The sequence below is a fragment of the Anoplolepis gracilipes genome, chromosome 6 (assembly GCF_047496725.1).
Source record: "Anoplolepis gracilipes chromosome 6, ASM4749672v1, whole genome shotgun sequence".
NCBI lineage: Eukaryota > Metazoa > Arthropoda > Insecta > Hymenoptera > Formicidae > Anoplolepis > Anoplolepis gracilipes.
In genome coordinates this window covers 2,866,368-2,931,815 of record NC_132975.1, presented here as the reverse complement: position 1 = coordinate 2,931,815, position 65,448 = coordinate 2,866,368, and the positions used below count along the sequence as shown (strand labels likewise).

The window sequence follows — 65,448 nt, the reverse complement described above, 5'->3', positions numbered from 1 at the left end:
CAATGTCGTACATACATCGGACATAGTGCAAATTAACATAAGCTTAATTTACACCGAGCACTTGATACGCGTACTAAGTACTGGGAGGGTCCCGTTAGCACACATCCCGATAGCACACAATCATACATATTGACCGATGCCTAGGGTAACCAGAACGGTTAGCCAATCAGAAGGTTCTAATGTTTATTGGCCAATCGTACTTTTTTTGCTTGAATTGATTTTGGAAACCTCATGCGATGATGATACGAAACTCGCAGCTTATGGCCTTGTTTACACCGATATTCTTTGATACGCGTACTAAATACTACTGGCCAATCATAGCCAGTCTTCTAAAGAATGGAATGGCTATGATTGGCCAGTAGTATTTAGTACGCGTATCAAAGAATGTCGGTGTAAACAAGGCCATAAGCTGCGAGTTTCGTATCATCATCGCATGAGGTTTCCAAAATCAATTCAAGCAAAAAAAGTACGATCAGGTATTCCCACTATCACGATTTTTGACATATACTTGCTATTTATAAATTATATAAGTTATAATTACTTTATATATTAGTATAAACACTGATGAGAGAAATTGTGTTATGTATTTTGAAAAACGGAAATATATCAAGGACTGAGAAATAAAGCAAAGCAAAAGGTTTGTATTATTTTTATATATTGCCATATATTTACTGTTTAACGAGATTGTATAGTAATAATCATAATAATCATAAACATTAAATTTATTTTACTTTTACATTTTTCTACATTTAAAATGAATTAGATGTATATATTCCTGTTTTATTTCCTTGCTATTTGGAAAAGAACAAGACAGAATAAAACTAGTATAAAATTTACGATTAAAACGAATAAATTATTTTATTAAGCTGTATTGTTTTATTAAGATTATTTTATTAATTTGCACTTCCAATTTAGGAATTCTTGGAATATTTTATGAATAGATAAAATTTTATGGTAAATTAATTTTATATAAAAAATGGCAGCCCAAGAAACAAGTATAAAAGTAAAACTGTTAAAATTACATTGTCCGTTTACTTGGGAAATCCAAGAAAATGTGATAAAGCATACTATAATGTATATTAATAGCAGTAATGCAGATTATGAAAATGAAATGATAGATGATGAAGCATCTTATCCTTTAGAAGTGTTAATAAACTTTTTGTTTAATTGTTACAAAACTGTATTAAGTGCAGATAATGATGAAGCAAGAAAAATAATTACAAAAGCCGAAGATATTTTAATGCAGATTCAACAAGAGTATAATATTTGTTTATATATTTTAATATTTTTAATTTGCTTGATTTTTTTACTATTATTAAAAATTATTTTATTATATTATACTATTATTATATTAAGAATTATTTTAGGCAAGAATTATGTCAAATAATAAGAGCAATCGAGCATGTATTTTACGCAACTAAATGTTTTGTCCTATATGATTCTGAAGAGTTGAATCAGTTAGAAGAGATATTAGAAAATATTATTGATACGGACAATTTCAGTAATGAAGAATTAGGTGCTTTATATGGTTGTCAAAGCGTTGTATGGTCTTGTTTAAATGATTTTGGAATAAACAAAGCAATTGATTTTGCTACAAAAGCAATAGAAAAAAATCAAGACTGTGCATTATGGCATTTTATTCTTGGAAAAAATCTCAGGCGTCAAAGACGTTCAATCAATGTTTCATCTGGAGTCTCAGATGCAGAAAAAGAACATTTCGAAATAGCCAACGCTATTTCTAAGAATGAAGTGTTTGAAATTTATTATTTACAAATGCGTATGGAGACTTTTCATAAATTTAGCAAAGAAAGAGATTATGTTACGAGAAAAACTGCTAATGAAAAAGAAGTATTACAAATGGCCAGGAAAATGGTTAAAACTAAACTAACAAATTGTAAAGTTTTGTTAAAGTTAGTTCTTATGTTTCTGCGTGCAAACGTTTCAGATGAAACATTGTTAGCAAAAGAATGTCTAGATGCTGTAAAGAGAATTGCACCAAATAGTTCTACATATCTGCATTATACTGCAATGTTATATCAGCAGTGCGGAGATTATAGGGTTAGTATAATAACTAAATGATAATATAAGTTTAATGACATTATAATATTTTATATTATTGAAAAAAAATTGATAAAAGATTTGATAACATTAAACTTTAATTTCTAAGATCTATTTAAAAAAATTCTAACAATAATAAAAAGCATTAATAGAGACAAATACAAGTTATAACGTAGATATATATTACAAGTATTTTTATTTCAATAACCATTAAACTAAATGTATTAAATGTTAGTACTATAGAAAAATATACTTTTGCATCAATATCTATCTTATATGTATATAGTTCTTATTTGTCTATTAATACTCCATTAGTTTAGAGATTTCTAATACCCAGTAATTTTCCTTTTTTGTAAAAAATAAATTTTATATATATGGTCTATTTTTAGGAAGCTATGAAGTATTTCAAAAAGGCTGCAGAATGTAATAACTTTGTCGCAGAACTAGCATATATACAATATGGTTTCGAGACGAGAGAGTTAGAACCATTACCACATTTATTGCGAATGTTGAAGAAATATGATCATTTAATCAAAGAGCGACAAATTGCTTTGCTTTTAGCTATTGCAATTACTTATTATTCTCTCTATAAGGACATAACAAATGCAGCAGAATATTTTTTAAAAGCTCTTATAATAGATCCACTCAATAAAAAATTAAAGGTTTATATATAGTATATATATATATATATATATATATATATTTTGTATGAAGAATGTTTAAAAAAAAGGTTCAGGATTTATAAGATAAATATCACAAAGTCAGTAAAAGTGAAAACATAGATTGAAAATCAAGACTGTTAGAATTAAAAGTAATTCTCGGTTTTGTTAAACCAATTTACTTATTTCTATTATTGTGTATAATGTAAAAATAAAAAATTTATTTTATAATTTTATACACGCACACACACACACACACACACACACACGCACGCGCGCGCGCGCGCACACACGCACACGCACACGCACGCACGCACGCACGCATATATATATATATATATATATATATATGACATTTAATAAATGTCAGGATAACAATGTATAAAATAATTATTTGTTTTTACATTGGATATTATAAATAATAGAAACAAATAAAGCATTTATGTTATCAAACCTGACAATAATTGTTTCTATTATTGACATAGATGATTTGATTTTTTTATTTGTATTTACTAAGCATTTTTTTCAATTTAATACTTATAGCTTATAAAGTCCTAAACTTTTTTTAGAACTTTAAACATATGCATATATGTACTTAGGTACATGTATGTATACAAAATATTTTATTTTAATAGATACAGTCGAGTATCTGGAAATGAAATGGTTGGAAATGATTTTAGAGAAAAATGTTTGTAGATAAAAGTTGTTTGGCTTGAAGGAAAACAAATTAGGTGTTAGTTTGATCATGGATATATGTGCCAAAATCATATGTAGGTCAAACCTTATTTTATTAAATGGAATTACCATTGATCTTTTATATAAATCGATTCCTCATAATATTCTACATCAAAAATTGTAAAAGTATAATAGCAAAAATTGAATAGTTATGAGAATTTTATATTTTAACTTGATATAATTTTACATAAACTATAAAATATTTTGTAAAATATTCATTTTTCGATCATATTGTCTCAATATTTTATTGTATAATATTATGTATAATTTATAATACTATAAAATAATGAAAAATCAATTCATCCAAAGAAAAAAAGAGTTGTATTAGAGAAAAAATATAAAACTCATATTTTTTCTTAAAAGTAATTATTTTTTTTTTATACCAATTGTTTCCTCTCATTACTTTGTGCATAAAAGAATTGAAATAAGATAAATATGAATATTCTACGAGTATTTCATAGTTGATATAAAGTTATGTCAATTTAATTTAGGAAATGTCTTGTAAACTTTTTTTAGTCATTATATTTTTATAACTTTTTACGCAAAAATTATGAGGATTCGATTTATAAAAAAAAATTTGAGAGGTTTCATTTAAAAAAAAAAAAACAAAGTTGACCTTTATATTATTTTGGTAAGTACACCTAAAGTCATATTAATTTTTTTCCCTTTTGAGCTAAATAACTTTTATCTGATTGTGAAACTTTTTTTTAAATCCATTTCCAGATATTTGACTGCATCTATTAAAATGAAATACATTGTATTGTATATTAATAATGTATATCAAACATACATCAATACATGCATTAATAATATAAAAATAATTATACAATATATATAATAGATCATGAAATCTTTTTAAAATAATTCAAATTTTGTTTTCCTTTCAGACATATTATAAATTTCTTGATTTTAATACATCGAATATTTTATTCTTTTTAAACAATCAATTTTGTCCTCTTCTCGAGAGTAAAAATTATCAAGAGATAAGTCAAAAAATAAAAAATTTTTTGAACGTAAAAAATGTAACCACCGACAACTTAACTGATTTATCAGGATTTGAAAATATTTTTGCAGAAATGTCTTTGCTTAAGTAACGAAACAAAGCAACCCAATTCGAGTATTTAGTTACAAATGATGGTTGCCAATACATTGGTGTTATTATTGTTTTAGTTATATTTTAATTTGATACTTTATTGTTATGCCCATACAATTGAATTTTAAGCACACTATATTATATATTAATATATATTAAAATTATAATATTAAATATAAGTAATATGTTTATTTAAATAATAATTATAATGCAATTAAAATTGTAATATTAAATAACTAAAACTAAGTATATTAAATATAAGTAATTATATTAATAAATAAGTTTTTAAATATAATATGATAATTGTGTGATGTATCTAAATTTTTTTTATTGAGAGAATAAAAAGATTGTTACATATAATAAAAAAAATGTTACAAATTAAATTTATATATCCATATTTTTTGAATTTAAAAAATCACGTGCAATTAATGTGCAATTTCTATCATATTAAGGATTAACTTTAGTATATTCAAAACTCGCATTCCATGCACACGAAACTTCAAAACTTTTTCGGAACACAATGAACTTTACCAGTGTAGAGATAAAGATATATAATAAAGAAGTATGTGTCTATGAACACGGGACTATCCAATCCAACAATGATTTGAGAACATTGCTACAGAATCTGCGAGACATGCAATCGAGAGTTAATGTTTTTTTAACTACACTGATTCAACAGCAAAACGTTATTAGCGGAGAACAGAGTAATCCAATATAAACACACCAAAGATATCGAATTAATTTTCTTTTTTCTTTTTCTTCACGTAATTTATAATTTTTGTAGAAACGACGAATCGATTAATTTTCTCGGACATCGAACGAGATTCCGTTTTGCAGGAAGAAGAAGAGGTTAACCCCGCCAAAAAATGCAAGTTGTCGAACTAGATGTCAATTTTTTGTACACCCTGTGTATCAATAAATATTAATTTTCAATGTTTTATAACGAGGAATTCGAATGTCATTACTCGTGTTTCTACTCGCTTCGTTTTCCAGAGCGCGGCATTTTTATCAGATCGCGGATCGCAATCTCGTGTTTGTCGATAAAATGGCTAAAACAACTTGATAACGCGCTTAAGGAGAGAACAATTGTTAAACGAAACGACGGTGCAAGCAGTTTGTTCGGGCTGAAACACAGTTTGGTAATTTGTCATTTTCCGCAAATGTTACGTCGATCGTCTGGACAAGCTATGTATTTGTGTTTCTCGACTTTCGTTATATTTGTACGTCAAATAATATTTCTAACCTGGCAACATTTTTCATCTTTTTTTCGCATGTTTTGGTAAATTTAGCCGGGTCAGTCTGATTTATTTAATTAAGATCAATTTGGTGTTTAACGTTAAACGTATGATAGAAAAGAAATATATAATTTAAAAAAAATATATTGCTGCTATATTTTTATATCTCAAAATATAAAAATATAGCAATAGCGTTTACACATTAGCACACCTTGCCGAAAGTTGTTAAAAGCATTTCTAGATTTTTTGTTATTTCTTCTATTTAAAATAAATATAAAATGCAGTTATATAAAATCTACATATTCTGTCCTTGTTGAAATTTGCAGCTGACTATTGACATCTATATCTATTTTTTTAAACAAGCAACATGTCTACCATGTTGTCAAATGAAGCTCAACTACGTTACATGATAGAATGGTTTCAAGAATGGTCTGAAATGCAGCGGAATGATTTCCTGAGAGTATTGCTCGAAAATTGTGGTCCTCCAGGGCTTGTAAATGGGCTAGTTGCTGGAATGGAGAAATTGGATTGCGAAGGGTCCAATAGACCTCCAAGCTTGTTCCAGTGTCGTGTCAAGCTCTTTAAAGAGTGGAGTAACAATTGGTCACAAAGTGAGAAGGATACCTTGTTGGCAGCCATTAAGAATATAGATAGTAAGTTTGCTGAAAAATATGAAGAAAGATTATCAGCACTAATGGAAGATAAACAATAATCAATCAGTACTATTCTTACAATTTAGATCTACATATATAGCTTTTTTTTAATTAATAGAATTTGTAGAAAATTCATTCTTTTTTTATATTTATTTTTTTTTAAAGAAGAAGTATGTATGTTATACTATTTTATTATGAATGTATATGTATTACAGAAATATTAATACAATTAAATTGTATACTTCGCATTTAATTGAATAAGTAAAAGTGTCACATAAATAAAATTCTGATATTCATATACATTAGCGTCATCAACTTAATTGAATTCTTGGGAATTTCTTATGTGTTAACATTTGATTTATGCCATTTCTAAAATCTCATTATTGACAAAAGATTTAAAATTCAATATTTTGTGTGACAATTATATGGATTGTATTGCAATTAATATATTTAATTAAAAGATTTTATTTAATATGAAATAAGTAAAATAATTATAAAATGTACAAATATATTTGATAAATTTTACTTTTCTTAAATAAAATAACAAGTAAGGAGAACGGCTAATAGAAGCTGAATGCTATTAAAGATGTCCAGAAATATTTATCTATTAATTGCATAAAGCAAATTTTTGCATCAAAAATAAATATTTCTGCATTTCTCCTTTAACAGTGCTCAACTTGTAATAAGCATTCTTCCTATTCCTTATTTATTTACTTTTCTTATTTTAGAATTTAAAGTTATTTTAGAGATTTGAGAGAAATATATATATATATATATATATATATATATATATATATATATATTTATTTATTTATTACTCATTGTAAACATTCTTCTACCTTTGCATTTTTTATATATTTTTATATTCAAACACTCATTATATAATCAAATTGCATCTATATTAACTATTTTTTTTTTTATTATTTCCGTTTAGATTTAACACATCCAACTATAAAATAACAAATTAAAAATTCAGATATAACATGTAATTAATTTTTGTAAGGATGTAAAATATTATGCACGAATCTCAATGATGATATTAATAATAGTAATTATATAATGTTTCAACAACTTAATAATAATAAAATGTGTAATTCTTTGATAAGAGATCTAATTTCCTATATTTAGATTTATTTTAAGTCTAAAATGTATGTTTTTCAAAAAAGAATATTTAATAGATTTCAATTTTTAAATAAAAAAATCTTCGTCTTTCAAAATTATAAAAATATATTATCATTTTTTTAAATTTCACTACAAAAAAATATGATATACACTATAATATATCAAAAGTTGTTATAAGTACAAAAAAATTTGTTATAATATTTGAATAAATATTTTTCTTTCAGATTTCTGATTTCTTATTAACAGTCCACTGAACTATGGCACCAGAAGTCATAATTCAAATGACACTTCTAAATCATATAGATTTCTTGTAAAATACATCTAAATATAAAACATGGTTTTGTTATAGATTCTACAATTACATTTATGAATTGTTTACATAGATTTTTTTCATGTAAACATATGTACTACGTAAATTATTATAAACCAGTAAAATGATAAAAGTAATAATATATTAGTAATAATAGAGTAATAATAAAATTAGAACATTTTTGATATATTAAGAGACGTTTTATTTTAATTTTTTCAACCTTTACCTTGTAACGGAAACTTTTTGACGGTAGTGTATACAGGGTGACTCAAAACAACCTGATGTCCTTACAATAACCTTGAGCAAATTCTGTTATAAATTACCTTTATATATTTATATATTGTTCTAATGCCAAATATTTTGTACTTATTATTATAATAATTATTATTACACAATATTATCGTTTAAAGTTTATTGAATTATTGCATTCTATACGATATTATACCACAGTTTAACTATTTTCGGTCCGGAATCTTCCCCTTAAACCTTTGATCCTACGACAAAAATTTGAGAGTGAGGGTATAATTTCCCTTTTGCGGTGGTAGCATGAGAGGATTTTTTGTCGTAGGATAAGAGGTTTTGTAGCATAAGGGGGTCGTAGGATAAAGGCTGTGGCACATAAAAAAATTTAAGCAGTAAGATGTAAGCAGTAGCTATCGACCAATCATAGTCGAGAATCATAGAAGCCATTTTAAAACGTAAGCAGAGCTGAAAATTCTGTATGGTTGAAATTGTTACGTCTTAAGTCTTACGGCTTAAGTTTTTTTATGTGCCACAACCTTAAAAGCCGGTCTATAATGGCAGCGGTACAGAGTAAGGAGTATGAAATGGGATTTGCCCATTTCGTTACTCCCGGCTTTTAATTCGTCAGTTGTTACTTCTTACTCCTTACTCTGTATCGCTTACTGCCATTGTAGACTGGCCTTAAGAGGTCCGACTGTAGTTACGACCATAGAGATATTATATATAAAGTACGGGAGGGAGCCAAAAACGCGATAGCGAAATAGAAAGAAAACGCTGCATATGGACATATATGTAATACTACTATATTGCTAACACCCATAAGAGGAAAAGAGAAAAAAGATACGCTGAAAAGAGACAAGGGTTGGTATTCATAGTCCGATCTTATAATTAAGATCGTCTTAAGATCCTGTTTAACCAATCAAATAGTCGCATAACATCATTTTATTGGTTGAACGAGATTTTAAGACGATCTTAAATATAAGATCGGACTATGAATACCGGCCAAGTATAGCAGGAATTTCTGCCATGCTGCGCATGCGTGACGTCTATAGAGGCGTGGCTTATTATACACGGCTTGTTCGAGAGATATGAAATAGACACATATATATATATATATATATATATATATATATATATATATATCAGCATATGCGCACATTGCACAATATTCCTTGCTAGAGCGAGACACGAAGTATCGTCCGCACCGTAATGTTTGCTACAGTTTCTCGACTTCCGTTAGCAATATAGTAATATTACATATATGCATATGGAGCTCTGTACAGTTAGCCGAACCACTTTGATTTTTTTATAATTAAAATTAACTAATCGTTTGGTCATCGTTTGGTGATGATTGGTCATCCAATTAAAACGTTTGGTTATTCATTGTTTTTTTTAAATTAAATAATTAAAATTTCAAAGTAAAGTTAGCCGAACATTTTTATTTTTCGTTCAATCGAGTTAAACAAGAGCTTATTCGATGCAGAATCGTTAGGTCGTCACAAATAAATCCTTTACAACATTTGGTGATCCATAGTTTATCCGAAAAATAAAAATGTTCGGCTAACTTTACTTCGAAATTTTAATTATTTAATTAAAAAAAAACAATGAATAACCAAACGTTTTAATTGGATGACCAATCATCACCAAACGATGACCAAACGATTAGTTAATTTTAATTATAAAAAAATCAAAGTGGTTCGGCTAACTTTACGGAGCTGCGTAACTGTAGACTGTAGGATAGGGAAACATATATAAGTATCGTATTGCGTACGTGTGAGCTCGGTGCTCGGCTAACTTTAGCTAGCTAATAAAAAAGGATAGATATAAGAGCCGCGGCCGCAGTGATTGGTTTATAAACACATGCATAAGGAATTCAACCAATCGAATTCCTTATGTATGTGCCCGACCCTTAAGGCTGTCGCACACAAAATGCATAAGCTACATGTGCATAGCATAAGATTGTATGGATCAATGAGCATCGAGTATTAAGTCGCCATATTAATTTACATATTATTATTGGTCCATACGATCTTATGCTATGCACATGTAGCTTATGCATTTTGTATACGATAGCCTATACTGTTTCCTGTCTTCTTCCCACTAAAGCTGGAGTCACACGACATATGTTTTTCTGTATGATTTTCTTGAATGCTAGCTTGTATGCTGTACGCTGCTTGATTTGTTGTATGGAGCGTTGTATGAAGACGTCAGACGTATAAATAGTATTTTATGGCATATGACATATCAACATGTCAATATATAATATGGATAAACAATAACTTTTGTATTTAAATGAAATTTTGCGACGACGAAGAATGGTTGCATTTGCTTCCACTTTTATTGATTTATTAATATTATTATTTATTAATCTTTAGTCCACGACATATTGACATATAGGTTACTAAAATGACATTTGACATATTAACACCTCACGAAGATTGTGTTGAATTTCCGACACGCTGATTGGTGTATGCAAGGAAGCAAGCATGAAATAATGTACGAAATAATGCACCGGAGCAAACACAGAAATCATACTGGCTAGTCTACCGCGCTCAATGCACTGAGGCGTTTAGCATGCATAGGTGCAAGCACAGCAGCGTATGGCCTAGCATACAAGCAATCATACAGAAAAATATACGTCGTGTGATTCCAGCTTAAGCTGGTAACGAGCGACGATCGACGCTGCTCGATTCTCGATTCTTGAGACGCGTGAAAACGTTAAATGCTTTTTTTTACTTTTTGTATTAAATATATTATATTATATATTATATATTTATTATTATATTGATTATTTTATATATATTATACATATTATTATTATGATTTTAAGATGTAAATATAAATTATTAAAAGTTGTATCTGGAATAATGTATCTTAAATTGCTGATTTATTGAAAGAATAAAGGATATATCCATGTGATATCTAAACAATAAAATAAAAAAATTGATAAATATATAAATGATGCTAATATTTCTAAGATTATATACACAAAAATAAGAATAGATAGAAAAAAGAGAGAAATAGCGTTGCATAATTTAATATAATAATTATCTATATTGTATGATAACATTTTAACATATATGTAAATATATCGATTGTCCGACAAAATGTATCGATTCAGCGCAGTTGACGAATTTAGTGCAATGATCTTTTGCTATTTTAGTATTATTTATTCTTGAAAATTTTTTATTATTTATTATATGTATAACATTAAAAAATGAGAAAAAATTTGTTTTATTTTTATAACTAATTTTTTTCCATCATTCTGCGTCTTATTTTGTTATATATATATAAATAACAAAATAAGACGCAGAATGATGGAAAAAAATTACTTGAAACAAATATTAGTTATAAAAATAAAACAAATTTTCCCATACAGCACGGAAATGTTGCAGAAACATTGCATAGATATTACACTGAAACATTGCAATATTGCATAGAAGTTGCGAAATATCTCTGCAATGTTGTTGCAAGATTGCGGCAACATTGAAATGTCCGCCCTGGGAGATATTGCAATGAAACATTGCAGCAACATTGAAATGTATGTTTTCAGAAACATTGCAATAAAATATTACAGCAACATTGAAATGTGTGACCTCAGAAACATCCCAGACAGCACAAAGTCGACTAAAAATATTACTAAAACTGCGCATATTTTTGTCAAAGACATCTTTTAGTCGAAGCGTTTAGTCTACGGAAAGTTGACTTAAAGCTGTCTTATGACCTGAATTCAGTCTCTTATAAGCCTATCCATATGTTGACTAAAAGATGACTATTGTAGATATCTTTCAGTCGTCTTTATAGCTTCTTTTAGACATCTTTTTAGTCATTTCTAATATTTTTTTTACGTCTTAATTATAAGTTATTCTTAAAGTTATATTTCATATTTTGTATCTCTTATTGGGATTATACCAGAAATTAAATTGATAAAAAAAAATATACTTTATATTTCATATTTAGTAGTACCTGTATTCTTTGTAGTCTTTATATATTATATGTTATGAAAACTTGAATACGAGTTACAGTTAAGAGCACGACACGTAGCGGCAAATAAAGGAACACGTATATTATAAAATAGATCTTTTTTGTCTTGTCGAAAAGATGACTAAAGAAATGATCAAAAAAATATCTTTTCGTCGACTAAAATTAATTATGACTTTTAGAAGACATCTGTTAAACATCTTTCAAAAGATAACTTTTTTGTGGGCAGAAAGATATCCTTTTAGACATTTTTTAGCCTGGTTAGAAAGATGACTTTAAAAAAAAGACATCCTCTCGTCATCTTTTAGTATTATGTGCTGTCTGGGCTTTACCGCGTTGACATATGCGTGCACTACTGAACACTGAACAGACGACGCACATTATAAAATTTAGCGCATACAGCGCCGTCGTTTACGCAGAATGTTTCTGCAACATTGCTGGATCATTTCGATGAAACATTGTAATTGTATGTCTTTGTAATATCCATGCAATATTACATTGAAACTTGCAATGTTGCAACGTTGCTGCAATATAACTGAAAGTTTCGGTGCTGTATGGGTTTTCTCTACCTATATATGTGTATATATATATATATATATATATAACAAAATAAGAAATTAACAAAATACCAAGAGATCATTGCACTATATTCATCAATTGAACTGGATCGATACATTTTTAGATAATCGATACGTTATTTATACGCAGTAAAATGTTATCGTGCAATATCGATATAATTATATTAATTGTAAGTTAGTCGACGTCGACTCAACCCCCCCCACCAAAATTATTAAATTCCTGCCTAGTGTGACGAGCTCAAAATTTTTAATTTGCGGGATATGAAAGCTCATAAATAGCTCGTAAATTTGCAGTATTTGTTTTTTTATTTTTACAAGGGGGGGGCTAGGTCGACAGACGTTATTATGTGGCAATTCCAAGGACTTTAGAAAAAATAATTGTCAATGCTTGTGTTTTTGATGCTAAAGCTAACGGCACACGATGCTTATTTTCGTACTAGACCGCATACAAATGCCATAACTAACTCATTAATTGTAATTTCGATATTAATACATTTTCAAAGTATGATGTAGGAAAAAAGTTCATACAAAATTGGTCATATATGGATTTTGTCAATATCTGATCATGTCTTGGCAAATATAGTCATATAATATTATATATATAGTTATACCATAAATGAATAAATAATAATAATATATGACTATATTTGGCAAGATATAATCAGATATTAATAAAATCTACATATGGTAAATTTTGTATGGATTTTTTTTCTAGGAAAACATATACAGTTACATTATTGTCGTTTTATATACGTATATATTAAATTTACAATCCTCACTTGTACATTCTATTCTTAAAGTAACCTTAATAGCTTAATGCATCTTAAGACTTAATTCATTAGATATATATAAAATAAATAAAAAGAATAGTCAATTTTGACTTTAATTATTTGCATAAGTGTCCTAAGTGATTGTTTTCAAAACACAGACATTGATTACGCTTTGTCTGATCATTCCTGAAAACGGCAACATACTATATAATGGTAGCTTCTAGGACATTCTTTTCAATAGATTTAATAATCAGGATTGAGTTTATTGCAATGTAATATTAAAAATAACGATTAATAATATTATTGAGAGAATGTCACGGATAGTTGAACTATATAAAGAGTCAAAAACAAATTTTTATATCTGAAAGCGTAGGCATGAAAAAATTCATTAGATTTATGCACAAAGGTTGCTTTGCTGTGATTGGTTGGTTCCCAATGTCCAACAGTAACCCCAACCGCAGCCGAACCCGCAACCTATAGTGTAATCACGGCTTAATACTCAGATATTGCTAGCATCCGCAGGAGAGCGGGCACAAACATTACGGTGCAGACTATTCTCTCTCTCTCTCTCTCTTTCTTTCCACTTCCCCCCTCTCTCTCTCTCTCTCTCTCTGTCGTATTTTTTCTACGTGCATACCTCAAATAAAGCAAATGCTCGGTCTATGCTTTTGTTTATAATTCTATGGTTGCTTTAATACTCGATCGTAATTGGCCGACTCGCTTATTGCTTACGTCTTAGGGCGCATTGCAGAGGCCGCTTTAGGCCAGAAACACACAAAAAAACTTAAGCCATAACTGAATCGATCAATTACAGTCGAGAATTTAAGTAATAGCTGTTTGGTGATTATAAAAATCTAATGTATTAGCATGATTTTTGGTGATTTCAATAAATATATATAAGTAAAATTCGTTAAATTATACATATAAAATAAATAAAAGCAGAAATTACTATAGACATTAATTATTTAAATAATTGTTTTAATGATCATTTTTAGAACACAAAATCTCCTTTTCTGAATAGACCTGAAAACTGCAAGATAATATACAATGGCAGCTTCCGGGACATATTTTCAATAAATTTAATAATAAAAAACTTAGCTCTTTGTAATGTAATATCTGAAAATGAAAAATGATTATTAATATTATTAAGAGAATTTTATGGATAGTTTGTATTGTAAGAATAAATGTATTTAATTTATATTAATGCAGAAAAAGTAAAGGCTTTTACATATAAAATCCGTAGCCGTAAACTTAACCGTAACCTCAACCAATTCTAATCGAGTATTTGGCTCTCTGAAAGTCATATGCTCGATTAGGATTGTTTGATTCTTACGGTTACGGAGAATAGTCTGCACCGTAATGTTTGTGTCCGCTCTCCTGCGGATGCTAGCAATATCTGAGTATTACATATATGCATAAATCTAATGAATTTTCTTATGCCAACGCTTTCAGATATAAAAATTTGTTTTTGACTTTTTATATAGTTCAACTATCCGTGACATTCTCTCAATAATATTATTAATCATTATTTTTGAATATTACATTGCAATAAATTCAATCCTGATTATTAAATTTATTGAAAATATGTCCCGGAAGCTGCCATTGTATATTATCTCACAGTTTTCAGGACTATTCAGAAAAGAAGATTCTGTGTTCTGAAAATGATCATTAAAACAATTATTTAAATAATTAATGTCCACAGTAATTTCTGCTATTATTTATTTTATATATGTAATTTAACGAATTTTACTTATATATATTTATTGAAATCTCCCAAAATCATGCCAATACATTAGATTTCCATAAAAAACATTTTTTAAGGACATTTATAAGGCCAATATTACATTTGTCATACGACAATTTTTCAAGCGTATTGATTAGCTGTAGGATAGAAGAGTTCTCAAGTCTCTAGAAATTTTCTATCCTGAAGCCAATCAACACGCTAGAAAAACTTGTTATACGACAAATGTAATAGTGCCTTAATGCTGCTTCATAAATGACATATATTTACAAAACATCGAAGTAATTATAAATTATAAATTATCTCGCTAATATCAAAACATTTTAATTAAATTTTTAAACGTTTGTGTAAAATCTTGATATTATTGATAATATCAATATTCTTCAATTATACGGATCTATCTAATCTATTTACAATATTTATTGTTCATAGTCTATCCAAAAGTCAGGATCTATAATATATTACTTCATCGATCGCTCTATGATTAATTACCTCGTGTCGAGTATGGCTGCGTTCAGCAGAAAAAGCAAATCAGTGAGCGTTTAGTGATTCTTTATTGTGATTAATTTCTGCACTTAGATCCAATGAAGATCTAAATGCAAGAATCAATCACAATAAAGAATCACTAAGCGCTCACTGATTTGCTTTCTCTGCTGAACGCAGCCTATGATGGCTGATTTAAGATTATAGTTAATTTTTAATTATATTAGCTAATAGTATATTTTATTTCGTTTAAAAGTCATTTCATTTCATTCGTTTTATATATACATGGCTGAATCACATTATACGAAAAATGTCACAATATATATTATATTTTTGTAATGATCATAAATATCACGTAACAAATATAAAACATAAAAGAACGAACATTAAATGTATAATTAATAAGAATCGTAAAAAAAAATGTATTACACATACAATTGCACAGAATAGTAAGTATCATTTCTTGTATTTAACATAATATATAATTTTTCCAATGCAAGAGCGTATATATTGTGTATATTGAGCATAGCAATACCTAACCTTATTATATTATAGATATTTACTATATACATATATTACATTACACAAGATTATAAATGATTATAAAATTAATATCAATAAACCACAAAAATATATTGTTATTTGCACAATACCATACTTTTTAATCTTTTTAATTAAATTTTCATAGCAACATGTTACCTTCTAGTTGTAATTACATGCTCTATTTTTACAGAAAGCAAAGATGATCTTTTCGCAATTGCTAAAAATTTGAATGCAAATAATCCATACATTGTTCTGGAAAATATAAATTCAATTGTTAATGATAATAGTAAGTTGTATAGTTTTATCAATCAAATTCTGAAATTATGTGCAATATATTACGTTTCTATTTTCCTAATTATATTTCTATTTTTTGCAGTAATACCACAAAAAGATAATTGCCATACTAATATGAGTTGTACTAATAAAGATATAAATACTGATAATTTTAGTAATGCAATTGAATTTAACAATATAATATTTCTTGATAATGGATATAGTCACAATGCAGTAATAAATAATGCAAATAATAAAAAGGACATAATTCTACAAAACATGTTGACTCTGTTAATGCTATCTTCCAAAGACTGTGGAGTAAAGGCTGTGAATTTTAATGTAACAGTTTCTTCTGATAATAGCAATAATTATAATGAAACAGTAGATATTAATAATTCTAAGAATGTTCATAATTCTGATGATAATATTTTATTTTCTTGCAATAATGACAAAAATCATACTAGCATAATAAATAGTACTCTTGGTGTCAACAATTCGACGATTGGTGTCAATAATTCGAATAACACTAATTTTGATAATAATGTGATAATTTCGCATGAATGCAATGACAATAGCTATAAAGCGATAGATGATGATATCGGTACCAATAATTCTATGAATAATAATTTTGATAACAATGTATCACATTCCTGTGATAATGACAAATGTCATAATATAGTTGAGCATAGTGCTATTAATGTCAACAATTCTACGAACACTGATTTTGATAATAATATGATGAATGTTTGTGATAATGAACATACTCATGATAGAATAAATGGTGAAAGTTATGTCAACAATCCTACGAAACATGTTGATTGTGATAATGCCATGATATTTTCCAAAAATTGTAATAATGAGCATAATAGAGTAAAGACTGTTAATCTTAATGTAACATTTTCCTATGATAATGGCAACGGTCAAAAAATGATACATGGTGATATTATTCAGTAATTCGTTGAATGACGACAATATACCACTTTCCTGTGATAATGATAAAGGTCATAGCATAGTTAATAGTGCTAACAATTTTACGACTGACACTGATTTTGACAATAATATGACGTTTCCTTGTGATAATAACAACTGTAACATTATAGATAATGATATTATTACTAATAATTTTATGAATAATAATAATTCCTGTAACAATGTGACATTCACCTGCGACAATAATAATATCAATAATTCTGAAACTGGTGTAGTTCTCAATGATGTCATGATATTTCCCTTTGATAATAATTCTAGTATATTGAATGATCTCACTAGTGCCAAAACTTCTATGAATCACACACACAATGATAGTGATAATCATATAACATTTTCATATGATGACAATATTATTGACAACATTGCTTGTGCAAACACAACGAATACTTCCGAATATTTACCTTCGGAAATTACAACTGAAAGAGAATCTACAGAACATCATGTCAGCAATAATATATCTATAACTAATGAAAATAATATATCTGCAACTGATAAAAATTGTTCAGCTTCACTAATAGATATTTCTTCTGTAAATACATTCGGTTGTCGAGAAGAGAATTTATTTGTTCCATTTTCTAAACCTAATGGCCTTCAGAAAAAGAATTTTTGTTACTATTGCAAAAAAATTCAAAGCAAAATTGCACGTCACTTAGAAAGTGTACATAAATCGAAACCTGAAGTAAAAAAATTTGTATTGTTACCAAAAGGTAATATATTTTATATAATTCTTATAATATATGTAGAATTTTAAATATATGTACACAATTTATATATACAATAAAATAATATATATATTTAAACACTATATTACACTACGCATATACCTATACACAATGCAATACGATATATATTTATATATACAATACTTATAAAATATATGTACAAGATGAATATATAGTATAATATAATTTATATACGATAAAATCCTATAAAATTTTATTTTATATTTTTTATAAATATTATTAATATTGTTAATATTCTTATTGTAATTTTATTCATTTGTATAATCTAATATTTTATTTTTATTGTAGGTAATTTAGAAAGAAAAAAAATTATAGAAACAATTAGGAAGAAGGGTAATTTTATACATAACACAGATCCTTCTCTAAACACGGGAGAGTTAATTGTTTGTCGAAGGCCACCTAGAAATAGTTGTAAAACAATACAAAATTTTACGTATTGTGCAAAGTGTAAAGGATGGTTCACTAAAAATATCAGACATCACTTTAAGAAATGTGTAGATGTAGGCACATCCAAAGGCAGAAATGTACAAATCTTAGGACGTACTGTGATGGGAAGAATCCATGAATGTGCAAGTGAAACAATAAGAAAAGTTTTATTCCCAGTTTTGAGGGAAGATGATGTAACACGATGTATTAGATACGATAAATTATTAATAACATATGCAAACAAACTATGCATTAAGTACAATCATCAACATCAACAAGATATGATTCGTGCTAGACTTCGATTATTAGAACGGTTTCTTATCGCAGTAAAAGAGTATAGATCTAACGTTACAGAGTTTTCTGATATATATGATCTTTCCATGTATGATGATTGTCTTAAAGCAGTAAATAAAATATCTCATTTTGATGCTGTTAATAAAAAATATGGTGCACCATCAGTTGCATCAAATATTGGGACATACATAAAACAAATTGGTAATTTGTTAATAAGTGAGTGCATAAAAACAAATAATATAGAAAAGCAAAACACCACAGAAAACTTTTTAAAATTAGTACAAGAAGATTATGGAATATCCATAAATAAAACAGTAGAAGAAAATGTAACACAACATAAAAGACAGAAAAAAGTTACACTTTCATCTACAAAAGACATAAAAAAGCTACATACTTAAAAAGCGAAAGAAAAGTATTATATACAAAGCTCCAGAAGAAATTTATGTACAAAACATGGCTAGGGCTTGCAAAAGTTACACTTACGTCTACACAAGTTTTTAACAGAAGAAGAGCAAGAGAAATTGAACGTGTTACCATAGAAGATTTTAATACTCGTGAAGGTATAACAAAAGAAATTTATTTAGATTTATATAAATCATTAGGAGCAAATTTACAACAGGTAAATTATTTTTATGTATGAATAAAATACACATAATAAATTGTAATGCGTGATATACATATATATGTAATGTATGGTGCGTAATATACATTATATATATATGTAACGCAAAGCAATAATTCTAATGAACTTTTGTATGTAGGTTGCTGATAAATACGTAAGATTTTTAATTCGTGGGAAATTAGGGCGTACGATGCCTGTCATATTAGATATGGAATTGGTTCAATGTATTGAACTAATTTTGAAGCATCGAAAGGATGCAATGTTCCTAAAAAAAAATCCATATGTGTTCGGCATACCTAGTAGTACTAAGCGTTATTTTAAATATTTAAGAGCATGTGTCCTTATGCGATATTTTTCTAAAAAATGTGATGCACAATTACCAACATTACAAATACCACATTCATTAAGAGGCACTGAATTACGCAAACATATTGCTACAACATGCATTACGTTGAATTTATCTGAAAATGAAGTGGATGATTTGGCGAACTTTATGGGACATCATGAAAAAATTCATAAACGCCACTACCGGCAGTCAATACCAGCAATAGAGATTATCCGTATGACAAAATTTCTTGAAGCAGCGTTAGGTGAAAATATGCAACAGCAATCTAATAATAGCGATTCAGGTATTATGTACTATACTACTTGTTTTGTCATTTTATGTGATATTTCAAAGTTATGTATATATTTACAAAAGTTTTTTTATAATAGATATTAACTATTCTTTTTTAATTTCTGAAACTATCTTTTAATTTCTGTATTTTATTTTTTTATTACATATAGTTAATCAGAAAACAAAATCAAATGCATTTATAAATCAGTTTACAAAAGTAAGCTCAATGTGCTATAACCATGGATATATATGTGCAGAAATGGAGCAAAATAACAATGAATACAACAATAAAATATTTCAGTCTTAATTTGGATCTTCTTCATTCATCAAAGTATGAATATGTTAAGTATGAATATGATATGACTGAAGAAAATTCAAATTGAGATCGAGACGATTCATATTATTACATTTATTGCTGTTTCGCTTAATTTTTACGTATCGACATCTGCGGTTGTAGCACACATTAGCCTTATAGTGAATTCGGCACACATGCACTAATTCTGTTCTAGTGTTGTCCCGACATGATGTGAGTGCAGAACTGTGTCCGTGCAGTATCAAACTGCACTGCTAGAAAAGTCAGTGCAATATTTTTTGCTCTTGTAGTTTTTTTTGTTTGTCCGAATATAAATTCGTCCATAGAGCAGTTTTCATTTGCTGAATACAACAATATGAATGCATTAGAACAGTGAGCATAAACTGAATACGTGGTGTTGAAAATATTCATTCGCACTCAGTGAGCACTAGTACAAGCGGCCGAATTCGCTATAAGTTTCATGAATCGATTTATATATATTTATATAACAATTATCGTAATATTGTATTATTATTAATAGAAGAGCAAGTACAAGATACAAATAAAGCTACATCGAATGAAGAATCAGAAAGCGATGCCGAAACATGTATAAGTTCAGGTGAGCTTTTTTCAGTACAATCTGAAAACAAATTTTCTAAAATTTGCATAACAAATAAACAAAAATCTGTAAAAAGAAAAATTGAGCATCAAAATCATGCAATTACGTATAACGACAATGATGAAAATTATTCTCCAAATATAAAAAAACGTCGCAGTAGTAAGTTTATTTTTTTTCTATTTTACACAGCTTTTATAAACTATAAAAGATTGTATACCCTTAAATATTATTTAGTTTTGCTTTTACATAAACAATGTCAGAATATATATTATTATAAGTTCTAATGTGTAATGTATATTACTGATACAATTTTAATACATTTTAATAAATATACTTTTGATATATATAATAAATATATTTTTGATTTAAAAAATGATAATGAACAATAGTCTACACTAGCTAAATGTAAGTTATTTATATTATTTATGTTTTTTGTTCATGTATTATCAATTTTTTAATTTTTCCATTACATTTATCATCTGCTTCTATAATTATAAATTTAACATTTTATTATTAATTAAAAAATGTTTTCACTATTCTAAGGAATATTTTAAAGTAAAACATTAGTATATATTATAAATAAAAATTTATATTATAAATTTGGATGAACTGTTCCTGTTTGTTTATTAGTATAATCTTATTAATTGTAATATTTAATTTATTTTGTAGCGTCCCCATATGGTCTAACAAAAAGAAGACGTTGGACAGACGAAGAACGCACTGCAGTTATTAAAGAATTTTTAGAGGAAATTACTAGTGGAAAGTTGCCATCTAACAAAAAAATTTTTTACGTAAAGGAAAAAAATAAATATTTAATCAATCGATCTGTTGCTCAAATTAAAACATGGTTACATAACTATATATCTGGCAAAATTAAGCGGTATTAAATGCACAAATGTTTACTCAAAAATATTTTAATAATTTATTCAGAAACAATACGTGAATTATTTTTGTTTAATGTTTAAGCTGTTAACAATCACAAAAACATCGTTTTTATTTTTTATTTTCTGCAAAAAAAAGGATTATCTAATTTTAGTTAGTTCAATACAATCAACTTTAATTATTTTTGTTTAATGTTTAAGCTGTTAACAATCACAAAAATATCGGTTTTATTTTTTATTTTCTGCAAAAAAAGGATTATCTAATTTTAGTTAGTTCAACACAATTAATCAAAAGTTTACGTTTTGTTGCGCGAATTTCATAAAAAAGAAAATTAGAAAATATAGTACAAAATACGTGATATAGTACCAAGTCATATATTTTGTTAAACATATATTAAATGTTTATGATTATACGTGCAATGCATATGCTATATATACTATTATATAAGTATTACAATATATACATATATGTATACAGTGTTATATATAAAAAATATTTTTATTTATTTTAAATAAATATAAAATAAAGAATGACACCATTTTGTGCGACTACACATAAATTACTTCTTTTTACAATTCCTATTATACGAATATTTATTATTTAACCTTCTGTATTTCTGTTTCTCTATTATTATTATACAAAAAATAATACATCATTACACTTTTCACATATAATAAGATCCAATCGACATATAAACGTACATATAAAATAAAATGATTCTTCAGTGACAAAACTTTCCTCAATAAATTTTTAAAGATAAAAGTTAGCCAAAATTTTCTTAGACAGATTTCATCAAGCATCTCATGTAAAGCGTAATCAATCATAAAATTATCAATGAAATATTATTAAAAACAAAATATTATTAAAGACTCGCAGGTTTGAGCAAATTTTTGACCATTAGTGAATTCGACGGGTTCAAAAATAATTAAAGAATGTATCAACCGCATTTGTGTTATTTATATAAATGTTTAGAGATTAAAGCAATATATTTGCAATATAGTTTTATAATTTATAATTATTTTGATGTTCTGTAAATATATATCTATGAGGCAGCATATTATAAGTATCTTCGAAAATTTCTGTACAAATTAAAAGTATTGACATTATCAATACTTTAGTGTTAGTACTTTTATAAATACTTATAGTGTAATTCATTAAATTATTGAAATGATTAAAAGCATTAGTTAATTCCAACATTAAATATGTCATCTCCGCCGCCTCTGTTTAATTCCCCAGATAACACAAGCTATTCGAAAAGAATTCATTTTTATGTCACCAATTTTGAGATCCCTTTTGAAATACATATAGAATACATATAGAATACATTTTATAAAATGTATTCTATATGTATTTCGAAAGGAACTCAAAATTGGTGACATAAAAATGAATTCTTTTCGAATAACTTGTGTTATCTGGGTCCCGTCACTGTCCGTCGACAAGGACGTCTTTATCCTGTCACACCAGAGATATTTGCTTGAATCAATATTTTCAAGTTCCTGAAACAAACAAAGAAGATACAAGCTAAATACCATACATTTGAGATACTCGTTATATTCTAAAATTAGATTTGTTAATATTTAAAGTCATACATTGAAACTAAGCACACAAAATTATTCATGGTATATTAAAATCTAACAGATTTTGTTTAAAATTAACATTAATTAATAATTAATTATTATCAGTTATTAATTGTTCATTAAAAGATTAATAATTGTTATTCTAATTTAATTATTATGATTTCACTATATACCACTATGCTAATTTCAATATATTACATTCTAGTAATGTTAATATGGTATTATAATATTATAAATTAACATAATTCAAAACAATGAGTAAATGCACATGACAATTTAATTATAAATCTTAAGATTAAAAATATTAATTTATCTTAAATATTTATTAATCTTTAAATGATTAAAAAAATTAAATTTATTATCATATACAAAACAATCCTTAATATATGTATATTAAACACAGGTATGTGTACAATTAAATTAGAAGTCACATGTGCATACTCATTTAAAATTCTCTAATTAGGCTTAATAAGCTTGCGTATTTATACTCATCTGATCATTAATCCCACCAATAAACATGCATCGAGCCTCACAACTTTGACATCTGAATTGAAGCAGCAACTTGTACATATAGTGATAAAATTCAGAAAGACAAACATTCAACAGACTCTTCAGTAAGAACACCATCTAAAAAAATAGAGAAAGAATCAATAATGTATGTATTATAACAATATTCAGTCAATTATAGCAAATCAATATCACATTTATACATATATATTTTAAATCTAACATATATGTACCCATATAAAAGGCTAACTTTATTCTGATTTTATAATTAATCGTGACTAATATATATAATAATTAATAAATAAACATTTTTCTAAATTAAAAATAACATTTACACATACAACTGTGCGATTAATAGTAATAATGAATCACACAGTATATAACATCAATCAAGATTTTGATCTCGCTACACATATTCTTATGCTGTGCAACACTATGTATAAGTGTGACATGATCATATATATATTTTCAAGTGGACTATCAGCCCAGCTAAATAATCAGACGCCTGGCTATCCAATAAAATAAATATTTATGGGTACTGAAAGTTACACCTGAGATAAACATAAAATCTGGCTTTGCAACTCAAATTTTCACATTGTACATCACAGTACATGGAAATATCATGATATACCATACATTTTTAGATATATTATCAGCTCAACTAAGAGATAAAATGCACAATTTTCCAGCAAAACAATTGTTTTCGCGAGCTGACAGTTGCACTTGAGATTGAAGTGTATACATGTATATGTATGTATATGAATGCATATATGAATATTTTCAAAGGACAATCACTTTTCAGACTTGGAAACAGACTATATTAGACAAAAGTAAAACGCACAGTTCAGTCAAAATTTAACAATTACTTACATTGTTGATATCTGTCACTCACATAACCTCCTAACCTACACCTCTCCTCGTCTGAGATCTACCGATATGACACAGTCTTGAGATGCGACACTGCACTAAACGCACGCGTAACACTTTAACGACACTACACCTTCTCGCAATACCTGTTAAAACACCGACACGACCACACGTACACAAGCACACGAACGACAATTCGGTACCCGACCATCTGATCACTATCCACACGATCGCGTGGGCGCGCAACTTGTCACTTTAACGTCTCGCAATCGACCTTCACCCACTCATTATTAATGTTAATTAACAATGTTACATATGTACGATTACACACACACATATGTATGCATATTTTTCAGGTATATAATGTACATACATATATATGGTGTGCGTGCGCGCGCGCGCGTGTGTGTGTGTGTGTGTAATCTTAAATCAGCCATCATACTCGACACGAAATAATTAATCATAGAGCGATCGATGAAGTAATATATTATAGATCCTGACTTTTGGATAAACCATGAACAATGTGTTGTAAATAGATTAGATAGATCCGTATAATTGAAGAATATTGATATTATCAATAATATCAAGTATTTTTCATATACGTTTAAAAATTTAATTGAAGTGAAAGAATTTTGATATTAGCGAGATAATTTATAATTTATAATTACTTCGATGTTTTGTAAATATATGTCATTTATGAGGCAGCATTAAGGCACTATTACATTTGTCGTATAACAAGTTTTTCTAGCGTGTTGATTGGCTTCAGGATAGAAAATTTCTAGAGACTTGAGAACTCTTCTATCCTACAGCTAATCAATACGCTTGAAAAATTGTCGTATGACAAATGTAATATTGACCTTATAAATGTCCTTAAAAATTTTTTTTATGGAAATCTAATGTATTGGCATAATTTTTGGTGATTTCAATAAATACATATAAATAAAATTCGTTAAATTACATATATAAAATAAATGAAAGCAGAAATTACTGTGGACATTAATTATTTAAATAATTGTTTTAATGATCATTTTCAGAACACAGAATCTCCTTTTCTGAATAGTCCTGAAAACTGCGAGATAATATACAATGGCAGCTTTCGGGACATATTTTCAATAAATTTAATAATAAAAAACTTATCTCTTTGCAATGTAATATCTGAAAATGGAAAATTATTAGTAACATTATCAAGAGAATGTTATAGATAATTTGTAATATAAGAATAAATGTATTTAATTTGTATTAATGCAGAAAAAGTAAAAGCCTTCACACATAAAATCCATAACTTAACCGTAACCGTAAGAATCAAACAAGCCTAATCGAGCATTTGACTTTCGGAGAGCCAAATACTCGATTAGGATTGATATACATTTCCATTGCACATTTGCACGTTGTATTCTTTTCTTTTATAACTGAAGATAAATTGAATACTGTTATAATTAAATTTATCTGTAACATTTTTTTTATAATGTTAACAGTTATTTAAAATAAAAAATTACATTGTTAGAGAAACTCAAAATTATTTCATATGGATAGATCATTTAATATAAAAAGTTAGTTTATTAAGTAGTAAACAATCTGAATCTACAAATTTTATTTATTTACAATTATGTATCTGTAACGGTTAATTGTGATATGCTTAATTATATAAATAAAAGAAAAATAAACCAGTACATGTGGATATAATCCATAATTTTTACTTCATATACCAGCAATATTTAGTCAATTTACATATTGACATAGATTGCATTACTGCACAAGAAACATATCGTAAGAGCTAAAACTTGTATTTTAAAAGTTTGCAGAAGGTATTATTCCTTAAATAAACAAATATGTTCCATAAAAGTTATATACAGTTTTTGATCAATTGGCAGTTATCAGGTCTATATGTATACACAAAATGGCAGTTTTCAGGTCGTTTCTTTCAACACGAAAAAAACGCGATTATAAATGCTTCTTAAATGGTCACTTTACTAAACGTATTTATTTATTTAAAGAATAACATTTTTTGCAATTTTCGGAAACACAAGATTCACCTGCCACAAATTTTTTTTGCAGTAACGCGATTGATTTCTATCTGCAGATTGACCAAATACTGGAAATCAAAACTGTGGATTATATTACACAAGTAGTACAAAATTCTGTCAACTAAAAAAAGAAATAATAAATCGATATATATGTGGACATAGAACTGTGGTTCACAAAACTGTGATAATTTACAGTTTTAACTTTATAATTTTGGGCCGTTTCCGGAATATAGGTGTGGAAACTGACTTTATGGAAACTCTGTATACCAGCATTAATTGGTAATTCTGCAGATGACATCGATTGCGTTACTGTACAAAATATTGTGGGAACTAAACTTTGTATTTTAAAAGATTGCAGGAGATATTATTCCTTAAATAAACAAATATGTTCAATAAAAGTTATATACAGTTTTTTATCAATTGGCAGTTTTCAGGTCTGTATGTATACACAAAATGGCAGTTTTCAAGTCGGTTAATTTTTTACACGACAGATCCGAGATTATGAATAATTTTTAGAAGGTTCATTTTACTGAACGTATTTGTTTATTTAAAGAATAACATTTTCTGCATTTTCCAAAATACAACATTCACCTGCTACGAATTTTCTTTTTGCAGCAACGCAATTGATTTTTATCTGCAGATTGATCAAGTATTCATGTTGGAAGTCAAAACTGTGGATTATGTTACACAAGTAGTACAAAATTCTGCTAACTAAAAAAAGAAATAATAAATCGATATATGCGCGGACATCCACAGAACTATAATAAAATGGATATTGCTAAAAATGTATATGCCTATGCATTTTGTTGATGCAAAGAAAGGTATATTTTATATTAATTTACAATCACGCACGCAAATAGTGCTAGATATTTGCTCTTTGACGCACTTCAATAAGTAATTTTGCTTGTACAGTATGAGCCATTTTTGTACGTGAATTGTTGGATATTTGTGCGCAAAATGTTTTCTGAGATATTAAATAATTGCGCCTGTTACAATGAATTTTCGAAATTAAATAATTATTATTACTTTATAATAAATAAATATTATTACTTTGATTAATTATTATTAATTTATAAAAAATCCTTACAGATATGTCAACTATAACAATAAATATTAAAAATATTATAATGTCCTGGAAAATGCGAATTTACATAAAGTTATATTGCTATAAAAGACATATTTCAGGACATCATTGTATTTTTGCCATTGAAAAATACTAATTGTTATTTATTGCATTTGGAATTATTAGTTTTTTGTTCTTAAAGAAATTTCTATTAATGAAAAGCAATTTGTTCAATTGTAATTAGATTTATATACAATAAAAGAAAGATTCTGGAAACTGCCTATTTATATAAAGTCATATAGATGTAAAAAGGTATATTTCAGGACATTATTCTAATTTTGCCGTTTATATATATTAAATTCAATTTCTTACAATTAGAATTATTAGTTTTTCTTTCTTAAATGTATTTTCACTCATGAAAAATGATTTTGTTTAATTGTAATGTAATAAATACAAAATAAATGAAAGGTCCTGAAAACTGCCTTTCTATACAAAATTAAATTGGCTAAAAAAAATATGGCATATAAAAGAAAAATATGCTACCACTGGGTCTATATTAATGTTCTGCATAATATGAAATAATAAAATCAGGTAGTATAAAAATGTCCCAAAAACTGCCCCTGGACATATATATATATAATTATACATGATGTGTATTATATATATGCATATGTTAATGTACGCATATGTATATAATAGTTAACAAAAAATAGACGTTATAAAGTAGAAAAATTTCATATATAAAAGTATTTCATATATACATCATTTATACATATGTTAATATGCTTTATTGTAATATTTCAACAATTATAATCATACATATTTGTATATTAATGCATATATATACATATACATATATATAAATAAAGAAAATAATTACTTACCATACTCGCGATTCGCCACCATGTAAACACTAAGGTAATATCGATGAGTACAATTCGAGTGCAACACATCGTTTAGAAATATATATTCCGCAACCAATAAAAATGTTTTGTCACGATTGATGCGTTTCTATAATGAAACAATCATAGCATCATATGACAACACTATTGCATCGAGTATTGTTGAGTGTAGTTTACATCACGGTATTGTTAGTTTTTACATTGAAGCTATGCTTAAATATACTAATAAGAAAAAAGTCATATCGGAGAGACGCATTTCTTTGTCAAAAAGAATGCATCCGACATATGACTAATGTAATAATAAATAAGTCTTTCTTTGATGAAGAAAACATTGAAAGATCAGGAGTTGACGAAATTCCAGGTATGTCACATCAATTGCATGTATGCGAGGATACAGATAGGAAAAATGTGACACATAATGATGTGTTGACAACACAATCATTATCTGTTGCAGACACATTTTCTCAGTTATCTGTCGATGTATGCGCGACACAGGAAATTCAATCAGAAAAAATCATTGATATTTTTGATGATGATTCTGTCGGATCTGTGTCAAACGTTCGCGAATTTTGTGAAAATGTAAATTTGTCGAACGAAACGCATGCATATACGGATAATAGAAATGCAATAGATAATGATCCGACACAGTTATTAAATACATTTTCTGAAAATTCTGTAGATGCATGCACAATGATGGAATCAGAAAATACAATGCAAAGCAATATAATGAATAATATCGAAAATATCGAAAATATTGCTTTGTAAAATAATATGGATGATATCGAAAATATCGAAAATATTGCTTTGTAAAATAATATGGATGATATCGAAGATATCGAAAATATTGCTTTGCAAAATAATATGAATGATATCGAAGATATCGAAAATATTGCATTGCATGTTGATGAGAACATTGACGCGGGTCGTTTGTGTCCTGCAGAGATTAGTGGACAACATATCGTCGATTTCGGGCATGTTTTTGCTGAATTGCAGAGACTGTCCACTCATTGGATCAAATGCGGCGAATGTCGTTTTACTGATCTTATAATAACTAAAACGATACATCACGGTCTGAAAACCCAATTTTTTGTCGAATGTCGAATGTGTCACTTTAGAGATAACTTCTGGAGTGAACCAACAGACGATAGAATATTGGATGTCAATAGAGGTGCCGTATGCGGTACTATATTGACAGGGACTGGTCATAAGCAGCTTGAAGAACTTCTTGCTGCTGTGGATGTTCCATGCGTGAGTAGTAAAACGTATGTTAGATATCATAATGAAATGTCGGAAACCTTCGCCGTCGTCACAGAAGAAGAAATGCGCTTGGCTGGTGAAAAGGAGAGACAAAATTGAAAGAGGAGATGTCATAGATGGTATTCCACATATATCTGTAATAACAGACGGCTCATGGATGAAGAGACCCTATCACAGTGGTAGTTATGATTCTCCATCCGGAGTAGCTATTATTACAGGGTACTATTCCAAAAAAGTTTTATTTGTCGGTGTCAGAAATAAATATTGTATTATTTGCGCAAGAGCATCAAAACTTTGTTTAAAGCCTAAAAATCATAAATGTTATAAAAACTGGAGAAGTAATCAGAGTTCTACTAGTATGGAAAGTAACATAATACTTGAAGGCTTCCGACATAGTATAGACATGCATGGGTTAATTTATAGTAAATATATTGGTGATGGAGATAGTAATGTATTGAAAAAATTAAGAGATTTTCCACCGTATCCGAATATTGTTGTGGAGAAGATTGAATGCACGAATCATCTTCTCCACAATATGTGTAATAAAATACGCGAAGCGGGTAGTAGTGGTGGTAGAAATATCTCTAAATTAAAAAAAGTAGTTACAAACAGCGTGATGAAAATTCGGAATGTTGTAGTAAAGGCTGTAACGTTTCGTCGAAATTGCAAAGGAACCTGGGGCCAAAAGGTCGCAGGATTAATTAAAGAGTTAATAAATATACCCAGTATATTTATTTGGTGAGCATAAAGGTTGTTCTTCCCTTAAATATTTTTGTACTGGAGAACGAAAAGAAGGTGAAGAAAATCTTGTGCCCCAATTACAAAAGGCTGGATTATTATTAAAAATTGAATTTGCGATGAAACGTGTTATAGAGAATGCTGATAGTTTGCTATATCAATTTACTAATAATTCCGTGGAAAGTTGCAATGGAATTATTAGTAAATTCATTGGCGACAAACGTATTCATTTTGCAAGAAGAGGTTCTTATGAGACCCGCGTGAAAGCATCCGTAGTACAATTCAATACTTGGCAAGCATTGAGTTCTACTTGTCACGCAATGGGTAAAGAATCACCTGCATGTACGCTAATAATAGAAAATAGAAATATTTAAAAAAATAAAAATTATCAGCAACGCGCGCATGCGGCAAAAGAATTAGGTCTCTCTATTCGTACATCAAAATATTTTGCTAAAACTTTTACGGCCGATAAAGATTACGGACCAAACACGGAACGACCAGATATAGAAGATCATATGTACGAACAACCGAGATCTAATCATTATCAAATATTAAAAGATCAACAATGCAATCGTGCTGTATTGGAATGTGCTACACGGGGTCAGCATGAAAACCCGGAGTGGCACAACATACGGCGAAATCTCCTCACTGCTTCAAACTTTGGAAAAATTTGCAGCAGAAAAGAAACAACTTCGTGCCAAAATCTTGTTAAAGCAATTCTTTATCCTCCTCGACTGACGAATGCGGCTGTTGAATGGGGTAAAGAGAAAGAAATAATGGCACGAGAGCAATTGCAGATGGAGTTGGGAATAGAAATAAATGATTGTAAATTATTTATTGATGAAGAAATTCCATATCTTGCTGCAACGCCTGACAGCATTATTGGAGACGATACTATCGTTGAGATTAAATGTCCTTATGCAGCGCGGCAAGTGTCCCCCCCCCCCCGATGCAATGCTTAATAAGATTGCAGATGTTCATCGAATATTTGATAAAATGGATGACGCTCGTATGAATCAAAGACACACGTACTACTTCCAAGTACAAGGGCAGCTCCACATAACGCAAAGAAAATATTGTATTTTTGCTGTGTGGACACCCTTTGGATTGAAGTATACGTTTGTCGAGCGTGATGACAGATTTTGGGAATCAAAAATGTTACCACTGCTTAAACGATTTTATGAGGACTGCCTGATTCCTGAAATAATTGATAGTAGAGCGGAAAGAAATATGTCAATTCGGGAACCGCAGTATGTCATCGAAGCGTAGAAAGCGGCTCAGAAAAAGAAAGAGTGTCATTGAGTGATAATAAATGAAATTGTTATATAAAATATTTTTATATAAATATATTTTATAACTAAATTAAAAATAGTTTATTTTTTAAAATTATAATTTTTATTTATATTGGTCAATGACATCCTGAATTGCTTAGGAAGTAGTGGCGCGAAAAATTTTATTAGATAAGCGCTAAAAGGGGTTTTTAGTGGATACGAGTCCCACATAACCTTTCCGGAGCAGCCGGTGGGGTATGCATAAAGCATTTTCCCCTCAAAAAAAAAAAAGGTAATGTATTGTACTCAATAATATATTTATATATATATTTTATTCATAAATATTTTAACGCTATTAGTGGAGTAAATATTGGCACACAATATCATTATAATCAAAAGTAAATGTGAAATATAGGTATTATTCTTGTCTTTCTATCGTGCAGATAATATATAAAGTATATTGATAGCGAAAAAGCAGTAAATTGCCAAGTCTAATAGGGGGGCGTGTTTTACGTATTGTATATTAATTCATTTTGTTACTTATTATCCTACTCTTACTATTTATCATCATACAATATTTTATCATCATACAATATTTTATCGTACATGTAATTTTAACTATTGTACAATTTGGACAGATATATACAGGTATTTATATATGTAAATATAAAATTTACAAAAACTGGGCGCCCGTTAGTCTTGTTGCATTACTGCTTTCTGCTACGAAAGGCCAGAAAGGATTTTCAGGACGTATCTCGATAATTTGATATGCTTGAAGAGGAACAAGAACAGCGCGATTGCGCGATCCTTTTCTATCTTATATGTGTCCGCGCGAGCAATACAGTGGTGTTTGTATGTATACGTACACACACCTATACATGAAACCCAGATTTCATTTTTAAAGGCCGCAGCACACACTTTTCCACAACGCATAATGTATATACATAAGGAATTCAATTGGTTGAATTCCTTATGCATGTGTTTATAGACCAATCAGTTTCCTTATGTATGTGCATTATGTATTATGTAAAAATGTGTGCGGCTTTTAAGGCACTTTAGCATAACGCATAATGCATAAAGCATAAGGAAATAAACCAATCAGAATCCTTCATTTTTACCCCCACTTCTCATTCTGCGGATCTTGCATAGTGCACAAAACATAATGCATAAAGAGTCGAAAAATCCGTAACGACGAATTCTTTACGTTATGTAACCAGATCTCAAGAAACTACTTTCACCGATTTATCAGTTTCTAACCTTGCTATTTAATCTAAAAAAGAACAAATATTGGTCAGTATTAAAAATCTAAATTTTATTATATATATTTTTCATATTTATATAATTTTTATTTATATATAACATTTTACACATATTTATGTATATTATATTTATTTTAATATTTATTTTTTATACATTAATTATATATGAATATTTTATATAATTATAGGATATTGAAATGGATCACACTTCATATTTTTATGATTCTCAGTATTAATATGAAAATAAAGATTTCATTGAAATAAATAGTCAAGATTATGATAATTCACAAAATGAAAAGGAAAATTTGTATTTGGATCAAAATGAAACAGATGGAAATGCTTTACTCATTTCTTTAGTGCGTAACTATCCCTATTTATATAATAAAGAGTTAACTGATTTCAAAGATATTATTAAAAAGCAGAATGCCTGGATAGAAATAGGAAATACATTAAATATGACAGGTACGTAATAATAGACTACTAGTAGATGAATATTGAAAAAGTATTGTCATGAAATTACAAATATGTATCATTATTATACATACAATAGAGTATAACTAATTTAGTGTCATTTTTATTACTAGCGGATGAATGTCAAACTAGATGGACACGACTAAGAGAACGATATACAAGAGAAAAAAAGCAGAGACAGGAAGAAACAACTACTGGAAGTGGTGTTTTTAAAAGAAAGGCTTTTGAATTTTTTGAAAATATGCAATTTTTGGAACGATTTATTAAAAGAAGAAGGTAATAATAAGAAAATTCTTCAGAAATGATATTGAATAAATAATAAAATGTGTTTTTAGTTTAAGATATAAATATCTTATATTCCTTTTACAATAGCATTTTTTTTGTATAATTTAAGCGATTTTTTTATATTATTTTTTCTTTTCTTTAGAACAATATCCAATGTGCATAGGAAACGCGCACTTCCATCAACAAAATGTTTCAATCTTCAAAAGTGTGTAAAACATTAACTCTAATATTTATTTAAAATGAAAAATCTTCCTATATCAATAATAAAATCTCAATTTTTTATTATAGAAACTTTGGTTCGCGTAGCGGAGAAAACTCCTCTTCAGTAATCGGATCTACTTCGATTCCACAATCTTTAAGAGATAACAGCGAAGAAAGAGGTTCAAAAACAAATATATTAAAAAGAAGCTCAAATTATAGAAATTTTGGTTCGCGTGGCGGAGAAAACTCCTCTTCAGTAATCGGATCTACTTTGATTCCACAATCTTTAAGAGATAACAGCGAAGAAAGAGGTTCAGAAACAAGTATTAGGGGGACCGGAAAGTAATGTCGTTTTCTTACATTAAATTCAAACAAATAAATTTTTAACAAGTTTTTATTTTTAATCAATGATGTAATCACCCTCGTTATCAACAACCTTTTGCCATCTAGTGTGCAAATTTTCAATGCCGGATCGATAAAAATCAATTGGTTTTTGAGCAAAATATCTGAAGATGGCATTTTGGATATCATCCAAATTTTCAAATTTGTTGTCACTTAGAAGTTGTTGTAGCGATCGGAATAAATGGAAATCTGAAAGTGCGATGTGAGTATGGTGGGTAAGGTGGGTAAGGCAGTATCTCCCACCCCAATTCATTAATTTTTTCCAGGGTTCGTCTTGCGCAGTGCGGTCTTGCATTATCGTGTTGCAGAATAACGCCTTTTCTGTTGACAATCGCTGGACACTTTTCAATTAAAGATTGATTAAAGATTTACTCGATCCAATTGTTTACAGTGTTACGTCCTGTCGGCTCCACGTTTTTCCTCCAACGAAATGAACAATAATCGTCCGATCGGTCACAAAAAACGGTCGCGCAATAGAAAAGAACCGTTATTATCAAATAATGTTTAGACCTACTAAAAACGATATCTAAACAAATACCGGAAGGGATCAATAACGAAATCCTCTAAACAACGAAACAGACAAACACATCTGCATAATCTTAAGAAAGAAACAAATAATGCCGCTACGCACTGTCGGCTCCACGTTTTTCCTCCCACGAAAATGAAGCAATAATCGCCCGCCTAATCATAAAAAAAATCGCACGACGAAAAATATTTTAAAACATTGAAAACGATGTCAAAAGAAACGACCGTAAAGGACCGATAGTGAGATCCTCTAAATAAATAAATCGACAAACACAGCTGCATAATCTTAAGAAAGAAACAAATAACGCCGCTACGCATTGTCGGCTCCACGTCTTTACCTCTTATAAAGATAAAGCAATAATTGCCCGACCAGTCATAAGAGGGCCGCGGAACGAAAAAATATTTTAAACATTGAAATCGATGTTCAAAGAAATGACCGAAAAGGATCGATAGCAAGATCCTCTAAATAAATAAATGGATAAAAACAGCTGCATAATCCCAGGAGATAACCAAATGAAGAATCTCCAAATTTCCTAAAAGGCCGTACAGAGCCCACCAATCAGCAACAATAAAAAATAAGGAGGAGAAGGATCTCACCGAACGACAGCTTTTTACACGTTAAAATCTCAAAAATACTTCCGCCCAAATTGTTAACACACCCTCAAGATTTAATATAAAAAGGGAAGACTCGCGCATTACCGATACAAAAAAATTCAAATCAGTCGATAGTACAACGTTAGATTCATTCGGCACAGTTGCTCCCGCTCATTCCTATTTTCGGTCGTTCGCTTACAAGGAATTCGTTTCACATATCGGGAGTTCTGATTAAGTTTTGAAAATTACTAGAGTCAGTGCCCAACAACGACCACCTGCCGAGCAAGAGCCATAACTGGGCCACGACCTGACCAGCAGCTAAAAACACAACAAATCTGCCTAAGTAGTAAGTCCATTTTCCTTCTCTTTCACCGCCGTTCTTCCCCCTTTATTCAACCCTGTTCTTTATTTAAAGTGCCTAAAATCGCGCCGACCCGCCGATTCTCGCGTGCAAATCGAGACCATAGATCGGACGACCGTGGGCGAAACCAACAGTTTAAATTCTCTCCTTTCTTCACCGCAGTACCCGCGTTGTTCCACCCCGTTGAAGACGCTTTTCCCATCTACCCATAGTTACTCTGAAATAGATTTTCCTTCCCCATCATATTCCCCCGTACCCCTTTCACCTTCGGTCATCGATATATCCAATGACTCACCGCCGTCGTCTCCCCTAACATTTTCCGATTCCTCGTCCGTAATCCTCTCGGATAATTCGTCGAACCACACGATAGAATTACCCGACTCCTCTTTGGAGTACTCTCCAGCAGATCTGACACCTTCGCGCTCCCCTCTTTAGAATCGAAGCTTGCATTCATGTCCGATTCCGCTCTCCTCAACATTATAGATAGCGTCTTCGAAGACATCGACATCGCGCCGTAACATACATAACACTTTTCGCAAATCATTATTATTTTTTTCTTATTATAAACTATTGTAACAAATACCAACCAGGATAAAATCTTTAGAATCGCACTCGTTCCCCTTCTTTTCTGGTTGACGACCTCCGTACTTATGTAACACCCGCGACCCACACACACACACACTCATACAAATAATTTTAAGGCCGATATCAATAAGATTATATGTATAATGATAAGAATTAATTGAACAAATGTTAAATTAAATATTAAATGATCGGTAAATTTATTTAACTCCCTCACTCTCTCCACGCGAAAAATCACACTTGGTCCCGTCCCGCGTAAAAGAAATTCGATTCTCTTACCAAAAAAGGACCACCGAGAGAGCGTTCGCATAACGGAGTAATAACGACACCCGTCGTTTACCTGTTTGCTAACCTGCAGCTCGCTCGACCGAGTCACTCGTCGATAAGACTTTTGACATCGAAACAGTTCCTGTTACGCCCTTCCTCTGACCCATCCTTTCTACGGGCCTGGACGTAACAACAGTAAAGGTCTGCATTCACAGTTTGTCCAGGTTTCAGCACTTCAAAATGAACGATTCCGCAAATACTTCACCAAACACACAAAAGCGCCTTTTTGGGATGTAAACCTGGCTTAGCAGTACTTCGTGGCGATTCATTCGGAGAGAGCCACTGCCTTTTGCGTTTTGGATTATTATAGAGGACCCATTTTTCATCTCCAGTGATCAAGCGATCAAGAAACGCTTCTGTATTGTGCCGTTGAAGCAATAAGTTGCATGTGGTGGATCGGTTAACTTTGTTTTCTTCGGACAGATTATGGGACCCAAACACCTGCTCTGCTTACTTTACCAATCTGCTGCAAATGTTCTTGGATGGTCGACCAAGATTGGTTAAAAGTGTTTGACAGTTCCTCGATTGTCTGACACGGATTTGCTTCCACTTCCGCCCTTAACATGTCATTGTCTAAAGTTGTTAGTCTTCCTGATCGATACGAGTCGGAAAGATCAAAATTACCGGATCTGAACTTAGAAAACTACCTTTGGCATTTACGAACGTCTAATGCACTTGGATAAACATCGCAAATGTTTTTGGTAGCAACTGTTGCGTTACTACTCTTGTGAAACTCAAAAAGCATACAATGCCGGATATGTACCTCTTCTGGTATTTGGGTGGCCATTTCACCCCAAATTGCAAAAAAATTTTAAGATTTTATTATTTACAAGTAAACAAGTCACTATAACCTTAAAATGTCTTTGGCACGACTTTGAAGTACATAATGAGCTGACAAATGACAATCAAATAAAAAAAAAAAAGAAGCTCAAATTATAAAAATTTTGGTTTACATGGCGGAGACTCCTCTTCAGTAATCGGATCTACTTCGATGCGACAATCTTCAAGAGATAACAGCGAAGAAAGAGGTTCAGAAACAAGTATATTAAAAAGAAGCTTAGAAGAAGAAGATTCAGAAAAAAATATATTTCAAATAGACTTAATCAATGAAAAACAAATCAACATCTCCTACACCTATTTTGATTCAACAATCCTTGACAAACGATACAGATCTGAAGTAAGTATTTGTATACCCATACAACTTATTGTTAGTTTGCGATTTCTCTTTACTGCAATATTATTTTGTGCAAATTATGATATAATATGCACAATGAGCTTACGCGTGACACAACATACACAAGTTTATAATATGTTTAAAATGCTTTATATTTTTTTAGAGGCCCAATTTCAGATGTTTGCTTAAATAATACCTCTTCATCAGCACTAAGTGCTTCTGATTATTTGAAAAAGAAAATTTATACTGTGCAACAAAAAATAAAAGAAAAATCAGCAGACATCATAGAAAATGCCATTTGCAAAGTTTCATCTTTATTAGGAAACAGATATTCTCCAACAGCATCGTCATCATCAACATTAAAGTCAGAAACAACAGAAAATATGGCTTTTTGCCAATTAATATTATCTTTGCTTAATGCAATGTCTCCACAAAAAAATATAGAGAAAAAAAAGAAATGCTACGCATTATATACGATATTTAAAATAAATTTTTAGTAAAACTTTGATTATTCGTACGATCAGTCATTCAGATTCGCAGATTTTATTTTTTATTTTTACAGTTTTGTTTATCTTTTTTTTCTTTACCTTTTGTTATGAATATTAATAATGATTGTAATAAATAGTACACTGCCGGTGTATTGGCTTCTGCTTACAAAACGCGGAAACGTGATACTGATCACTGTGATACTATACTACATTATGATATTTAAAATACAGATATATTTTTTATTATAAAAAAAATAATACTCTTATAATATTATAAAAAAAGAACATACTTAAGTATTGTTAGTTATACATTTATAATGCACAACTGCTAATAATTTTCTTTTTCCAGGATATATTATGAAAGAAAATTAATAAATACATTATTTAATATTTAGAGTTTTAGCTTAAATGTTTATAAAAGATTGTTTTAAATGCCGTTCGAAGAGTTTAGTTTCATTGTCCATGAAGAATTTATAATTCTTGTTGCATAATTGTTGTTTTAATGAAGAGTTTAATTAAATACAAATAAAGTGTATCTGTGAATAAAGCTTTAATTTTACTATAAATTTTTGTTTCTTTTTTTATACAAGTAACCCATTAATATAGTGACTTATAATAAGGCTTATTTAATGTTAAATTTGTACATACAAATCTTTGATCATTCCTCATCAATCATGAATATCATTTTTATGTATGTTATTTAATTTTTGAATAAACATGAATCCATTAAAAATATAATACAATAATACATTTATTATTTCTCAAAAAAGGAAAAATATTTTAACATTCTTCTTTTAAATTCAACATGTACATACATATATGTATATATGTGTATATATAATATATATATATATATATATATATATATATATATATATATATATATACACGTAAGATGAAATTAAATTTGTTTCAATGCATACAGATAATAGTACATTAATATTAAGGGGATGCCGTACCGTCCTACCTTACCGATAAAACGCTAATATTTTTTAAATTCACCGATATCTTTGGTAATTAAAATGATTGATAAATCCTTTTCTACGATTGAAGTATTTTTAATAATAATGCGTGACAGCTATATTTCAAATAAAAAATCAAACATTTACAATTTTGTTATGACTTTCTTGCGTCAGGTCACAAGAATATTTATCTTATGTAAAAGTTCTGCAGCTTATTCATGCAGCAAATGTAGCTGGCCAGATAGGGATAACATAAGAGAGTATTAATGAGCTTTTAGAAATGAGTTCGGAAGTCTAATAAAAAAGATAAATGTAGTTGAAATTTTCGTGTATTATGTGTGCGTGAGATCAAGGCAAGAGAGAGACAGAGCGATAGATTAATTCGCTGAAATTACAACAGATGGAGTTCAGGGATGTCAGTCGCATCGCTGACAGCAGTAACAGCACGCAGCACGCGGCAACGTGGGAAAATATACACATACTAAACTATATGCACATGAACACGGGCACATAGCTTAGTGTGTGTATCCTCTCACACGCGGTGCACTGGTCGCGGAGTGATCTTGATCTGGCATCCCTGATGGAAGTGTTTACTTGACAACTTTTGACAAGGTTAGAATGACATAACAAACAATTTCCTTTATGAATCAAAAAGGAAAGTAATAGTGCAGACTCTGCCTAAAGGTTGAATTAATTATATATATGCATATGTATAGTGAATTATATTTTTGCATATGAATAGTGAATTAGAAAACTTACATGGTGCGAAAAGGATTACGAAGGCCTATATAAAATTGTTGACAGTTTTGTTGTGACATATACAAATAATTTTGTGTATGACTCAAGGAGGAAAATAATAGTGCAGACTCTGTCTGAAGATTGAACTGGAAAAAAGCGACCTTATAGTTTTACATATAAATAGTGAATTAGAAAATTTATATATAATGTGATATGAAAAGGATTTCAGAGATTTGTATAAGATTGTTGACATTTAGTTGCTACTTCATTTTAACATATTTTACAGATAATTTTGTAGTTTATGGCAAAACAAATTGATATACACACTGCATTCATACACAAAAATATAACATCGCTTTTTTCCAGTTCAATCTTCAGGCAGAGTCTGCGCTATTATTTTCCTCCTTGAGTCATACACAAAATTATTTGTATATGTCACAACAAAACTGTCAACAATTTTATACAGGTTTCTGTAATCCTTTTCGCACCATATTATATGTAAGTTTTCTAATTCACTATTCATATACAAAAATATAATTCACTAATATGCATATATATAATTAATTCATTCTTCAGGCAGAGTTTGCACTATTACTTTCCTCTTTGATTCATAAAGGAAATTGTTTGTTATGTCATTCTCATAAAATAGATGATGATTGTGTATGAATATGAATAGTGAATTAGAAGACTTATATATAACGTGGTGCGAAAAGGATTTTAGAGATCTGTATAAGATTGTTGACAATTTAGTTGCTGCTTCATTTTAACATAATTTACAGATAATTTTGTGATTTAAGGCAAAACAAATTGACATACACAATTTGCATTCATACGCGAAAATATAACATTGCTTTTTTCCAGTTCAATATTTAGACAGTCTGCACTATTAATTTCCTCCTTGAGTCATAAAAAATTGTTTGTCTGAAATATGTTACTTTCATAAAATGGATGCAGATGTGTATGTCAATTTGTCTTGCCTGTTACTACAAAATATATCAGTAAAATATGTTAAAATAAAGCAGCAACAAAACTGTCAACAATTTTATACAGACCTCCGTAATCCTTTTTGCACTATATTACATGTAACTTTACCTATCTAGAAAAAATAAAATCTGAAAATTAAAAAAATAGTTTATAAAAAATATTTCTTTTATATATAATACAATTATAGAGTACTAGTAATAATAATAATAGTAATAGTAATAGTAATAGTAGTAGTAGCAGTAGTAATAGTTTACCAGAGGCGATCTATTCGTGTGCTGGTTGTAAAAAAATCCAGAGGCAATCTATTCGTGCGCTGGTTGTAGAAACAAAATCCAGAGGCGATCTATTCGTGTGCTGGTTGTAAAAAAAATCTAGAGGCGATTTATTCGTGTGCTGATTGTAAAAAAATCCAGAGGCAATCTATTCATGTGCTGGTTGTAAAAAAATCTAGAGGCGATCTATTCGCGTGCTGGTTGTAAAAAAATCCAGAGGCGATCTATTTGTGTGCTGGTTGTAAAAAAATCCAGAGGCGATCTATTCGCGTGCTGGTTGCAAAAAAAATCCAGAGGCGATCTATTCATGTGTTGGTTGTAAAAAAATCCAGAGACTATCTATTCGTATGCTGGTTGTAAAAAAAAATCCAGAGGCGATCTATTCGTGTGCTGGTTGTAAAAAATACAGAGGCGATCTATTCGTGCGCTGGTTGTAAAAAAAATCCAGAGGCGATCTATTCGTGTGCTGATTGTAGAAACAAAATCCAGAGGCGATCTATTTGTGTGCTGGTTGTAAAAAAAATCCAGAGGCGATCTATTCGTGTGCTAGTTGTAAAAAAAATTCAGAGGCGATCTATTCGCGTGCTGGTTGTAAAAAAATCCAGAGACGATCTATTCGTGTGCTGGTTGTAAAAAAAATCCAGAGGCGATCTATTCATGTGCTGGTTGTAAAAAAAATCCAGAGGCGATCTATTCGTGTGCTGGTTGTAAAAAATACAGAGGCGCTCTATTCGTGTACTGGTTTTTGAAAACTATATACGATGAAAATGTCGATCTTTGTAAAGATAACAATGATTTCGTTATCGAAAATGGCCCTCTGGATATGAATCGTATCCAGGGAAGCATGCCTAAAGGCCGTTACATTGTCGATATTGTTACTCAGAGTATCAATAACAAATGGGAGCGTCCCGTTTGACCACGTCACGATTGACCACAGCCACTTATATCGACCGATGCCTAGGGTCATCAGCAACGATTAACCAATCAGAGAGCCTCATTTTAAACTGGCCAATTGGCGACGTGGTCAATAGACTCCCACTCATAACAAATCCATTAAAAAATCAGTGGTATCACTGTCTGAAATGATGAATTCGGAGGTTAATATCAGAGTAACGGGAAAATCAACCAAATAAAGAGGAAAATATCGATCTTTGCGAAGATAATAATGATTTTGTTATCGAAAATAGTCCTCTAAATACAAATCGTATTCAGAAAAATATGCCTGAAAGTTGTCGCATTGTTGATATTTCTTTTATGTGTACTAATAAAATTCACAAGACCTTTGATAATCACGCGCAAGGAATAGAGTGCTAATTTAAAAAGATTGGAAACTCATAAATTTTCGTCGCATTGGGTTAATGACACAATTGTTCTTCAAGTGCCAAATGTGCCATTATGAAGTTAACATCCCAACCTAATATCTGGTCAGAACCCCAAAAACCGAAAATTGGACATACAGCTGCTGTAGCAGGAATTATCATAACGGTTTTGAATTGGTTTTGGAATTGGTTTTGCCCAGTTTGAAGAACTATGTACAGCCATAAATGTTCGTTGTATGTCCGACAAAACTTATATTAAATATAGGGAAAGGTTAGTTGATACTTTTCAAGAAACAGCCATGGAAAATATAAAAATGGCTGGCAAAATTGAAAAGCAACTAGCTCTAGAAAAAATGAAATTATAAACGGTATTCCGTATATAACAATCGTAGCGGATGGTAGTTTAGCAAGATGATGATTGTATCATAATTAGTTATTCAACTAACAATTGTGATATAACTAGAGATGATATAGCAAGATATGAAAAAATTTTAAATGCGTATGCTTCTCTTCCTGTTATTATGAATAACATTTGCCTATCGATAGCAAAATAAACGATGAATCATTAGATCGTTTTTTGCGTATCGTAAGAAAAACTTCAGATTATGAAACGCAAAGTGTGCAATATCTGGAGTTCCCTCATATGATTACAACCAGCCAAAGTAAGAAAAGCTTACAAATCATTGGAAAGAATTGTAGTGATCACTGGCGATGTATTTTCTTTGATGGCACCAAACTTCGCGTATATGATAGCCTACCTGGCTGTACATATGATAAGTTGGTACCTAAGGAAAAAGACTATATTCGTCTACGTTATCCTACAATAAATAAAAATATTTTTTTTGAAAAAATTAAAAAACAACCTGATGACATTAGTTGTGGCATTTATGCTGCAGTTTTCACCACAACTATAGCCTGAGGAGGCAATCCTTGTGAGGAAAATTATTCGAACAATGTTAAATGTCATACGAGAGCATCTTTTTAAAATTATAGAAGGCAACAAATTATTGCCTTTTCCTAGATAATATACCATTATCTTGATAATAGAAAAAAAAAGATGTCTCAATACTGTTCGTAAATTGAAATCGGAGAGACGTAAAAAATAAATAAAATATTTTGGTTGCGTTCTCACGGAAATGGGCGATGGAGGGGCCCATTCTACATTTTTAATATTCAAAATATTTCATATTTTTACTGCTCTATCATCTCGTACACGTTAATCTAAACGTATGTATCTCAGAGTATAGATAACAGTAAAATAGAAGTATATCTGCCTTTATAGCATTTATTTGTCTTTATTTGATATACAATTCCATAAAAGTGCTTACAATAGTTACCCAGATAGTAATGCGTGATGATCAGATTTCATCACGTCATGATCTTATGATATTGATCGAAATATGATGTATATATTGTAATCATATCATGATGATATATATCATGAACACAAGTTACGCACACATGAGTACACAATAGTAGTACGAACATTATTTATGTATTCATTATGTCATTCTTTTATGAACTTTTAGATATCATAACATGCCTGCATTCTGAGCAGCATATGAGCCCGCATCTGTGTCTATGTTTGTCAAAATATGAACTCAGAATGCATATATTTTGCTATCTGGGTATATTGTAAGCAATGCAAAGCATATATATGCTTTTCAAAGAAGATTAAAATTCGACTATATGTGTATGAATAGAGGGTGTGCCAAAAGTGTGGATACACCCAAATACCTAATAACCGATACGTTTTAGAAAAAACGTTTCAGACAAAAGTTATTGGGGTCAGAGGGGGACATTCGACGGTACAATTGGTTTGACTTTGTATAGTCATTTGAAGGTCATATGAAGGTCACGTCGATTTTTTTAAATGGAACACCCTATATATTATTGCATATTCTTATAGCTTATCTTGAGAGCTTTTTAAAACACTATGATAAAGTATTTTTTCATTAAAAACTTTTTGAGTTATAAAATTTGAAAGTTACAAAATTTTGACACAAGGTATAAAATATCTCGCAAAATAATTATTTTTCGCTTATCATACCTTAATACTTTTTCGCATAGAATAACAAGATAAATCGATTGGTGTAAAGAAAACACAGTTATCTTTTCAAAAACATTAGCAACTGCATGTTGCAAATTACATATTTTGTTTATAAACAACTATCTGTTTTCTTTACATTAATCGATTAATTTTATTATTCTGTGCAAAAAAAAGTATAATAATCGAAAAATGAATATTTTACGATATTTTGTACCTTATGTCAATAGTTTGTAATTTTCAAACTTTATAACTCGAAAAGTTTATAATAAAATACTTTATCATAGTGTTTTGGAAAACTCTCGAGCTAAGCTACAAGAATATACAACGAAAAATAGAGTGTTCCATGTAAAAAATTGAAAGTGACCTTTACGTGACCTTCAAACGACTATTCAAGGTCAAACCAATGACATTATCTTACGGCCCCCTCGTAACCATACAATTTTTGTCTAAAATATTTTTTGTTATAATGTGTATTTTCAGAGATAATAGCTTGTAACAGGTTATCTGGCCTACCCTGTTTATACATATACATATAGTCTGGATTAGCGGTTACATAATAATCACATTTTGATTGTCTGAACTGATAGGTAACTAAAAGATTAATAATTTTTTAAGAAATTCACTGAAAACTAACAAGAATTATATATACGTAATTTTTGTTAAATAAATGTTCTTGTACTAATTATAAATTAACAACATTGTAGATCACTTGATAATAAGACAAATCAATTTGGTGTAAAGAAAACACATAATTATGCTAAAGTAAAAATGTGTAACTGTTGGTTGCAAATTCAGATTTTTATTTTAACATAATTATGTGTTTTCTTTACACCAATTGATACGTCTCATTATTCTGTGCATAAAAGTATTAGAGTAAGATAATCAAAAAATGAATATTTTACGAGATATCTTGTATTTTATGTCAAAATACTGCAACTTTGAAGCCTTATAACTCAAAAAATACGTAATGAAAAATACTTTGTCATAAGTGTTTTGGAAAGCTCTCGAGATGAGCTACAAAAATATGTAAAAATATATAAGGTGTTCCTTTTAAAAACTTGAAGTGACCTTCACGTGACCTTCAAATGACTTTTCAAGGTCAAACCAATGGTACCATCTTATGGCCCCCTCAAAACCATACAACTTTTTTCTGAAACATTTTTCTCTCCCGGGTTTGGTTTTCGAGATATTCGACTGGATGGATTAAAATGGTCCACCCTGTATATATATTTATTTATTTATTATATATATATATATATATATAAGCTAACATTTATACTTGGTATTTTTTGTTACTCTTTATCATGAATGATAAAAAATTTTCTGTCGACTGGCTCTCATGCAAAACATAAATTGATTTCTTTATTTCCACACTGTCTTATTTCTCTTTCATATGGTACATCTCACAGTTGCACGAAATATTCTATATAATGCAAAATATAAATGAGTTTTGATTATAACAAATGTTCAAAACCTGTTTCTATATTTTTAATAATTGAAAATAACAAGAATTATATATCTATTCAAACAATCTATTTCATAAACATTACGTATATATAATTCTTGCTAGTTTTCAGTGAATTTTTAAAATTATTATTAATTTTTTAGTTATCTATGAGTTCAGACAGTCAAAATGTACAAATGATATACAAATGTTCACACGATGGCTGCATAGTGCATGCACGTGTGCACGTCCTATATTGTGATGTCCACAGCTAACTCTGCACCAGACGAGCACAATGCCTAAAGAAACACATAGGGACTGCATATTTATTGCATTGTGTACTGGCATATTAGCACGTTTGGTTATCTAGAATAGTCTATCCGCTGAAATTTGTTAGCTGGCAAATGACAGCACAGTGATCGCACTGTGCCAGCAAAAATAGCACGGCGAATAGCACCTAACCATGCGCTCTCTGTGACAGCACAAGGTTGCTATCAGCTGTTACACGTGTTGTCACTTATATAGGTTATCAAAATAATAATATATATGTTGGTAACGACGGAACTAAAATTATCGATATTATCGATCGGTATTATCGACAATTTTAGTTCCACTAAGAAAAGGGCGCAAATCCGTTGGAGTTCGTCTGTTACTCCGAGATCCCCTTAAGAAATGTTTTTTATAATATAATGATGTATATATGTACATGTGTGTGGGTGCGTGGGTGCGTGTGTGGGTGCGTGGGTGCGTGGGGGTGCGTGCGTGCGTGCGTGCGTGCGTGCGTGCGTGCGTGCGTGCGTGCGTGCGTGCGTGCGTGCGTGCGTGCGTGCGTGCGTGCGTGCGTGCGTGCGTGCGTGCGTGCGTGCGTGCGTGCGTGCGTGCGTGCGTGCGTGCGTGCGTGCGTGCGTGCGTGCGTGCGTGCGTGCGTGCGTGCGTGCGTGCGTGCGTGCGTGCGTGCGTGCGTGCGTGCGTGCGTGCGTGCGTGTGTGTGTGTGTGTCGTTAGTTATATATATACATATTATACATATATATATTCAGTTTTCATTGAAATTACCATGGATTATCGTGATGTATCTCTCTCCTAACGTATTCATGTTGCCATGTAAATTTCACCAAGTAGCTGGAACTGACACCACTGCGCAAAGCCACCACCACCGCTATCCTCCGGGCGCTCACACAGCAGTTGATCTACCGCTGTCCGACCATCGTGATATCGGATAACGGAACCCAGTTCACATCTCGCCAATTCGAAAAATTCCTGGCCGACCACGGGATTACTCACCAGACGTCACCTGCGTACGTACCGCAGTGTAACCTCGTTGAACGAGCCAACCAAACCATTAAAACCATGGTCGCCCAGTACGTCGACAAACGTCAGCAACGGTGGGACGAGCTCCTTCCCCAGTTGCAGTACGCGTTTAACACCGCAAGACAAGAGGCTACTGGATACACTCCCGCCTATCTACTTCACGGACGGGAACTAGCCCGACCGCATCCGGCGGATCGGCGAGCGACTCGAACCACAAACACACCGGAGGCCACGCACCGCCTCCTGAAAGAGACCTTTGACGTCGTCCGGATCCACCTGGCAAGGGCTTTCCAACAGCAACAAAGTCATTACGACTTGCGACGCCGGGCCTGGAAACCTAACATCGGAGAATCAGTATGGAAACGGGATCGACCACTCTCCGATAAAGCCCGCGGGTTCAACGCCAAGTTGGCACCCCGATATATCGGGCCAATGACCGTCCGCCGCCTCACCTCACCCGTCATCGTTGACCTACAAGATGCACACGGCCGTTGGCACCGACACGTGCATATCAGGGATTTGAAATTGTCTGCGCCAGCCGCGGAGTCTGCGCCAGCCGCGGCGAACGCGCCACCCGCCCGCTAATTCGCCGGCACGCCGCACGGAGCGCAAGCCAGGCGCGTACCACCGCTAATGAACTGCGAGTGGAAGGATAAAAGGCCAGACATTGAACCCGGCTTATTATTCGACGCCACGATGACTCAAGAAGAAGACATCACGACGCTCTTCGGAGCACTGAGCTCCGACTCTGAGGAAGAAAATCCGCCCGTTTCCGGGCGACCCACGAGCCAAGCGCCCACGACCACCAGTCCGATGCCTCGCGTTGGAACCTGGATCCAGCGATCCGACCGTCAGCGGGCCTAAAGAAGGGCGATATTTTTGGAGGCGCCTCCACCCGTGCGCCGACGCTCAATCCCCCTCCTGAGGAGCGAACGCGTGGCGACATCGGGGCCATCCGCACGCCAACGGGCCCGCTCAACGCCCGCATCGGGGCAGTCACCAGCTCCGCTCCGAACGCCTCCGTCGGCCCGCACGCCACTGGCTCGACTGGTACCAGCGCAACCACCAGCGCTACCACCGCGAGTCCAGATGCGGCCGATCCGCTCACCAACACCGCCGGCACCACCACTAGTAGCCCGGACACCACCAACCCGGCCACCGACAACTCCACCGGCGCAACTACAACGGCCACCACCGCCTGTTCCGATCCGCCTACCGCTGCCACCCGTGCCCGTAGCCCTGGGAGATCGTCCAGGTGCCGTACCACGCGGCACACATATCCCACCGATACAAAATCCGGACATCCAACGGAAGGTGGCTCATCCGAATTACCAAAGATGGCCAGCCACGAAGGGCACACCGCCTGCCCTCACCCCCCCCCCGATAAAAGAAGTGGGTGGTGTGACAAGGTCACCAGGGGCAAACAGCTGCCCCTGCAAAACAATCGGTGCCTTTCGGTGCCACCAAACGCTACAACGTTAGGGCTCCCGGTCTCCCCACTCGACCGCCTCTCTACTCTACTCGGAACCGAGAGTGGGAGGCCGGCCAACGGGTATATAAGCCGGCTCGGCCAGAGAGCCGGCACCTAGTCCTGTCCTGATCCCTCCTCGAGAAAGTTCTCTCGAGGCTCCAGACACCAGCGACTATCCTCTACCACGATCCTCCGGACAACAAGCGTTCTCGTTGAATCGACCGGGCGTCCCCATCCTCCGGACAACGAGCGTTCTCGTTGAACCGACCGGGCATCCCCGGCCTCTGGCCCCGTGCACGAGATTGAAACCGTCCGTTTCCGGACGCCAACACGCAACCCGCCCGTCTTCAGGCGACCAGAAAGAGAGAGAGAGAGAGTCGTCCACCGCCAGGACGCACGCCACCGACCGAATCGCCGAGCCGTCCGACTCCAGGACGCCACTACCGAGCCAGGGCTAACACCGACGGCCCAACTGTATATACCGCCCCTTGTACATATTTCCCCCGCCACTGCAAATACCGCATCCACGAATGAATGTACGATAATAATAAACTCGACTAAGCACGACTTACGAAAAGAGGAGTCTATCACCCGCCATGCCTGTCCTTCTCCCGAATCCTGGAACCGACGAACTTGTCCGAGACATCGAGAAAGGCGAATCATTACACACTTAACTTTTCTAATATTTATCTCTCCCTCCTCTCCCCTTCAGCTCTCTAAATCCTTCTCCCAACTTTTATCTTCCTTTTCTTCCCCCCCGGATTCCTTTCCTTCTCTTCCAACTCAGAACAAACATATTCCCAGAAATGATCGCGACAATAATAACAATAGTAAACTTGGTACTGACAACCAGAACACAATTTACAAATTTGACTTTTATAATAGATTTAAAGATAGAGATAAAATTAAGAACAAACACACCCTCCTTCCCTCTTCCTCTTCCCCACATGTTCCTTCCCTTTCTCAACTCTCTCTTCCCTCTCCTTCTCTTTACGTCTCTCCCAACAGAAGAACTCCTAGCCACTTGGGTAACGGTCTCGGCTCACTATCTTCCCCTTCCCTTTTTCTTCCTCTCTTCCCTTCTTTCCTTCTTCAAATCTCTCCACCCATAACACCCCTTCTTCTTTCAACCAAATATTTGAAATTTTAGATACACTAATGAATAAATTGGCTCCCTTATTAAAATTACTGGGTATATATGATGAAGCGGCCCAGTTGTTAAGCTCTTTCTTGCATTCTCTTTCTGTCGCTACCAAACCCACCCCTCAATCCCAATAAGCTATGTCTAATTTCTATGTCTATGTCTAATAACCTTTGTCTCCTTTCCTTCCTCACTTAAAATTATCCAATGGAATTATCGTTTGTTACTCAGTAAGGAGGAGACTCTCAGGGACTTGGCCCGCGGATGTGACGTGCTCACTCTCTCCGAGACTTGGCTCTGTGCCGACTCTTACTTTTCTCTTCCGGGTTTTAGTATTTTTAGAAAGGACTCGCCCACCCGTCGTTCTGGGGGTCTCCTTCTTGCTGTGCGTGATTCGCTCTCATACACTCTCTCCAACAATAGCGTGAACTTTGATGACAGACTCACCAGCTTGACTATTACCATTTACCTTCATTCTTATGACCTTGCCATCACCTCTCTTTACCGCCACCCTCAGGGTACTCTCTCTTCACAGGAATACCAAACTCTTTTATCCTCCTATGGCGGTTCCTGCGCGAAGTTCCGCTGTCGTGTTCGTTCGCTTCGGTATTCGCAAGGGAAGAGGCGCTGGTAGAGATGTACCGAGACACAGTACGTAGTTTGATTTGACGAAGATTTATTATTCCTCTATCTTTACATGTATGATTATTTACACGTGTGCTGAGTATGAGTATGTACAAATGGTGTGAGTGTTTTTGTGTGGGCCCTGAAAAGGGCCGGTGTGGTTCGGCGTTAGCCTCGCTCGCTCCAAAAGATGGAGGGCCTGGTTTTTGTCCACTTGAGCGTGGAACGGGGCTTGCAACTATTGTTGTTGCAGTCTCTAGTTAGCTCCGCCTTGGTCGTGGTGTAGGATCCTATCTCTGTCTGCGTGGCCGTGGATCTCGTGTGATCTTCCCACTATGATGCGGTTGATCTCACGGATGCGTGGCTTTGCGTGGCTCGCCCCTGACTGCTGGGCTGGCTCTGCATCCCGCGGCGACGCAGACGGCGGTTGCCGTCTGCGTCGCCGCGTCCCGCAACGCCACTATGGTAGGCCTTCAGGTAGGCGACCCTGGTGGTGGTGATAGCCTGTCTGATACTCCCCACGGTATGCTGGGTGAAGTCCAGCGCCGTACTCGGACGTCCCACGTCGTCAAGAAGGCCCTTGGTGGTCGTGTCCGTCTTATAGATGGCAGATCGATAGGGATTAGCCTCCACGGCAGCAAGGAGAATCCTACTCGTCGCGGCCGCTCCTCCGGTGCTGCTGGATAGCCGGCCCTGGTGATCGGGGCGGGTATATCGGCCGAGGGATCCTGGAAGGATTCGGTTTGCGCAGCGTGACGCTCTGCACTCTCAAAAATAACGGTTCTGGTTTCGCTTGATGCTAGTCGCAGAATGGTCGGTCGCTCCTTCACTCGTCGCACTTATATACCGTACGGACCGTTTTCCGCTCTCGGGTGGTTCCCTGGCTTGCGCTGCGTAGCGCCGTGTCTCCATCGTGTACTAGGCGCACGAGCCGCGCTCGGCGGTTTGCGCGCGCGAAGGTGCGTGTTGTGCGGTTTGCTTGCGCGAAGGCGCTTGTGGCATTTTGCCATAGCCGCCACACTCCTGTTGCTCCTCCTCTTACTCAATCGTTTTGGGCGATTTTAACGCGCATCATGAGGACTGGGGGAATGGCCGGACCTGTCGGAAGGGCTCTAAACTTCTATCCTCAGCATCGGATGCCCTCTTTACCTGTATTAATAACAGGGAGGCCACCTTCCTCTCACGTCCTACTCAAGCCAAATCAGTTATCGATCTCACCTTTATATCTTCGCCCCTCTTAGCAATTTCAGACTTCTCAGTTTTACCAGATACTTACCTCAGTGACTACTTCCCTCACCTCAATTAATTGCTTATTTAGGAAGAAAACTTTCTTTTTTGCTATAAACTCAAACTCTCTTCTAAAACAATCAAACAGTTTATTGTCAATTTAAACTCCTCTCTCGACTCTTTTCAGAAATCTATTTCAGAAATTTCTCCTGATTCAAACAAAAGATATAACCTCTTTTATCTTGCACATCAAATCCTGCATTCCTTCCAAATCTCTCAAACCTTTTTTACTTACCACTACCAACGAAGACCAGGATCATTCCCACTCTCCCTCCCCTCCCGCTACTCTCTCTCCTCTCCGACATGATAAACCCTCTCCTTCTTTTAACCCTGCTCCTTGGTGGAATGACACCTGCCAGGAGGCAGTTGACCTCCGGCACAGTCTTCTCGCCTTTTACAAAAAGACTCCTTCCTACAACTTTCTAGCTTTCAAAAAACAGGAAGCACTGTCGAACCGTATTTTGAAACTTGAAAAAAGAAAAGGCTAGAGAGAATTCTGTCAAGGAATCTCTCCACGCATGGCTGTTTCCCGCATTTGGCAGATTGTCAAGAGTTTTAAAAATAGGCATTTGAGAGTGTCTACTCTTTCTTCTATCTCTAACTGCTCCCCTTCACCTGGTGTCATTTTTGCTATCATCTCCTTATGTCCCCCCTCTGTTTTCCACAACTATTACAGCTCAATATCCGACTTCCCTTCTTCAACTAGATGTAGCCTCTTTTCTGCACTATTTTCCCTTGACGAACTCAAGGTAGCTATCGCTTCTAACAAACTCCGTTCCTCTCCTAGCCTCGACCAAATAGACTACAGAATTATAACATCGCTTTCCGAAGGATATCTTCTTGCACTCCTGGAAATCTATAATCTTATTTTCAAATCTGGTTCCTTTTCTTGTTCCTGGACTCACTCTCTCGTTTTTTTTATTCCTAAGAGCTCCCCCGATAGGTATCGTCCCGTCTCTCTGACCTCCTGTCTCCTCAAAATCATGGAGAAACTTATTCTCTTCCGCTTAGAATGGTGGGTGGAGTCCTCCGGCCTTCTCGCGGCTACTCATTTTGGCTTTAAAAAGAGAAGGTCCTGCCAAGATAATCTAGGGATTCTCACCACGGAGGTCTATACCGGTTTTTTTTCGGCCCAGGACACACCTTATCTTTTTTTTTGAACATACAGGGAGCGTTTGATAACATTGTCCCCAGCATTCTGATCTCGGATCTCGTGGGCCTCGGCCTCCCAGCACAGGTCTGCTGGTTTGTCTACTGCTTGACCGGCCGCAGGGTGTTGCGGTTTGTGGTCAACGGTAGTATCTCCCAACCATACATTTCTCTCAAAGGCGTTCCTCAGGGATATATCCTCAGTCCTCTTTTATTCAACATCTATGTTTCGGAGTGCAGTCGCAGCCTAGCAAAACCCTGTCGAATCTTGCAGTTCGCTGATAACATAGTCCTCTATGCCCGTATTCCTAGGTTGCAGGGATCCATTCGATTCCTCGACAGATCAGCCGTCAGACTCTCACGATTTCTCCTATTTAGAGGTTTGGAGGTCTCTGTCGCTAAATTGGCCTTTGTGATATTTACTCAGAAGAGACTGGATTTTGCCTCTCTTACTCTCACTCCGGAGGGGGTCACCCTTAAGTCGGTTGACTCCCACAAATTTTTATTCATCTGGACCGTAAACTGAACGGCCACACTCATGTGGCCTTTCTGGTTTGTAAATGCAATAAGTTAACTAACTTGCTTAGATCCCTCTGTGGTGTTTGATGGGGGGGCGGATCCCGAGTCTCTTCTCATGATCTACAAATCTCTTGTGCGAAGTTCCATCGAATATAGATGCTTCTTTCTCCCTTTCCACAATAAAAAACTGATGGAAAGCCTGGAGGTGGCTCAGCGCAGAGCTCTTCGATATTGCATCGGTGTGAGAAGCACGACACCCATCAATATACTTTATGCTGAAACGGGCACCTGCCCTCTGAAACTTCGACTAACCTACTTGACTTCCAAGTTTATCCTTAAATCCCTGGCTCTCGCTTCCAGCCTATTGGTGGACGGGCTCCGGAATCTGCGGGCTACGATCTCTGCAAACAACAACCGCTTCTGTCTCTTTGAAAGATTTCTATTCTATAGGGTCTTTGTCTCCGTCAGACATCTTGGCGACTCAGTTGCCTCGTTTTCTAACATACCAATTTTTTTATTTACTTATGATACACTGTTTCTCTTCCCGCAGACACAGATTACCCCCTCATGGGAGGTTGACAGAATGGCTGGATCTCCCTCGCTTTCGTTGGCGTTCCGCCTTATTTATTCCCGTTTTGATTCGGATAACACATTTTTTACAGACGCCTCGAAAAGGGAAGATTCTCGCTTCGTCGGTCTGGCCTTTTATTCCCCTTCTTTGGATGTCAGCGAGCTGTATAGAGCTAACGGGAATTTCTCCATTTTTTCCGCCGAATGTTTGGCCATAATAATGGCAGTGGACTACATCTTCCAGAACGACATAAAAAAGTAGCAATATTCTCAGACTCATTAAGCATTATTAACAAAATTTCTTCTTTTTTTTTTACTAAAACCTCTTTCCCCGTGGGCGGGTATTGAGACCCGCCCACTGCAGGTAAGTCCTGCAATTTTTTCCATAAGTCCGAAACGTGAAAACGCAAAAGCACACAACCACGTTCGGACGGATCCATGCCATCCGGCATCCGTCTATTGGTTGTTGTTATAGTCCGACATCAGTTGTATTCGCTAAAGTTGTCCCTCGTGTTTTGACTAACTGACGCCATCTAAGGTGTCCTCTGGGTCCATTGACTTGATGCAGACGGCCCCGCAGCTCCGACGGAGTCGGCTAGTCCCTCGCGCTGCCGTTCCGCCTCCTCCTTGGTAAGAATGACTGCTTCCGCAAATCTAGACACAGCATCCCATTTCTTCTGGCTGAAAAGCATAGTGCCGATGACCGTCTCCAGTTCAAGATTGTCACCAATTGCGCCCCGAAGTAAATCTTGATTTACGTTCCACGCGGGACAGTGTCCCAGGGTGTGGACCTCATCATCTCGTATGTCTCGGTTACATTCAAAGTAGTTGAAAGTAGTAGATTTTTGAATGCGATGCAGAAAGACCGCAAAGCATCCGTGACCTGTCAAAATTTGGGTCAGCCTGTATGTCATGCGACCATGAGACCTATCTAGCCATTCCTCAAATCTTGGAATAATCGCTTCGATGACGTGCCTGCCAGGTACATTTGGCCGATTCAACTCGGTGAGTCATCGCTCTCTTACCATCCTCTTCCTCCACGCGAACCGCCCTAACTGATCGGTCATTGGTCAACTTCGAGTCGCGAAGATGTCTGACTCTAAAATACACATTCCTCCTAGACTCGGCTACATGAATCAGTGAAGAAACTCTAGCCAATAATCACGAGACATCCAAGGAAATGGTTCTGTAACTAGCTATGATGCGAATGGCAACGGAACGCCAAATTCGGGTCAGCCTACGCAAGGACCTTTTATTTTTGGAAAGGGGCTCCCACCAAATAGGTGCTCCATACATTATAATGGAGGCGATGACACTAGCATGTAACCTCCTCTTCCCTTCACTGGGACCCCTTAAGTTGGGCATCAGCTTACCTAATGCTCGTGTAACCCTCGAAACTTTATTTTCGACATATTCGAAGTGTTCACCAAAGCCAAGTTTATTATTAATCATGATGCCCAGATACTTGATGGATTTGGTCAACCTAATCCTATCTTGACCAACCCTAATAAAGTCCATTCCAGGTTGTTTACCTCTTGGATAGAAGAGGACCACCTTTGTCTTCTCCGTTGCGACCGTGAGCCCGCAAATCTTTCCCAGGATATTGTCCGTCCTACCGTTTGCCCTCTCAATTACCTCCTCGACAGTCTCACCCACCGCCAAGATCAAGGTGTCGTCCGCAAAACAAATCACCGTGCATCCGTCTTCAGGGTCCTCATCTCTACTGCTGCATTCAAGCACTGAGTTATAGCCGATGTTCCACAGAATCGGTCCAAGGACAGAACCCTGTGGAACACCCGCTTCCATACGCAACGTCTGGACTCCCCTCTCAGTGAAAAACTCGATGTTACGTTCCGATAAATAACCAGCAATAATGCGCCTAAGATAAACGGGAAAGCGCTTCCGGACCATAGCTGCATTGATGACTGACCACGGTATAGTGTTGAACGCGTTCTTTACATCTAAGCTAACCGATATCGCAAATTCACCTCTTTCAAGGGCTGCTTCTACCGTACTCTTCATAAATTGCAAGGCGTCTATAATTAACTTGCCCTCGCAGAAACAAAACTGTCGAGATGATAAAGCCGTAAACGAGTTGTTCTTCATAACTTCGCGAAGTCTTCCCATTATGATTCTCTCAAACATCTTGCCAATATTGTTTAAGAGACAAATTGGGCGTGTCTTTGGGACACCATCATTGGATTCTCCACCCTTAGGAATCATCATCAGCTTTGCTAACTTCCAGACTTTGGGGAAGGAGCCCTCCTTCAGACAGAACAAAATTTCTTCTAGAAAAACTTATCGTAACACTATCTTATCCTGACTCTGAAAAACAAACTGAAATCCGCCTCTTTGCAGGGCATTGAGATTGACCTGATCTGAATTCCCGCTCATATTGGGATCCCGGGGAACGAGACGGCCGACAGTCTGGCCAAAAGAGCAATAGGGGAGGGCCTTTTACTAGATTACTTTCCTCCCCACTCTGACTTATATTCACACCTTCGTGAAAACTTAGTTGCTCTTACGCGTAATTTTTTGATCGAGCGATCTCGTTCTGCGGGATCCGACTACTTCCAGGAATTTGCGTTCTTCCCTCTCAGACCTTGGTTCCTGGGTGGGGATTTTGGGAAATCGACGGTGACTTTAACCAGCCGACTGCGCTCTGGTCATTATAATCTCAACTCCAGCCTCCATCGCTGCAGGATCATTCTGTCTCCGTCATGTGACTGCGGCTACTCTGATCAAAACATTGACCATGTTTTGTGGTATTGTCCGATGTACCGGACACATCGCGTCCCTTTGATATCCTCCTTACGTGGCTCCCTCTTCTCGCCTTTCCCTTTTAATGTTTCTGCTATCTTAAAAAACTCATCAATGAAAGTCCTGGGTCCCATTTTGTCCTTCCTCAAAGCACATGACATAAAATTATAGATTATGACCGATCCTTATAACCACATCGATTTGTCCATGATTGGCCGACCATTTAAAAGAATTGGATGTTCTTTGGCAACATGGTTCGACTGGAGCCAATGCCATTCAATTAAGAAGAAGAAGTCCATCGAGAAGAGATCAGGGACAGTTGTCAGATTTCGGGAGTCTTTCTTGGTTCAGAGAATAGTTCGGGAAAATTAGTATTCGGTTGAGAACTCTTTGTAATTTAGTTGATTAAATAAAGTTTATTATATTTTCTTTATATTAATTCAAAATTAATTGATTTTATTTCGCTATACCGTACGCCTTTTTCATAGCCAACTTACAAATAAGGCCGAGAAAAATTATCACACGTTCGAATTGGAAATGTTGGCGATAGTACGAGCAATTGAAAGATTCCATATTTATTTTTATGGGATAAATTTCACGGTAATCACAGACTGCAACGCGTTAGTCCACGCTGTAAATAAAGCCAATATTAACCCGCGTATCGCGGGCTGGACGCTGCTACTGCAGAATTACAGGTTTAAAGTAGCGTACCGTTCGGGGCAAAAAATGTCGCATGTAGATGCCCTAAGCCGGCAAGTGGCATTAATTAACAAATTACCGTTAGAACAAGAACTAGAGTATCAACAATTACAAGACTATAAACTACAACAAATTGCCAAAGATTTAGAATATAGGGACGAAATAAATTTATTTTATACAACAGTCTAGTTTATAAAAAAGGACCGGATAGGCCGCGATTCCCGACACGATGATTAATAACATCATCAGGATTCACTACGACGAACTCGCCCATTATGGCGCAGAGAAAACCTTTCAAAGTATACATAAAACGTATTGGTTTCCATCGATGAGAAAACGAATAAAAGATTATGTCGATAATTGCGTAACTTGCCTTATGACAAACACGTCGACCCGCAGTAACGAAGGGCAAATACAGGACGCAAAACCACCATCCAAACCACTTCAAGTCCTACATGTTGATCATTTCGGGCCGTTGCCATCAACGAAAAAAGGGTACAAACATATTTTCGCGATCGTGGATGCCTTTACAAGATTTACTTGATTATTTTCAACAAAAACAACTTCAACAAAAAAAGTCCTCGATAACCTCGGCTTCATGTTTAACTGTTTCGGTTTCCCAAAAGAAATCGTGTCGGATCGAGGAACCGCTTTTACCTCCGGTGACTTTCAAAATTTCGTGAAAAAATATAGGATCTACCATCGCAAGGACGCGGTGGCCTCACCTTGGGCAAATGGTCTCGTGGAGAGAATAAATAGATTTTTGAAAAACACCTTCAAGCGCGTGATTACTGATCTAGAGACGTGGAACGATCATATCGAAAACATACAATACGTGATGAATAATACCCACAACACGGCAATAAAAAATACGCCCGCGATGCTCTTCTACGGATTCGATCAATGGGGCCACGGAGATAGGAGTTAGCGGAATACTTTCGCGAGCTACACAAAACCGAACACGAAATTGTAAGGCACCAAATGGCGACGTCATACGTGTCATTTTATGTAATAGCGACGCGCGCAACCGAAACCATGAGCGCATGCCTTATTTCAAATATACCAGGTAAGCATAAAGGAAAGGGAAAAGCGAGAGTATAATTATTGGATCGATCGAGATCGTCGACTCTCTTTCGAGAAAGGCGGCAATAAACGGTTTAGCCTGAGAGTTTTTCGTAGATCAATTTTGTTTAAATAAAGAGATTTTCTTTTATTTCATTTTAAATCCAAGTACATCGTTTCCTGATCTTCACACTCGTGTTCCAAAAAAAGTCCTCGTAGCAGCGAATATTCTAGGGCTTTACAACGTTAGAAGTGGGATTCGACTCGTGTTCCTTGGGTGGCTCGTGACCTCTGCGATTATTTTGAGTTTAGTTTCAAAATTTGCCCGTTACATCTGGAAGAATATGAAAGAACATAGGACACGATTAGATACATTGTTGAGGGAATTGAAGCAAGAAGCTCAACGATTTCGAATAAATTTGGATTGGAGAATTAAATGAGACAGAGAAAAGTTACTCGATGTAATAATTTCGCATTTGGAGCAACATGGTCCGGTGGCGGACTTACTTGGAACGGATTTGGTTCCGGAGCAGGACGATGTCGAGACGCAAGGATCGGTTTCAGCAGAGGACAACGAGGATGGTCCGGTGACCATGCTGAGGGTGCGGCAGGCACTTACTTTGGTGACGGCTGACCTGAATTGGCACTACTTGGAGATGCAGGAGCAGCAGCAACAATTTTTAAGACGGCAACAGGAGGAGCTCGGCAATACCAGCAGTTCCTTCAACAGCAGCAAGATCAATTTGCGCAGTTGATCCAGGTCTTGAGTGCAAGGCGAGATGAAGTTCCAGTAGTGAGGGCGGAGGAGGTTCCCGTTTCGGCGGCGAGAAATGCTGGACCGGCGACGGATCGGATAGAGGCAAATTCTTCTGCGACCGGATCTTCCCAAGGTCAATCCAGGCAGGATGGGCTACTACCTGGAAACATGATTAATTGGTTAACAACTCAAATCCCGGAATTCGGAGAAACCGAAGACGAAAATGTCATTATCTGGATCAAGAGGGTAGAGGTGTCAATAATCCATGGGGCCACTAACGGAGTGACACTTCTGGCAGCTTCCAGTCGACTGTGAAATCGGCTCGACGGTGGTATGAGGTCCAGACAGAAGCAGCAGTGGAGTCTTGGATAGGACTTCGCCAGGAGCTGACGAGAATGTTCGAGAGGAAGGTTCCATTCTACAAAGCCATGCAGAAGGTCGAGGCCAGAAAGTGGATCCAAGGCAAGGAAACTTTTGACCAGTACACCATCGAAAAAGAAAACTAAAAAATTTGAGCGATAGTTCGCTAAACATAATAGGCATTGTGATAGTTGAAGTCGCGTTGAATTGCTTGAAAAATTCGAAATTTTCCGTTAATTTATATATATTAAAAGAAAATAATTTTGAAAGTGACTTGATACTTGGTCGCGATTTTTTAAATAAAAAAAAACTTACTTTGGTGTATAAACCGGCGGGTGAAGGTGAGAAGGTCAACTTGTTTACATGTTTGCCGTATTGTATTGAAAATAATCTAACAAACAACCTGGAACAAATAATAGAGACGGTTGAAATTGATTACAATGATAAGGTCAAAAAACAACTTAAAGAATTATTATTTGAAATAGAGAATAAAAATATTTTACCGGTGGAAGATGAGTATACAGTACAGGTTCACCTTCAAGATCCTTCTATATATGCATATGCACCACGACGTTTTGCGTATATCGAGCGCGTCAAGATTCGAAAAATCGACGATTTGTTACAGCAAGGAATAATTCAGCCAAGCGTTTCTCCTTATTGCGCGAGTATAAAAAAGAAAAATAGTCAAATTAGGCTCTGTGCTGATTTGTGAATTTAAATAATAGAATCGAGAAACAAAAATACCTTTTTCCTTTAATTAAAGATTGCTTGTTGCAATTAGGTAATAAGAAAATATTTACATTACTTGACTTAAAAGATAGCTTCCATCAGATTAAAGTTCATAGCGGTTCAACCAAATATTTTTCATTCGCGACGCCCAATGGGCAATATGAATACAAGTACTTACCCTTTGGCTATTCAGAAGCACCAGCCGAATTTCAAAAAAGATTGAAACAAATTCTCAACCCATTAATACGGCAGGATAAAATCGTAGTTTATATGGACGATGTATTAATTCCAACGGAAACGGTCGAGCAAAATTTTGAAATCCTAGAGAGAAGTGCTCTCTATTCTGAAATAATACAGATTCAAATTAAATTACCGTAAATGTCAATTCCTGAGAAATACGATAGAGTTTTTGGGATACACAATTTCTGAAAACGGGATAACTCTAAGTCAAAGACACACAGAAGCGATCAAAAATTTTAAACAACCGAGAAATGTATTGGAAATTCAGCGATTTTTAGGCTTGGCGATATATTTCAGAAAGTTCATTAAAGATTACGCGCTGAAAGCCAGACCATTGCAAAATTTGTTAAAGAAAACAGTGGAATTCAGTTTTGATAAAAATTGTATACAGTGTGTCCCCGAATTGGCGGATCAACTCTCGTGGGTAGATAGAGCGTGTTAAACTGAAGAAAAAAATCTTATATCATTTTGCTAAATTCGCAATAATTAATGAGATATAAATTAATAAAGATCGGCCAATCCGTGCCAGTATAAGCGCGCGGCGCGAAGAAACCTCTCAGTTGTTACTTGATACTAGACGCGCGGCAAGACATAAACGCAGAACGCACTGTACGTATCTCTTTCAGTACGCCCTTTGTACGTCCGTTGTACAGCGCTCCGCCTACTGTCTCGCCGCGCGCTTAGTATCAAGTAACAAGTAGGAGGTTTCTTCGCGCCGCGCGCTTATCCTGGCACGGATTGGCCGATCTTTATTAATTTATATCTCATTAATTATTGCGAATTTAGCAAAATGATATAAGATTTTTTTCTTCAATTTAGCACGCTCTATCTACCCACGAGAGTTGATCCGCCAATTCGGGGACACCCTGTAGAAGCGTTCGAATTGTTAAAAAAAGAACTTACCACTGCCCCAGTGCTTAAGTTGTATAATCCGGCGGCGGAAACGGAACTGCACACCGACGCGTGTAGTTTAGGCCTCGGAGCGATACTTTTAAAGAAACAGAAGAATAATAAATGGGCTCCAGTGACTATTTTAGTCAGACTACGAATGAGGCTGAAACAAAGTATCATTCGTTCGAATTAGAAATGTTGGCAATTGTAAAAACGGTAGAGCGATTTCATTTATATTTGTATGGAATACAATTCAAAATTGTTACTGATTGTAATGCATTAGTGCATGCAGTAAATCATGCGAATTTAAATCCCAGAATAGCAAGGTGGACACTCACCCTGCAGAACTACTATTTCAGTATTGCGCATCGAGCAGGGAAACAGATGTGCCACGTAGATGCACTGAGTCACAGCACAGCGTATGTAAATGCTCTCCCATTAGAAAGAGAGCTCGAATTTAGACAGTTGGCAGATCCCAGAATACTAGAAATAAGTAGAGAATTAGAGTTTGCGGACAACGACAAATTTCAGTTAATAGAAGGATTAGTTTATAAGAAAATTAATAGCGAAGTAAAATTTGTTGTACCTGACTCTATGATTAACTTTACTGCGTGCGCACCACGATAAGATAGCCCATTGCGGGACAGAAAAAACACTGAAAGGTATAAGTCAAAATTATTGGTTTCCGCATATGAGAAGAAGAATTTATGAATATATCGAGAATTGTTTTACGTGCCTAATGTCGAATAATTCACCAAATTAGTTGGAAAGAGAAACGCATTTATATCCGTTGCCTAAAATGCCTTTGGAAATTTTACACATAGATCATTTCGGACCGCTTCAGGAATCTGAAGATAAATACAAGCACATATTAATAGTTGTAGATGCTTATACTCGGTTTACGTAGCTATTTCCGACTAAGTCAACGGGATCAAAAGAAGTGATAAAACATTTAAAGTCAATAATAAATACCTTTGGGAAACCTCTAAATATAGTATCCAATAGGAGAACGGCTTTTACGTCCAAAGAATTTGAAGAATTTAATAACCTTAATGGAATTCACCATAGGCAGGTGGCAGTCGCTGCACCTTGGGCCAATGGTATTGTGGAAAGGGCTAATAGGTTTTTGAAAAGTTCATTAATTAAGACAATAAATTCTCTTTCAGAGTGGAAAGAATACTTAGGAAAGTTACAGTATGTAATTAATAATACACACCATTCAACGATAAATTGTACACCATCTAAATTGCTACTAGAGTATGAGCAGCGAGCTCATGCAGATTCTTTGTTTGCGCAGTTTACACAATCCTTGACTGATGTGGATAAAGATCTAGAAAAAGAAAGAGAAACAAATAAAGATTCAGCAGAGCGTGCGACCAACTTATTGCGTCATTATAACAAACAGTACAAAGATAAGCGTAGTAAGAGTCCGACAAAGTATAAAGAAGGAAACTATGTATTGATAAGAAATAGAATAGTTAAACAAAGCGTTAACTCGAAATTAAAACCGAATTATAAAGAGCCTTACCTTATAACCAAAAGTCTCGGAAATAACAGATATGTTGTCCGTGATATACCTGATCATAATCAGGACGCTAAACCGATGAATACGGTATTGTCGTCCGACAAAATTAAGTACTGGATCAAGCCCTTAAATTAGATACCAAATTAGATATAAGATTAAATGTAAATTAGTAAGTAAGATTGTAGTATAAAATTAGTAGAGTAGTTATGGCGGGTATTACGTGAGTCCTGCCTTCGTGTTCGTTCGCTTGCAAACGCGTGAAGGAAATGGCGGCGGTAGCTGTGGATCGAGACGTGGTATTCAGTTTGTTTTGACGTTGCTTTATTATTATCTTCTATTTACAGTTATCGGCGTGGGTATTTACACGTGTGTTGTGTGGTGCATATATACAGATGAGGTGTTGTGTGTGAATGTTTTGTGTGGGCTCTGAAAAGGGCCGGTGTGGTTCGGCGTTAATTCCGCTCGCGTCAGGAGATGGAGGGCCTGGCCTTCGTCCACTTGAGCGTAGAACGAAGTTTGCAGTCATTGTTATTGCAGTCCCGTTCCTCCTTGACAGTAGTGTGGAGTAACGTGTCCGTTTGCGTGGCTGCGGATTTCGTATGGTCTTCCCACTGCGAAGATGTTGACCGCGTGGACGCGTGGCTCTGCGTGGCTCGTTCTCGACTGCTGGGCTGACTCTGCGTCCCTCTGCTTATAAGCCCGCCGGTTGTTGTCTGCGTCGCCGCGTCTCGCAACGCCACTGTGGTAGGCCGCAAGGACGGAGATCCTGATGGCGGCGATAAGCGGTCGGGTACTCTCCAAGATATGCTGGGTGAAGTCCAGCGCCGTATTCGGACGTCCCACGTCGAAAGGAATGCCCGTGGTGGTCGTGTCCGTCGCACCGGCGGCCGGTCGATGGAAATTAATCTCCACGGCAGCAATGAGAACCCCACTCGTCGTGGCTGTTCCTCTGGCTCCTGTTGCTAGATAGCCGGCTCTGGTGATCGGGGCGGATATACCGGTCGAGGGATCCTAGAAGGATTCGGCTTGCGCAGCGTGGATGCCTTGCACTCTCAATAAAGTACCGTAAGTGTTGTATATAAGAATAGGCCATAACCACACATACCTGGAACAGCAGTCACAAGTGATACAGCAAAATGCGGTAAACTGACCACATACCGCACTATTTAAAAATTCCGCAAAAACTTCGAGACGAAGTTATAGGCCAGGAGGGCAGAGATGTAAGGCACCAAATGGCAACGTCATACGCGTCATTTTACGTAGTAGCGGCGTGCGCAACCGAAACCATGAGCGCATGCCTTATTTAAAATATACTGGGTAGGCATAAAGGAAGGGAAAATGCAAGAGTATAAAAATATTGAATTGATCGAGATCGTCGACTCTCTTTCGAAAAAGGCGGCAACAGACGGTTTAACCTGAGAGTTTTTCGTAGAATAGTTTCGTTTAAATAAAGAGATTTTCTTTTATTTTATTTTAAATCTGAGTACATTGTTTCAACATCCTGATCTTCACACTCGTATTCCAAAAAGAGTCCTCGTAGTAGCGAATATTCTAGGGCTTTTCAAAATTATGAAAGAAAGACAGGAACAACGTGATATAGATGAAGAAACAACGCGTCGAATTCGCGAATACAATAAAGCCTACTATGAAAAAAGACACAAAAAACTGTGAGTCTATAAAACAGGCGATTATTACGCGATATACAACCAAAACCGGGCAAACACCAAAAATTTAAAGCGAGCTATAAGG

General features: G+C 34.1%; 5 protein-coding genes, 2 long non-coding RNA genes and 2 pseudogenes across 10 annotated transcripts; 6 read left to right on the top strand and 3 right to left on the bottom strand.

Moving 5' to 3' along the window:
- The first annotated feature begins 403 nt into the window (after positions 1–403).
- On the top strand, positions 404–4,698 carry LOC140666768 (uncharacterized). Of its 3 annotated transcripts, none has more exons than XM_072894286.1 (6): positions 404–476; positions 554–637; positions 916–1,257; positions 1,368–2,058; positions 2,448–2,720; positions 4,340–4,698. In XM_072894286.1, exons 3-6 carry the CDS (start codon positions 977–979, stop codon positions 4,544–4,546), a joined length of 1,452 nt encoding a protein of 483 aa, XP_072750387.1. In that variant the 5' UTR covers positions 404–476; positions 554–637; positions 916–976; the 3' UTR covers positions 4,547–4,698. The 3 variants fall into 3 exon arrangements, with proteins under 3 accessions (XP_072750387.1, XP_072750389.1, XP_072750388.1); XM_072894287.1 differs by having other exon boundaries at positions 428–466; XM_072894288.1 differs by lacking the exon at positions 4,340–4,698 and adding an exon at positions 3,353–3,814 and having other exon boundaries at positions 424–637.
- Positions 4,699–4,958: 260 nt separating this feature from the next.
- Positions 4,959–5,815, top strand: LOC140666770 (uncharacterized). Its single transcript, XR_012046846.1, has 3 exons — positions 4,959–5,249; positions 5,330–5,413; positions 5,539–5,815. It is a non-coding gene; the product is annotated as an uncharacterized lncRNA (long non-coding RNA).
- Positions 5,816–15,555: 9,740 nt separating this feature from the next.
- Positions 15,556–19,328, top strand: LOC140666795 (uncharacterized). 2 transcript variants are annotated; one of them, XM_072894337.1, is made up of 3 exons: positions 15,556–16,110; positions 16,395–16,490; positions 18,499–19,328. In XM_072894337.1, exons 1-3 carry the CDS (start codon positions 15,972–15,974, stop codon positions 19,326–19,328), a joined length of 1,065 nt encoding a protein of 354 aa, XP_072750438.1. In that variant the 5' UTR covers positions 15,556–15,971. The 2 variants fall into 2 exon arrangements, with proteins under 2 accessions (XP_072750438.1, XP_072750437.1); XM_072894336.1 differs by lacking the exon at positions 18,499–19,328 and adding an exon at positions 16,581–17,431 and having other exon boundaries at positions 15,569–16,110.
- Positions 16,891–17,729, bottom strand: LOC140666797 (uncharacterized). Its single transcript, XR_012046864.1, has 2 exons — positions 17,642–17,729; positions 16,891–17,563 (listed from the first exon to the last, which is right to left on the bottom strand). It is a non-coding gene; the product is annotated as an uncharacterized lncRNA (long non-coding RNA).
- A 44-nt stretch (positions 19,329–19,372) lies between the features above and the next one.
- LOC140666796 (uncharacterized) lies at positions 19,373–22,083 on the top strand. Its single transcript, XM_072894338.1, has 4 exons — positions 19,373–19,549; positions 19,692–20,181; positions 21,002–21,079; positions 21,749–22,083. Exons 1-4 carry the CDS (start codon positions 19,373–19,375, stop codon positions 21,964–21,966), a joined length of 963 nt encoding a protein of 320 aa, XP_072750439.1. The 3' UTR covers positions 21,967–22,083.
- Positions 22,084–31,216: 9,133 nt separating this feature from the next.
- On the top strand, positions 31,217–32,165 carry LOC140667201 (uncharacterized). The gene is made up of 3 exons (XM_072894948.1): positions 31,217–31,220; positions 31,371–31,824; positions 31,919–32,165. Exons 1-3 carry the CDS (start codon positions 31,217–31,219, stop codon positions 32,163–32,165), a joined length of 705 nt encoding a protein of 234 aa, XP_072751049.1.
- Positions 32,166–33,623: 1,458 nt separating this feature from the next.
- On the top strand, positions 33,624–34,729 carry LOC140667200 (uncharacterized; annotated as a pseudogene).
- A 2,780-nt stretch (positions 34,730–37,509) lies between these two features.
- Positions 37,510–47,956, bottom strand: LOC140667199 (uncharacterized; annotated as a pseudogene).
- An 11,458-nt stretch (positions 47,957–59,414) lies between these two features.
- Positions 59,415–63,480, bottom strand: LOC140667037 (uncharacterized). Its single transcript, XM_072894668.1, has 12 exons — positions 63,391–63,480; positions 63,147–63,289; positions 62,911–63,022; positions 62,761–62,829; positions 62,513–62,657; positions 62,187–62,337; positions 61,222–61,386; positions 60,818–60,967; positions 60,630–60,717; positions 60,234–60,456; positions 59,817–60,114; positions 59,415–59,531 (listed from the first exon to the last, which is right to left on the bottom strand). Exons 10-11 carry the CDS (start codon positions 60,369–60,371, stop codon positions 59,878–59,880), a joined length of 375 nt encoding a protein of 124 aa, XP_072750769.1. The 5' UTR covers positions 60,372–60,456; positions 60,630–60,717; positions 60,818–60,967; positions 61,222–61,386; positions 62,187–62,337; positions 62,513–62,657; positions 62,761–62,829; positions 62,911–63,022; positions 63,147–63,289; positions 63,391–63,480; the 3' UTR covers positions 59,415–59,531; positions 59,817–59,877.
- Positions 63,481–65,448: the final 1,968 nt, after the last annotated feature.

Bases quoted from the DNA above. Each gene is read 5' to 3' on its own strand.
- LOC140666795 (XM_072894336.1), top strand. From the start codon at position 15,972: ATGTCACAATATATATTATATTTTTGTAATGATCATAAATATCACGTA. The intron at 16,111-16,394 runs GTAAGTATCATT...CTATTTTTACAG, and splicing joins ACATACAATTGCACAGAATA to AAAGCAAAGATGATCTTTTC. The intron at 16,491-16,580 runs GTAAGTTGTATA...TATTTTTTGCAG, and splicing joins TTCAATTGTTAATGATAATA to TAATACCACAAAAAGATAAT.
- LOC140667037 (XM_072894668.1), bottom strand. From the start codon at position 60,371: ATGGAACCTTCCTCTCGAACATTCTCGTCAGCTCCTGGCGAAGTCCTA. The intron at 60,115-60,233 runs GTTAGTGGCCCC...TCATGTTTCCAG, and splicing joins GCTGCCAGAAGTGTCACTCC to GTAGTAGCCCATCCTGCCTG.
- LOC140666796 (XM_072894338.1), top strand. From the start codon at position 19,373: ATGTACAAAACATGGCTAGGGCTTGCAAAAGTTACACTTACGTCTACA. The intron at 19,550-19,691 runs GTAAATTATTTT...TTTTGTATGTAG, and splicing joins TAGGAGCAAATTTACAACAG to GTTGCTGATAAATACGTAAG. The intron at 21,080-21,748 runs GTGAGCTTTTTT...TTTATTTTGTAG, and splicing joins CGAAACATGTATAAGTTCAG to CGTCCCCATATGGTCTAACA.
- LOC140666768 (XM_072894286.1), top strand. From the start codon at position 977: ATGGCAGCCCAAGAAACAAGTATAAAAGTAAAACTGTTAAAATTACAT. The intron at 1,258-1,367 runs GTATAATATTTG...GAATTATTTTAG, and splicing joins TTAATGCAGATTCAACAAGA to GCAAGAATTATGTCAAATAA. The intron at 2,721-4,339 runs GTTTATATATAG...TTTTCCTTTCAG, and splicing joins CACTCAATAAAAAATTAAAG to ACATATTATAAATTTCTTGA.
- LOC140667201 (XM_072894948.1), top strand. The intron at 31,825-31,918 runs GCAAGTGTCCCC...TATGAATCAAAG, and splicing joins AAATGTCCTTATGCAGCGCG to ACACACGTACTACTTCCAAG.